We start from the raw sequence: 72089 nt of genomic DNA, 5'->3' as shown, positions 1-72089 counted from the left end.
AAGGGCACGACTGAGCACACCTTGAAATGTACTGTAATGCACTAATCAAGAAAGTGGGATGTCCATAAATTTTGTCCTAATATTTACATCAAAATTTAACTTTCATTCCCTAATATTGCAAAAAATTCTACAATATAATATATGAATACACAGAACAATAGAGATGTCTTAGCCTAGGGACCAGATCCTGACCTAGCAAACCTGAAATCCTCTCCCAACTAGCAAGACCTTAGAAAATGCAAATTGAATCAGGTTAGGTGGGTGCCTCCTGAAAGGACCTTTCATAAACTAGCCTACAACGTTGTAGACTTCAACCAAAATCACAGTCCAGACATAAAATTTAAGGCAACACTTTTGAAGCATTACTACAAAATGCTGCCTATTATATAAAGTAAATATGGGCCTGCCTCATATGTTTAAACAAGATTTACTGCCTTTCCCTACCTTAACACTTATCTAGATTACAGGAATGTGTACTAACCTTAACCTAACCTAGGATACGGTCTCCTTACCTAGCCATACTGAGACGCCCCCCGAAGCTATGTGACTTATAATGTTGTAGATAGAATTAAATTGAGGATATACCCTATCCCAACGTCACATACAATGCTGTAGATTAAATCAATTATGTAGGTATATCCCAACTTAACCTACCTTTTTATTGAAAAAGGGCCCTATTTTTGGGGTCCGAATCGAGTAAGGGCCGGGGTCAGAGATAATGCCCCAAATTTTTCGGTGTCAGATTTTGTGTTGAACTACAGCATAGAGTCGTTTTATGGGTATAAATGTGGTCATCGCATATTTTCGTTCTCCGGCTAAAATTATAGAAGATGTTTGAGTTTTTATTGAAAAAGGGCCCTATTTTTGGGGTCCGAAACGAGTAAGGGCCGGGGTCAGAGATAATGCCCCAAAATTTTCGGTGTCAGATTTTGTGTTGAACTACAGCATAGAGTCGTTTTATGGGTATAAATGTGGTCATTGCATATTTTCGCTCTCCGGCTAGAATTATAGAAGATATATGAGTTTTTATTGAAAAAGGGCCCGAAACGAGTAAGGGCCGGGGTCAGAGATAATGCCCCAAAATTTTCGGTGTCAGATTTTGTGTTAGACTACAGCATAGTCGTTTTATGGGTATAAATGTGGTCATCGCATATTTTCGCTCTCCGGCTATAATTATAGAAGATATATGAGTTTTTATTAAAAAAGGACCCTATTTTTGGGGTCCGAATCGAGTAAGGGTCGGGGTCAAAGATATTGCCCCAAATTTTTCCGTGTCAGATTTTGTGTTAGACTACAGCATAGAGTCGTTTTATGGGTATAAATGTGGTCATCGCATATTTTCGCTCTCCGGCTAAAATTATAGAAGATATATGAGTTTTTATTGAAAAAGGGCCCTATTTTTGGGGTCCGAATCGAGTTAGGGCCGGGGTCAGAGATAATGCCCCAAATTTTTCCGTGTCAGATTTTGTGTTAGACTACAGCATAGAGTCGTTTTATGGGTATAAATGTGGTCATCGCATATTTTCGCTCTCCGGCTAAAATTATAGAAAATATATGAGTTTTTATTGAAAAAGGAACCTATTTTTGGGGTCCGAAACGAGTAAGGGCCGGGGTCAGAGATAATGCCCCAAAATTTTCGGTGTCAGATTTTGTGTTAGACTACAGCATAGAGTCGTTTTATGGGTATAAATGTGGTCATCGCATATTTTCGCTTTCCGGCTAAAATTATAGAAGACATATGAGTTTTTATTGATAAAGGGCCCTATTTTTGGGGTCCGAATCGAGTAAGGGCCGGGGTCAGAGATAATGCCCCAAATTTTTCGGTGTCAGATTTTGTGTTAGACTACAGCATAGAGTCGTTTTATGGGTATAAATGTGGTCATCGCATATTTTCGCTTTCCGGCTAAAATTATAGAAGATATATGATTTTTATTGAAAAAGGGCCCTATTTTGGGGTCAGAATCGAGTAAGGGCCGGGGTCAGAGATAATGCCCCAAATTTTTCCGTGTCAGATTTTGTGTTAGACTACAGCATAGAGTCGTTTTATGGGTATAAATGTGGTCATTGCAAATTTTCGCTCTCAGGCTAAAATTATAGAAGATATATGAGTTTTTATTGATAAAGGACTGTATTTTTGGGGTCCGAAACGAGTAAGGGCCGGGGTCAGAGATAATGCCCCAAATTTTTTGGTGTCAGATTTTGTGTTAGACTATAACATAGATTCGTTTTATGGGTATAAATGTGGTCATCGCATATTTTCGCTCTCCGGCTAAAATTATAGAAGATATATGAGTTTTTATTGAAAAAGGACCCTATTTTTGGGGTCCGAAACGAGTAAGGGCCGGGGTCAGAGATAATGCCCCAAATTTTTCGGTGTCAGATTTTGTGTTAGACTACAGCATAGAGTCGTTTTATGGGTATAAATGTGGTCATCGCATATTTTCGCTCTCCTGCTAGAATTATAGAAGATATATGAGTTTTTATTGAAAAAGGGCCCTATTTTTGGGGTCTGAAACTAGTATGGGCCAGGGTCAGAGATAATGCCCCAAAATTTTCCGTGTCAGATTTTGTGTTAGACTACAGCATAGAGTCGTTTTATGGGTGTAAATGTGGTCATCGCATATTTTCGCTCTCCGGCTTAAATTATAGAAGATACATGTGTTTTTATTGAAAAAGGACCCTATTTTTGGGGTCCAAAACGAGTTAGGGCCGGGGTCAGAGATAATGCCCCAAATTTTTCGGTGTCAGATTTTGTGTTAGACTACAGCATAGTGTCGTTTTATGGGTATAAATGTGGTCATCGCATATTTTCGCTCTCCGGCTAAAATTTTAGAAGATATATGAGTTTTTATTGAAAAAGGGCCCTATTTTTGGGGTCCGAATCGAGTAAGGGCCGGGGTCAGAGATAATGCCCCAAATTTTTCGTTGTCAGATTTTGTGTTAGACTACAGCATAGTCGTTTTATGGGTATAAATGTGGTCATCGCATATTTTCGCTCTCCCTGCTAAAATTATAGAAGATATATGAGTTTTTATTGAAAAAGGGCCCTATTTTTGGGGTCCGAATCGAGTAATGGCCGGGGTCAGAGATAATGCCCCATATTTTTCCGTGTCAGATTTTGTGTTAGACTACAGCATAGAGTCGTTTTATGGGTATAAATGTGGTCATCGCATATTTTCGTTCTCCTGGTAAAATTATAGAAGATATATGAGTTTTTATTGAAAAAGGACCCTATTTTTGGGGTCCGAAACGAGTAAGGGCCGGGGTCAGAGATAATGCCCCAAATTTTTCTGTGTCAGATTTTGTGTTAGACTACAGCATAGAGTCGTTTTATGGGTATAAATGTGGTCATCGCATATTTTCGCTCTCCGGTTAAAATTATAGAAGATATATGAGATTTTATTGAAAAAGGACCCTATTTTTGGGGTCCAAAAGGAGTAAGGGCCGGGGTCAGAGATAATGCCCCAAATTTTTCTGTGTCAGATTTTGTGTTAGACTACAGCATAGAGTCGTTTTATGGGTATAAATGTGGTCATCGCATATTTTCGCTCTCCGGCTGAAATTATAGAAGATATATGAGTTTTTATTGAAAAAGGGCGCTATTTTTGGGGTCCGAATCGAGTAAGGGCCGGGGTCAGAGATAATGCCCCAAATTTTTCCATGTCAGATTTTGTGTTAGACTACAGCATAGAGTCGTTTTATGGGTATAAATGTGGTCATCGCATATTTTCGTTCTCCGGCTAAAATTATAGAAGATATATGAGTTTTTATTGAAAAAGGACCCTATTTTTGGGGTCCGAAACGAGTAAGGGCCGGGGTCAGAGATAATGCCCCAAATTTTTCGGTGTAAGATTTTGTGTTAGACTACAGCATAGAGTCGTTTTATGGATATAAATGTGGTCATCGCATATTTTCGCTCTCCGGCTAAAATTATAGTAGATATATGAGTTTTTATTGAAAAAGGGCCCTATTTTTGGGGTCCAAATCGAGTAAGGGCCGGGGTCAGAGATAATGCCCCAAAATTTTCGGTGTCAGATTTTGTTTTAGACTACAGCATAGAGTCTATAGAAGATATATGAGTTTTTATTGAAAAAGGGTCCTATTTTTGGGGTCCGAATCGAGTAAGGGCCGGGGTCAGAGATAATGTCCCAAAATATTCGGTGTCAGATTTTGTATTAGATTACAGCATAGAGTCGTTTTATGGGTATAAATGTGGTCATCGCATATTTTCGCTCTCCGGCTAAAATTATAGAAGATATATGAGTTTTTATTGAAAAAGGGCCCTATTTTTGAGGTCCGAATCGAATAAGGGCCGGGGTCAGAGATAATGTCCCAAAATTTTTGGTGTCAGATTTTGTGTTAGACTACAGCATAGAGTCGTTTTATGGGTATAAATGTGGTCATCGCATATTTTCGCTCTCCGGCTAAAATTATAGAAGATATATGAGTTTTTATTGAAAAAGGGCCCTATTTTTGGGGTCCGAATCGAGTAAGGGCCGGGGTCAGAGATAATGTCCCAAAATTTTCGGTGTCAGATTTTGTGTTAGACTACAGCATAGAGTCGTTTTATGGGTGTAAATGTGGTCATCACATATTTTCGCTCTCCGGCTAAAATTATAGAAGATATATGAGTTTTTATTGAAAAAGGGCCCTATTTTTGGGGTCCAAATCGAGTAAGGGCCGGGGTCAGAGATAATGTCCCAAAATTTTCGTTGTCAGATTTTGTGTTAGACTACAGCATAGAGTCGTTTTATGGGTATAAATGGGGTCATCGCATATTTTCGCTCTCTGGCTAAAATTATAGAAGATATATGAGTTTTTATTGAAAAAGGGCCCTATTTTTTTGGGGTCCGAATCGAGTAAGGGCCGGGGTCAGAGATAATGTCCCAAAATTATCGGTGTCAGATTTTGTGTTGGACTACAGCATAGAGTCGTTTTATGGGTATAAATGTGGTCATCGCATATTTTCACTCTCCGGCTAAAATTATAGAAGATATATGAGTTTTTATTGAAAAAGGACCCTATTTTTGGGGTCCGAATCGAGTAAGGGCCGGGGTCAGAGATAATGTCCCAAAATATTCGGTGTCAGATTTTCTGTTAGACTACAGCATAGAGTCGTTTTATGTGTATTAATGTGGTCATCGCATATTTTCGCTCTCCGGCTAAAATTTTAGAAGATATATGAGTTTTTATTGATAAAAGGCCCTATTTTTGGGGTCCGAATCGAGTAAGGGCCGGGGTCAGAGATAATGTCCCAAAATTTTTGGTGTCAGATTTTGTGTTAGACTACAGCATAGAGTCGTTTTATGGGTATAAATGTGGTCATCGCATATTTTCGCTCTCCGGCTAAAATTATAGAAGATATATGAGTTTTTATTGAAAAAGGCCCCTATTTTTGGGGTCCGAATTGAGTAAGAGCCGGGGGCAGAAATTATGCCCCAAAATTTTTGGTGTCAGATTTTGTGTTAGACTACAGCATAGAGTCGTTTTATGGGTATAAATGTGGTCATCGCATATTTTCGCTCCGGCTATAATTATAGAAGATATATGAGTTTTTATTGAAAAAGGGCCCTATTTTTGGGGTCCGAATTGAGTAAGGGCCGGGGTCAGAGATAATGCCCCAAATTTTTCGGTGTCAGATTTTGTGTTAGACTACAGCATAGAGTCGTTTTATGGGTATAAATGTGGTCATCGCATATTTTCGCTCTCCGGCTAAAATTATAGAAGATATATGAGATTTTATTGAAAAAGGGCCCTATTTTTGGGGTCCGAAACGAGTAAGGGCCGGGGTCAGAGATAATGCCCCAAATTTTCCGGTGTCAGATTTTGTGTTAGACTACAGCATAGAGTCGTTTTATGGGTATAAATGTGGTCATCGCATATTTTCGCTCTCCGGCTAAAATTATAGAAGATATATGAGTTTTTATTGAAAAAGGACCCTATTTTTGGGGTCCGAAACGAGTAAGGGCCGGGGTCAGAGATAATGCCCCAAATTTTTCGGTGTCAGATTTTGTGTTAGACTACAGCATAGAGTCGTTTTATGGGTATAAATGTGGTCATCGTATATTTTCGCTCTCTGGCTAAAATTATAGAAGATATATGAATTTTTATTGAAAAAGGGCCCTGTTTTTGGGGTCCGAATCGAGTAAAGGCCGGGGTCAAAGATAATGTCCCAAAATTTTTGGTGTCAGATTTTGGTTTAGACTACAGCATTGAGTCGTTTTATGGGTATAAATGTGGTCATCGCTTATTTTCGCTCTATGGCTAAAATTATAGAAGATATATGAGTTTTTATTGAAAAAGGGCCCTATTTTTGGGGTCCGAATCGAGTAAGGGCCGGGGTCAGAGATAATGCAACAAAATTTTCGGTGTCAGATTTTGTGTTAGACTACAGCATAGAGTCGTTTTATGGGTATAAATGTGGTCATCGCATATTTTCGCTCTCCGGCTAAAATTATAGAAGATATATGAGTTTTTATTGAAAAAGGGACCTATTTTTGGGGTCCGAATCGAGTAAGGGCCGGGGTCAGAGATAATGCAACAAAATTTTCGGTGTCAGATTTTGTGTTAGACTACAGCATAGAGTCGTTTTATGGGTATAAATGTGGTCATCGCATATTTTCGCTCTCCGGCTAAAATTATAGAAGATATATGAGTTTTTATTGAAAAAGGGACCTATTTTTGGGGTCCGAATCGAGTGAGGGCCGGGGGTCAGAGATAATGTCCCAAAATTTTCGGTGTCATATTTTCTGTTAGACTACAGCATAGAGTCGTTTTATGGGTAAAAATGTGGTCATCGCATATTTTCGCTCTCCGGCTAAAATTATAGAAGATATATGAGTTTTTATTGAAAAAGGGCCCTATTTTTGGGGTCCGAATCGAGTAAGGGCCGGGGCCAGAGATAATGTCCCAAAATATTCGGTGTCAGATTTTGTGTTAGACTACAGCATAGAGTCGTTTTATGTGTATAAATGTGGTCATCGCATATTTTCGCTCTCCGGCTAAAATTATAGAAGATATATGAGTGTTTATTGAAAAAGGGCCCTATTTTTGGGGTCCGAATCGAGTAAGGGCCGGGGTCAGAGATAATGTCCCAAAATTTTTGGTGTCAGATTTTGTGTTAGACTACAGCATAGAGTCGTTTTATGGGTATAAATGTGGTCATCGCATATTTTCGCTCTCCGGCTAAAATTATAGAAGATATATGAGTTTTTATTGAAAAAGGACCCTATTTTTGGGGTCCGAAACGAGTAAGGGCCGGAGTCAGAGATAATGCCCCAAATTTTTCGGTGTCAGATTTTGTGTTAGACTACAGCATAGAGTCGTTTTATGGATATAAATGTGGTCATCGCATATTTTCGCTCTCCGGCTAAAATTATAGTAGGTATATGAGTTTTTATTGAAAAAGGGCCCTATTTTTGGGGTCCGAATCGAGTAAGGGCCGGGGTCAGAGATAATGCCCCAAAATTTTCGGTGTCAGATTTTGTGTTAGACTACAGCATAGAGTCGTTTTATGGGTATAAATGTGGTCATCGCATATTTTCGCTCTCCGGCTAAAATTATAGAAGATATATGAGTTTCTATTGAAAAAGGGTCCTATTTTTGGGGTCCGAATCGAGTAAGGGCCGGGGTCAGAGATAATGTCCCAAAATATTCGGTGTCAGATTTTGTGTTAGATTACAGCATAGAGTCGTTTTATGTGTATAAATGTGGTCATCGCATATTTTTGCTCTCCGGCTAAAATTATAGAAGATATATGAGTTTTTATTGAAAAAGGGCCCTATTTTTGGGGTCCGAATCGAATAAGGGCCGGGGTCAGAGATAATGTCCCAAAATTTTTGGTGTCAGATTTTGTGTTAGACTACAGCATAGAGTTGTTTTATGGGTATAAATGTGGTCATCGCATATTTTCGCTCTCCGGCTAAAATTATAGAAGATATATGAGTTTTTATTGAAAAGGGCCCTATTTTTGGGGTCCGAATCGAGTAAGGGCCGGGGTCAGAGATAATGTCCCAAAATATTCGGTGTCAGATTTTGTGTTAGACTACAGTATAGAGTCGTTTTATGGGTATAAATGTGGTCATCACATATTTTCGCTCTCCGGCTAAAATTATAGAAGATATATGAGTTTTTATTGAAAAAGGGCCCTATTTTTGGGGTCCAAATCGAGTAAGGGCCGGGGTCAGAGATAATGTCCCAAAATTTTTGGTGTCAGATTTTGTGTTAGACTACAGCATAGAGTCGTTTTATGGGTATAAATGTGGTCATCGCATATTTTCGCTCTCCGGCTAAAATTATAGAAGATATATGAGTTTTTATTGAAAAAGGGCCCTATTTTTGGGGTCCGAATTGAGTAAGGGCCGGGGTCAGAGATAATGTCCCAAAATATTTGGTGTCAGATTTTGTGTTAGATTACAGCATAGAGTCGTTTTATGTGTATAAATGTGGTCATCGCATATATTCGCTCTCCGGCTAAAATTATTGAAGATATATGAGTTTTTATTGAAAAAGGGCCCTATTTTTGGGGTCCGATTCGAGTAAGGGCCGGGGTCAGAGATAATGTCCCAAAATTTTTGGTGTCAGATTTTGTGTTAGACTACAGCATAGTCGTTTTATGGGTATAAATGTGGTCATCGCATATTTTCGCTCTCCGGCTAAAATTATAGAAGATATATGAGTTTTTATTGAAAAAGGGCCCTATTTTTGGGGTCCGAATCGAGTAAGGGCCGGGGTCAGAGATAATGTCCCAAAATATTCGGTGTCAGATTTTGTGTTAGATTACAGCATAGAGTCGTTTTATGTGTATAAATGTGGTCATCGCATATTTTCGCTCTCCGGCTAAAATTATAGAAGATATATGAGTTTTTATTGAAAAAGGGCCCTATTTTTGGGGTCCGAATCGAGTAAGGGCCGGGGTCAGAGATAATGTCCCAAAATTTTTGGTGTCAGATTTTGTGTTAGACTACAGCATAGAGTCGTTTTATGGGTATAAATGTGGTCATCGCATATTTTCGCTCTCCGGCTAAAATTATAAAAGATATATGAGTTTTTATTGAAAAAGGGCCCTATTTTTGGGGTCCGAATCGAGTAAGGGCCGGGGTCAGAGATAATGTCCCAAAAGTTTTGGTGTCAGATTTTGTGTTAGACTACAGCATAGAGTCGTTTTATGGGTATAAATATGGTCATCACATATTTTCGCTCTCCGGCTAAAATTATAGAAGATATATGAGTTTTTATTGAAAAAGGGCCCTATTTTTGGGGTCCGAATCGAGTAAGGGCCGGGGTCAGAGATAATGTCCCAAAATTTTTGGTGTCAGATTTTTTGTTAGACTACAGCATAGAGTCGTTTTATGGGTATAAATGTGGTCATCGCATATTTTCGCTCTCCGGCTAAAATTATAGAAGATATATGAGTTTTTATTGAAAAAGGGCCCTATTTTGGGGGTCTGAATCAAGTAAGGGCCGGAGTCAGAGATAATGTCCCAAAATTATCGGTGTCAGATTTTGTGTTAGACTACAGCATAGAGTCGTTTTATGGGTATAAATGTGGTCATCGCATATTTTCGCTCTCCGGCTAAAATTATAGAAGATATATGAGTTTTTATTGAAAAAGGGCCTTATTTTTGGGGTCCGAAACGAGTAAGGGCCGGGGTCAGAGATAATGTCCCAAAATTTTCGGTGTCAGATTTTGTGTTGGACTACAGCATAGAGTCGTTTTATGGGTATAAATGTGGTCATCGCATATTTTCGCTCTCCGGCTAAAATTATAGAAGATATATGAGTTTTTATTGAAAAGGGGCCTTATTTTTGGGGTCCGAATCGAGTAAGGGCCGGGGTCAGAGATAATGTCCCAAAATTATCGGTGTCAGATTTTGTGTTAGACTACAGCATAGAGTCGTTTCATGGGTATAAATGTGGTCATCGCATATTTTCGCTCTCCGGCTAAAATTATAGAAGATATATGAGTTTTTATTGAAAAAGGGGCCTATTTTTGGGGTCCGAATCGAGTAAGGGCCGGGGTTAGAGATAATGTCCCAAAATTTTTGGTGTCAGATTTTGTGTTAGACTACAGCATAGAGTCGTTTTATGGGTATAAATGTGGTCATCGCATATTTTCGCTCTCCGGCTAAAGTTATAGAAGATATCAGTTTTTATTGAAAAAGGGCCCTATTTTTGGGGTCCGAATCGAGTAAGGGCCGGGGTCAGAGATAATGTCCCAAAATTTTCGGTGTCAGATTTTGTGTTAGACTACAGCATAGAGTCGTTTTATGGGTATAAATGTGGTCATCGCATATTTTCGCTCTCCGGCTAAAATTATAGAAGATATATGAGTTTTTATTGAAAAAGGGCCCTATTTTTGGGGTCCGAATCGAGTAAGGGCCGGGGTCAGAGATAATGTCCCAGTTTTATTGAGACATAGAGCTATTTTTTTTATTGTAGGTAAAGTTGATAGAATACATTGTATTTAGATTTAATTGAGAAATAGAGCTAAACTTTAATTTTCGTATGGTAGGTAAATTTCATAGAATACCTTCTATTTAAGTTTTATTGAGAAATAGAGCTAAATTTCTATATGTTTATTATAGGTAAAGTTGATAGAATACCTCATATATAAACTTTATTGGGAAATAGAGATAAATTTTTATTCATTATTGTAGGTAAAATTAATAGAATACCTTATATTTAAATTCAATTGAGAAATGGAGCTAGATTTTTTATTTTTCTATTATAGGTAAAGTTGTTAGAATACCTTCTATTTAAATTGTATTGAGAAATAGGGGTAAACTTTTTTCTATTATAGGTAAAGTTGATAGAATACCCTATATTTAAATTTTATTGAGAAATAGAGCTAAATTTTTATTCATTATTGTAGATAAAATTAATAGAATACCTTATATTTAAATTCAATTGAGAAATGGAGCTAGATTTTTTATTTTTCTATTATAGGTAAAGTTGTTAGAATACCTTCTATTTAAATTTTATTGAGAAATAGGGGTAAACTTTTTTTCTATTATAGGTAAAGTTGATAGAATACCTTATATTTAAATTTTATTGAGAAATAGAGCTTAATTTTTATTTATTATTGTAGGTAAAATTGATAGAATACCATATACTGTATTTAAGTTTTATTGAGAAATAGAGCTAAATTTTTATAATACTACATATTTCAATTTTAATGAGAAATAGAGCATTTTGTTTTTATTTTTTTATTGTAGGTAAAGATAGAATACCATATATATAAATTTGATTGAGAAATAGAGATAAATTTCTATCTTTTATGATGAGTGAGGTTTATAGACTGCCATGTATTTAAATCTTACTGAGAAATAGAGCTAGATTTTTTTGGTAGGTGAATTTGATAGAATACCGTATAATTAAATTATACTGAGAAACCGAGCTAATTTTTTATGTTGGATGAAGTTTATAGGATTCTATATATTCAAATTTAATTGAGAAATAGAGCTTTTTTTTTTAATTATAGGTAAGTTGATACAATACCATATATTTAAATTTGACTGAGAAATACAGCTAAATTTCTATTTTTCAAAATGTATGATATAAAGTAGAGTTAAATTTCATTTTTTTTTTATATTAATGAAGTTGATATATTAAAATTACACTGAGAAATAGAGCTAAATTTCCTTTTTTATGTTAGATGGCACACCATATATATTTAAATTTCACAAAAATATAACTAAATTTGTAATATTGATAGCATATCATATGTTAAAGTTCCACAAAAAGAAAAAATAAGAGCTAAATAAATCACTGATCAAAGTTATATGGGTTCTTTGTAAAAAGTAAGAATATCTACCCAGAGACGAGATTGTTCCCTGATTCGCCTTTTGTAGGTATTTTTATTCAATACTCATCAGCTATTGAGACTTTGTTCAGTGAATAAAATTATTCTATTACGATATATTGATTGAAGTAAAGTTAGGTTTTTGTGAAGAATTTGCAATGTATTAAGAATAATGAACATCATAGCATATTTTCTCTGTTGGAGCCCTTGGGCTTTTAGCATGTTGGTTTCCCATCTAGGGTTGTAGCTTAGCTAATAATAATAATAATAATAATAATAATAATAATAATAATAATAATAATAATAATAATAATTTTATAATAAAGATGATAATAATAATAATAATAATAATAACAATAATAATAATAATAATAAATAATTAATGATAATAATAATAATAATAATAATAATAATAATAATAATAATAATAATAATAATAATGGACCTAAGTTGCCTGATAAGGTTTTGTTACCTATTAAGATAATTATTAATAATAGGAATCAAATATTTAAACACAGCGAACATTGCTATTATTATTATTATTATTATTATTATTATTATTATTATTATTATTATTATTATTATTACATTTGAATATTGGGATACCCAATATTCAACACAGTTTAATGTTTGCTATTAAACATCAACTTTTGTGTGAGTTTAAATAATTGTGATTTTCCTATTTAATATACCATTTGATACTCCATTCTTTTTACTTCTACAAGGTATACGTAATCAAATGCGGAATAAAAATCTTTAATTATTAATTACAAAAGACTACAAACTTGTGATAGTTTTTTTTTTTTTTTTTTCTTTTTGATTCTGAGGTATACATATTTTATTTTTGGCAAACTGGCAACAAACATTACCTGCCTGGTGTAAGCTGTCATTTGAAAGAAACGTCTAACTTTATAGTGAATATATTATAATATATAATTTGACTATAGAAATATATTTTTCCTTTTTTTTCTGAAAAAAACTTTTGTTTTTACGTGTAATTTTAAGATTTTTCACCTCAATATACAGAAAAAGAAATAGATTTTTCCTTTTTTTTCAAAAGTAGATTTTGTTTTTACGAGAAATTTTAAGATTTTTCACCTAGTAGTGAAAAACTTCAAGGTAATTCACTAAAACATGAATAATTTTGAATAACGTAACTTGTTCTTGAGTAAAAAAAGAAAAAATAATAATAATAATAATAATCTTTATTTCAGCAAAAGCCATATACAGAGTTACAATAAGGGTACAGTGATCTTACACTTTTGACATCGGTAAAAAAAAAAAAAAAAAAAAAAAAAAAGATGAGATATCAGTGATATATTATAAACATCAATTAGCAGGTTGACCACAGAGTTCTAAGGTCTGGGTAATAAAATCACAATAGAATTAACGCTTAACAATGATGATAGCATACATATCAGCAAACAAAAAGAGAGGGAGAAAAACAATGGCGATGACAATGATAAATATGTTGGAACAGAAATTGCTTGAATAATGAAAGAACACTGGGAGAAAAAGAGAGAGAGAGAGAGAGAGAGAGAGATGAGAGAGAGAGTGAGAGAGAGAGAGAGAGAGAGAGATTCTACAGGTTCCTTTGAACATTAACTAATAAGTATTTGATCCAGGCTAGGTAAACTTCAAGGAATCAATGGGCTCGTTTTATCTATGCTCAATGAGAGAGAGAGAGAGAGAGAGAGAGAGAGAGAGAGAGAGAGAGAGAGAGAGAGAGAGAGAGAGATTCTATAGGTCACGTTGAACATTGACGACTATCAACACGTAATGATTTGACCTGGGTTAGCAAAGTTTCAAGAAATCAAAGGTTCTAGTATATAAGTCTTAAGAGAGAGAGAGAGAGAGAGAGAGAGAGAGAGAGGAGATGAGAGAGAGAGAGAGAGAGAGGAGAGAGAGAGAGAGAGAATCTACAGGTCCCGTTGAACATTAACAAATAAGTATTTGACCGAGGCTAGGTAAACTTCAAGCAATCCAGGTGCAAATTATAACCATTCTCAATGAGAGAGAGAGAGAGAGAGAGAGAGAGAGAGAGAGAGAGAGAGAGAGAGAGAGAGAGAGAGAGAGAGAGAGAGAAATTCGATAGGTCTAGTTGAACATTGACGAATAAGTTTTCAACTCAGGCTAGGTAAACTTCAATGAATCAAAGGGTCATTATATCCATTCTCAATGAGAGAGAGAGAGAGAGAGAGAGAGAGAGAGAGAGAGAGAGAGAGAGAGAGAGAGAGAGAGAGAGAAATTACATCAGTATCCTCTGATCATCCGGATGATTGAATTGTTAAGATCGGTGTCTCCCTATTAGTTTATCACTTAAAAGTATGAAGACCGCCGTATCAATGTAAGCTTGTCGAGATCAATTTCTAATATTTTGTTGGTTTTTTATCTCCATATTCCTTTTAGCGAATATTGGTTTTGTAAGTATCAGTTATATTAATTTCGACATTGGTATGATTGACATAATTTTATTCAAATCTGAAGCTCCGGTATATGGTAAAGAGCAAGTCTCTCTCTCTCTCTCTCTCTCTCTCTCTCTCTCTCTCTCTCTCTCTCTCTCTCTCTATATATATATATATATATATATATATATATATATATAGAGAGAGAGAGAGAGAGAGAGAGAGAGAGAGAGAGAGAGATATTATATAAACTATATATATATATATATATATATATATATATATATATATATATATATATATATATATATATATACTGTATGTATATGTATATATGTGTGTAGAGAGAGAGAGAGAGAGAGAGAGAGAGAGAGAGAGAGAGAGAGAGAGAGAGAGAGAGAGAGAGAGATAATATATATATATATATATATATATATATATATATATATATATATATATATATATATATATATATATATATATATATATATATATATATATATACCCTACCACGCTCATAACTACCTGCCTGTGAGTAGTAGTAGTAGTAGTAGTAGTAGTAGTAGTAGTAGGAAAGGGAGTAGTCATACCCTTGTGAGAGGGGCTACGTGCATATCTATTAGCAGTCATTTCTAATGGGTCACGTACAATAATACATAATAATTCTCGGGATACATTGATTACAAAACTTCACGTGTATCTATTTACTTGAGATGATATCGCAAAAAGCGTGAAGTAACATCTGAGAGAATTATTTCAATTAATTGAACATTTTTGGGAAGAAAAATTTATTTTTTTTAACCTTTTGTTGTGTAACGTTGGACTTTTAATATATTTACTTGGTTGTTATGTACGGATTTGTTTAATGTCTTCAGAGTTTTACACAGCAAGTATTTTTATTGTTACTTTACGTAATCAAGCACATATTTATATATATATATATATATATATATATATATATATATATATATATATATATATATATATATATATATATATATATATATATATATATATGAATGTGTGTATTCTTTACGGTGATGTCGATGCATTTTGTTTTCTGACTAAAAATCCGAAAGAGTAAGGGGGAAAAAAGTCAGAAAAGTAGTTCATGGCATTTCCTGCTTTTCATCGTAAAATCAGCGGAGTTAAGTATGCATTTAGTACAGTATTTTTTATTCGAACTATATATCAAAGTATTTAATAGAGAGACACAATTAGATTATGATTTAATAAAGAAAAAAAAACAATTTTTCTACATTCCGATATTCCTGGAAAATGTATTGTTCCGCAGCCGGGTGTGTCATTACATTAACGGTAGTGGTTGAAGAGACACTTTTCCGACATTTTAAGCAGTTAAACATCTTACGTTTCTCCAGAGGTTGGTACCGTTAATAAACATACCTGGTCGGGTATATTAATGTATAATTAGAATTATTTAAGAATAAGAAATGGGTAGATATTTGATTTTGCAGTGTTGGTAGGCCTACTCCATTTCGAGCCGGGAGTCAAAAAGGCCAAGGCATTTTACCAGTGGCAGAACCTCGTAGGGTCAAATCCTATTTACTGTATAAGTCCAAGTCATATGTGTAATGAATATTAGATTTAATAGGTCATCGAATTTTTTCAATAATGTTTTCCCCTTCTGAGTGAAAATATATCTTTATTTCGAAATATAAAACCAAGTTGTGACTGTAAGCATACTGAAGTGGGACTAAATCTCGGGTAAAATTATAGAACAACACGGAACTACATTTCCAATAGATAAAACTATTTTTCCTACAGTAAATAGTGTGGTTTAAATGAATTTGACCTTTGCCACCACAAATAAACCGTTCTCCCATTATCCCTCCCCTTTACCAACGCACACAGGTATGAACCTGGGACTTTGGGGGGAATGAAAACAGGAAAAAACGTGGTTATTTTACACTTTCGAAATTCGTAAACGGCTGCAAAACCTAACAAACCTACCTAACCTAACCTAATAATTCCCAGGTCACAGACCTAGGTGGGGCCAGGTCCCTTAGACCCCTCTTACCAGGTCACAGACCTAGCTGGGAACAACCCCTAGACCCTCCTTCCCAGGTTACAGACCTAGATGTAAACAAAAGGGAAAGACACATTTCAGGGTAATAGAATGCCAATATTTTGAAATTTTATTTTGCATTTATTTTGCATCCCAGAGAATAATGCATAGAGGAAAAAAGATTAGTAAACCATTATCGATTCACCAGTAAATTTTCCCCGCCCACATACCCCGGTTCACATTGGGTGCCCCCATTACCGTAGGATATATTACGGTACATCCTATTAACTATTTATTTGCGATGGAAATGAAGGTAATTTAAAAAAAAAAAAAAACAGCAAACAGGAGTTTTTCTATATAAAACTACATTCCTTTTTTAGTAAAGCTCTTTCAGTGTTTTTCTATATCAAATCACAAGTGTATGGTACCTATAATTGAGAAAAATCAACAAGATATTTTTACATTTTCTAAAATTTATTGGTTGTTACATACTTTAATTTGCTATAAGAATATTTGGTTCATGTATTAGGCTAGAATTTAAAGTATTTACCCATTTATCATATGACACTCGACTATTAGAAGTAGGCCCACCAGTAGGTCTAGATATGAGTTTTTTCTCGCTAATACCCATTTAAACTATGTAGGGGGTCAAATATTATTAATGATGTGCTATGATTTATATTTTTTATTTTTAGAATTCTGGTAGTTTGGGTGATTGTGTTACACCTAATTGTTCTAGGTTGGTTTACTCTTTAAGTGCTTTGTTTAGTGTATTAGATCCTTTTTATAAAAAGCAGAGCAGGAATCTCATCTTTTAGATGGGCCTAAACCCCCCAGTAAGGCTTAATTATACATATCAGCTCCCAGATAATGGGCCCAGTTGTTAAGTCGGAATTTATGGGCACGACTGAGCACATCTTGAAATGTACTGTAATGCACTAATCAAGAAAGTGGGATGTCCATAAATTTTGTCCTAATATTTACATCAAAATTTAACTTTCATTCCCTAATATTGCAAAAAAAAAAAAAAAAAATTTAAAATATAATATATGAATACACAGAACGATAGAGATGTCTTAGCCTTGGGACCAGATCCTGACCTAGCTAACCTGAAAACCTCTCCCAACTAGCAAGACCTTAGAAAGTGCAAATTGAATCCGGTTAGGTGGGTGCCTCCTGAAAGGACCTTTCATAAACTAGCCTACATAAAATTTAAGGTAACACTTTTAAAGCATTACTACAAAATGCTGCCTATTATATAAAGTAAATATGGGCCTGCCTCATATGTTTAAACAAGATTTACTGCCTTTCCCTACCTTAACACTTATCTAGATTACAGGAATGTGTACTAACCTTAACCTAACCTAGGATACGGTCTCCTTACCTAGCCATACTGAGACGCCCCCCTAAGCTATGTGACTTATAATGTTGTAGATAGAATTAAATTGAGGATATACAGTATCCCAACGTCACATACAATGCTGTAGATTAAATCAATTATGGGGGTATATCCCAACTTAACCTACCGCATGACATATTCCTGTTTAAAACATAACTCAAACAGTTATCAAACCTTTACTGTAGAGTTTTAAGCTTTGTAATATAGCTTGTGATACAGTTTGGCTCATCAAAACTTTACCTAAGGCACAACTAACAAAAATTCACAGCATAGCACTTGGCAACCGTATCGTGTAATAGTTAAATAACTTGGCAAAATTAGATTTGCTTATAAGAAGTGGTATATTTTTTTTACTTGTTTAAGCATAATTTGTTCTGAACTTGAAGCAAAAAGAGAATAATAACTTGAATATAAAGCAACACGTGTATAGAACTTGCTAGTATATAATGCATTAATTGGTAATATATACTTATTTCTAGCCAAACTGGAATTTTCTATAGGAAATGGTCGAGTGCGGCCTATTTTGTCTTATTTCTCTATATAGGTAATTGGGACTGGGTCATAATTACTTGTGTATTACCCAATTGTTCACTTTTGAGAGACTGGTTGTGGTTACTGCATATGCATTGCTTTTCAGTCTTTTTTGGTAGCTTTGTTTTTTTGCATGATGTAATCCTTAGCTGGCTTTATGATTGAATTAAGAGCTGCTAAATATTTATGCGTAAATTTCCCGATGTTGTTTTACAAAGCCATTTTTTCCCCATCCGAATCAGCTCCACCATGTCTACCGTTGGGAGAAAATGTCTTCCATGTAGGAATTCAATCTATTTCAAAATTAAGTGTAATTTATTTTTTTCATTGATTGTTTTAAATACTCAGTTCAGTATATAGCTATTGTTGCTCATGTGATAGTGAAACTATCCCCTGCTTAATACATGATACTCGATTTTCCAGCAGAACTGGAATTCGCTGTAAAAAATGGATGTGGACTAGCTACTTTGGCATTTGACTCAGTATGATTGATGGGGGTCTGTGACCTTAGTGTCGTCCGATTCAAATGTGGATATTATTTCCAAGTCTGTTAGTTGTTTACCTTTGGGAACCTAATGGTGGGTTATTAGACATGCATTAGTTTCAATTGCTTGGGGAACTGAGTGTTTTTTAATGACATATTCATCAGCTTGTTTTTCAACCAATTTAGAGCTTATAAGTACTGTACTTATGCTTAAGTCCCTGAATGTACTTTTACTACTCCCATCCCCACCCCTATTTTTCTTTAGTTCCATCATGACTAGCGTATGCTCTTGGTGTTATTTAATAGAGTGGGAGGTGACTTGAATATGTTTTAGGAAAAGATGACCCGGTATATGAGTTTTTACACAAATGACGAGCCATCCCTTCATCCGTACAATGCACTACCTGCGGACATCCGTATGTCTTTAGACCTCAATTGAAAATGTGGGCTTGTAATCAATTAGTCAAGGTTTCTAAGAAGAGGAAGCATCATGCATGTAGGTTTTTTTAACCACATTTTAGGGCACTTTATTTTTTTTTTTAAAGCCTACTTTCAAGTGTGACATAACTCCTGATCGTGAATATTTTTTCCTTTAAAGGACCTTTCAGCATGGCACTATTGTCCAGAACTTACAGGCTATTGGTGGGCCTGGCATAGTCGGTGAATTAGATGAATCGAAGTTTGGAGTGTCCAAATACAACAAAGGTAGATTTTTGTCTGGTGTGTGGGTACATTATTTGGTGGCATAGAGCTGGAGAGCAAAAAAACTTTGGTTGATCAACCAAAAAAATGGATACTCACTTGTGCCCTTGATAAAACATTTTATTAAGTTGGGGTGATTCATGGAAAAGCTATACAGATCTTGCCTCTTGAGGATATGTGCAATTCTATGTTAATCATTCAGAAAATTTTATGGATGCAGACAGGTAAATATAAGAGGTTTTAGGGAGATATAAAACCTGGTGGAATGCAAAAAGAATGTTTTGTTCAATATTTATCTGTCTTTATCCACCGGGTAAAATTCATTTTAATACAAATTTTGAATTTTATGTATTTTGTTTTTTCATGAACTATCATACTAATGTGTGTTTATTTTACCACCACAGGAGGTCCGAGCATTTACATCATTTACTGCCTCAAGCTACCATTTTGTATCCTGACCCAGTGCTCCCACCAATCTTAGAGGATCCTCAACCATCTACCTCATAAATTTGAGGTAAGGATTACTGTATGACTACAGTACTTATGATACTTTAGTAGTGACTCCGTGGATAGCATGTGCAGCATAACCATGTAATGCTTACCTGAACAGAGCTGTGTGTAATCTTTATTATTTAGTAAAATGACTCGCGGTGGTGCAAAAACTATTTGACGGACAAGTGAATCATAGGTAATTATGGTATAGTTTCACTCCACTTATACTAGGATCCCCCATGATTTTAATTATAGAGAGGGAGTAGAAAACCTTATGAACAGCTGTTGTCCCGTAATGATCATGGTAAAAAAAATGAATGAGTAGGGAAAATATATGGTTCATGTAATGTGCAAGCGAGCCAAAGTGGAGCAGAGCCATTTGAGGTATGTAATGTAAATTATTGTATAGATAATTATGATATTTTGATAGCACAGCACATCCATGTACCGCGTGCAAAGAACTTGAGTCATTGAGATAATGTTTATTTGTTAGCAAAGCGAGTCATAAGATTACAAAAACCAGTTGAGGGACGTGTGAATCATATGAATTTATGATATATTTTCATGCCACTTTCAATGGAGCCCTCATCATTATGATGGGGGGAGGGTATGAAACTTATGAACAGCTGTTTTCCCCTAATAATCATGGTAAAAAAATTAATAAACCACAACATAATGAGTAGGGAAAATATATGGTTCATGTATTTGGCTAGAAGGTAAAGTATTATATATTTACTGTTCAATTTATAGCTATACAGGAATACACTACAAGAAATGGGTGAGTGCTGACTATTTTGTCATTCTTCTCTGTATGGCCGATGAGGCTTGGGCATAATAACTTGGTATCGATTGACTAAAATGTGAAAGCCACTTTTCTAAGTCCAATCTATACTTTTGAGACTGATTATGGGATGCTATACTTAAGTAGTTGTTCACGAGGAAGGATTGTGCAGCGCATCATTGTACCACTTGAGCCAGAACAGAAGAGCATTAAGATAATGTTTATGGGAGTGAAGCGAGTGACGTAATGTGAATCATAGATACAGTGATTCAGATACTTTATCTTCATGCCATTTACACGAACCATATAATTTTGCAACTCGTTATCTTGTGTTTATTATTTATTTCTTATCATTCCTATTGCTGAAAATCATTTTTTTTTTTTTCCAAAACTCTGGTTTCCCACAGGGATCCCATAGGGTTGTTATTGTATGGGGGAGGGTTTGGACACCTAATAAACAGGTGGTTTGTTCCCTATATTCATTTTCTAAGTGGATAAATCACAAAATAACAATTAGGAAAAATATATGGTTCATGTATTTAGCTATAAAGTATCATATGTTTACCAAAGAACGGTTCTCTCAATTTTTTTGCTGCTTTACAAATCAATGGTGAATGATTATGCTTATGCTATTTTCCTATGGATTTAGGACTTTTTCATATCTGATGTATTTACTAACTGACCTTTTGAACCCAATGAAACTTCCAGAAGTTTTATGCTACAGGTCTCAAAGTTTTATGTAACAACCATTTCTTAAACCCAATTGAGTTACTTAATGGCTGATATGTTTGTTGAAAATGCTTGTGGGGGAACAAAATATATAATAAGGTCATGTTCATTTACTTGCTGGCTGCCACTTGTGTAATAAGTGCTTTAGGGAGAATACAGTCTATTTATTCTGGCATTTAATCAAAGTAAGTGATGTATATAAGAAGTTCTTGTGTTATGTACGTAAGAAGATCTGTTTAATGTTTACCAAGTGATAGCATCATTATTTATCAAATGTAATACTTACAGCGGAGGAAGACTACAATCCATGAAAAATAGCACCTGAGGCTATGGTAGGTGGTGGTGTTTAGATGTGATTCCGTACAATCATCTTTCACTGTTTTCCCCACCCTAATCCCAGGTTTCCTGTGACGCACTTGATATGTGTATTTTTCTAGCCGAGTTTGGTGTGATTTATGCTCGTCTCGTTCGTACACTGTGTAATTCACTTTTTATGGTATCCCCACCCGTAAAACATCATTTCCCACTGAGAATCCACAATAATTGTGCCATTTAAGGGGTAGAGAAAAGTAAAAACTAATGGTTGGAAATGCTGGACACATTAATATATGGTTCACTTATAAGAGAAGAAAATTAGTATCTTATCTTCTAACAAACTATATTATCTATAAACAGACTGTCACAAAATATTTGAACAGCAATGAATGCTATATCTTCAACTTGAATGGGATAAATCAGGTTAACTGCAAGCAAAAATAAGTTCTGCAATATTAATCTTAATTAAATGCAATTTACACTGTTTCAAAAGATCAGGTATCAAAAGAACCTTCATACTTTTGAGATGAAAGAACACTTCTAAAGCTAACATTGCTAAGAGGAAATATTGTAGTGAGAAAGCAAGTTTTTTTATGGTATTGGACCACTGAAAATAAGTAAAATATGATGATAAATGAGGAAAATTACAAGATATTTCCCCAGCTGAATTTCACTTGATTTGTTGTCTTTTAATAACAATGATTTTTGCATTGTGCGCATATGATACTCATAATAACCACCCAAATATTGTTGACTATGTAATTACATTCCCCACTCTATCCTACAATTATGACGACCTCATTGGTAAATAATTTGATCCTACATTAACATAATTATTCCTTTTGTCCTATAAATACGCGATAACTTATGCGCTAGCTGGAACGATAGATACAGTAGTAACATTGGGTAAGTGAGGATGGGCCACCTACCTGCCTGTCTGAGCCAAGCCACTTTTGTCTTTGGTTGCTTGGTTATAGAATGTGTTGCTACCAGGGTCCTAATTTTAAACCATCATGGTTGGAACTCTCTTACTTTGGCTTGTTATAATAGTTAATTTTTTTCAAGTGCACTTTTACTTTTCATCAGTGGAGGAAGAGGTCTGAAAGATATAACAAAGGAAAGTTTTCCTTTTTAGAGAATCTTAATTTTGTGTATCTTTGTAAGGTTAACTGGAGCATGAGCCTAGTGTAACAATTCATCATCATATCTTATCACGCTTACATTGTACCCACTGCGTAGCAGCCTGTTTACATTCATAGAGCTTCAAATTTGTACAGATTGGCTGCTTTTAACACCCACAAAGTAAGTGGTTCATTGTCTGTATGTGATGCCCACATGGGGCCTCAGCAAAGGGGGTGAGACCCCTCTTATGAAGATAGTTAGCAGTCCTCCAATTGTAGCTCGTACTCGATTAAGAGTAACCCAATCCTTTCTACAGAGATTGGTTCCATGGGGAAGAAACTGACATGGGCTCTGTATGGCTTCGCCTGGTGGGTTGTGGTCTGTTTCTGTCCAGCATTCCAGATGGCAATTTGATACTTCATGGGGTCAAGGCTAGTGGTGGTTATGAAGCTTTTGCAGTATTTTGATCTCTGTCTAACCATTCAGTGATGATAGCATGGGTGTTTTTCATCATTCTCTTATTTATATTTTTGGGTCTTTGAAGGGGCTATTCAGCAGATAATTGGTGGTGTAATGCCTGTAAATCTATAGGGTACTGGGAGGGGCATTGGTCTTAGGGCACCAGTAATTATGTGACATGCTTGATTGAGGTTGGCGTTAACTTTATGGGGATGACATGACCTTTCCCAGACTGGTGAGCAGTTGAGTGCCACAGGGGTTTTTGTCTTAAGATTGAGGATTTATTTCCCATTTTGAATTAGCAAATTTGCCAGAGGTTATTTCTGGTAGCTACCTTCTCCTTTACTTTGCATACATGCCCCCTAAAAGATAGCGTAACAGGTGCTTCTGATATACCGAAGGCAAGTGACCAGTCCCTGTGGGATCAAGCACCTACACCTTCTTGTGGGGAACTCAGGACTATTAATCCTTATGACATTTGGCTGTTAACCTGTTACTTCTTCACAAGTCTAGGCCATATGAAATGATGGCTAACCCCCATTTGTGGCGGTTATATCAAGTTTTACCCACTTTTACTCTTGCTATGTTTAGAGTTACCCAGTCCTTGGCGAGGGTTGTTTCACTTGGCATCCCTTCGTTTAGGCTAGGCAGCTCCTCATTGGATGGCCATGAGTCGTTTTCCCATCGCTTTTCTAGCCTGTGAGTAGCTGCCCGAAAGTTCTAGTCCGTTCATTGTTGTGAAGCTTTTGCTGGCTTTCAGTCTTGGCCTTGCTTCCTGATGATTGTGGAATGGATGCAAGGGGTCATTGATTTGTGTATTTTTTCAGTTCTTGCTAGCATTTCTCGTCTTATATTGGATGGTGGGATACCGTCTACTTTGTATGAAGATGGTAGAGGTGTTGGTTTTAGAATGCCAGTAATAATCCAACATGACTTATTTAGCACTGTCTACCTCATGTGCATGGCTTAGATTATACAAAGGGGTACTAAAATCTAGGAGCTTGCAGTTGTGAGTGTCATGCCAACGCTTTCTAAAGATTTGGTGATATAAACACATTATAATAGTCAAAATAATATTTAGGTTGATGTTAAATAAAATTAGTAATTCGATTAGACATTGATTGGTCGGTCAAGGGACAAAGGCAGGATAGGGCAGCCAATGGTGGATAAAGGCAGGATTATATTAAAGAATAAGGTTGGATAGATTTTTCATTGATTTAAGGTAACATTGGTTAATCATTGGAAAAAGTCATATTGCTGTTGTGTTAATAGTTTTGGATAGGTTAGTTAAAGTATACCCAGTAAGGAAAAAATATCGAATAAGCTTGTCAGTGAACTAGTCGAGATTAGGTTAGTGAGTCAGTGTGTGTTATAAAGTTATCCATATTTAAACTAGTTAAGATGGTGAAGATTGATAGAATAAGCTGGTTCATTGATTGAAGGTTAACCAGAAAATTCACTTAGATGTATTGAGTGAGTCAAAGATTGTGTGATAAGGTTTACTATAGTTAAACTAGATAAGTAAGATGGTGAAGATTGTTGGAATAAGCTGGTTCATTGATTGAAGGTTAACCAGAAAATTCACTTAGATGTATTGAGTGAGTCAAAGATTGTGTGATAAGGTTTACTATAGTTAAACTAGATAAGTAAGATGGTGAAGATTGTTGGAATAAGCTGGTTCATTGATTGAAGGTTAACCAGAAATTTCACTTGGATAAATTGATTGATATGATAGGATAGCTGGAGTTATTTTTTTGGAGGATCCATGCTATATATAATGAAAGTTTAGTATGCCATTTCAATTACGAGTGTTATATTTCCTTGATAAATTTAGGAAGTAGCAGGTCTTATTTTAGGTGAGGCATAGTTGGTGAAATAGATGAATCAAAGTTTGGAATGTCCAAATACAACACAGGTAGACTTTTGTCTGGTGTGTGGGTATTTGGTGGCATAGAGCTGGAGAGCAAAAAAACTGGTTGATCAACCAAAAAATGGATACTCACTTGTGCCCTTGATAAAACATTTTATTAAGTTGGGGTGCTTAATCCAGAGTGATTCATGGAAAAGCTATACAGATCTTGCCTCTTGAGGATATGTGCAGTTCTATGTTAATCATTCAGAAAATTTTATGGATGCAGACAGGTGCACCTATCCAAAATATCGAGAGGTTTTAGGGAGATGTAAAAAATTACATTCTCGGTGGTGGAATGCAAAAAGAATGTTTTGTTCAATATTTATCTGTCTTTATCCACCAGATAAAATTAATTTTAATACGAATTTTGAATTTTATGTATTTTGTTTTTTCATGAACTATCATACTAATGTGTGTTTATTTTACGACCACAGGAGGTGTGAGCGTTCACATCATTTCCTGCTTCAAGCTACCAACTTGTATCCTGACCCAGTGCTCCCTCCAGCGATAGAGGACCCTCGACCATCTACCTCACAAATTTGAGGTAAGAATTACTGTATGACTACAGTACTTATGGTACTTAAGTAGTGACTGGATATCATGTGCAGCATAATCATGTAATGCTTGCCATAACAGAGAACCTCTGGGATAATCTTTATTTTTTACCAAAGTGACTCACGGTCGATGCAAAACCTATTTGAGGGACAAGTGAATCATAGGTTATTATGATTGGTAATTATGATTTAGTTTCACTCAACTTATTCTAGGTTCCCCCATATTTTTTTTTATTATAGGGAGGGGGTAGAAAACCTTATGAACAGGTGTTGTCCCCTAACAATCATGGTAAAAAAGATGAATGTGCAGGGAAAATATATGGTTCATGTACTGTGCAAGAGAGCCAAAGTGGAGCCGAGCCGTTTGAGGTATGTAATATAAATTATTGTATAGATAATTATGATATTTTGATAGCACAGCACATCCATGTACCTCTTGCAAGAACATTGGAGCAGTGAGATAGTGTTTATTTGTTAGCAAAGTAAGTCACAGGATTACAAAAACCAGTTGAAGGACGTGTGAATCATATGAATTTAAGATATAGTTTTGCGCCACTTACAATGGAGCCCCTCATTATTATGATGGGGGGAGGGTATGAAACTTATGAACAGCTGTTTTCCCCTAATAATCATGGTAAAAAAATTAGTAAATCACAAGATAATGAGTAGGGAAAATATATGGTTGATGTATTTGGCCAGAAGGTAAAGTATTATAAATTTGCTGTTCAATTTATAGCTATACAGGAGTACACTACAAGAAATGGTTGAGTGCTGACTATTTTGTCATTCTTCTCTTTATGGCCAATGAGCCTTGGGCGTAATTACTTGGGTATCGATTGACTAAAATGTGAAAGCCATTTTTCTAAGTCCATTCTATACTTTTGAGACTGATTGTGGGATACTATACTTAAGTAGTCGCTCATGAGGAGGGATTGTGCAGCGCATCATAGTACCACTTGCCAGAACAGAAGAGCAGTAAGATAATGTTTTATGCGAGTGAAGCGAGTGACGTAATGTGAATCACAGGTAAATCAGATACTTTACCTTCATGCTATTTACACAAACCATATAATTTTGCAACTCGTTATCTTGTGTTTATTATACATTTCTTATCATTCCTATTGCTGAAAATCATTTTTTTTTCCAACCCAAAACCCTGGTTTCCCACTGGGGATTCCATAGGATTGTTATTGTATGTGGGAGGGTTTGTACATATCATAAACGGGTGGTTTGCTCCCTATATTCATTTTAGAAAATGGATTAATCACACAATAACACTAACAAAAAATATATGGACCACGTATTTAGCTATAAATTAAAGTATCATATATTTACCTAAGAACAGTTGTCTCAATTTTTTTGTGGCTTTACAAATCAATGGCTTATGCTATTGTCCTATGGATTTAGGACTTTTTCATATCTGATGTATTTACTAATTGACCTTTTGAACCAAATGAAACTTCCAAAAGTTTTATGCTATAGGTCTCAAAGTTTTGTGTAACAACCATTTCTTAAACCCTATGGAGTTACTTAATGGCTGATATGCTTGTTGAAAATGCTTGTGGGGGAACAAAATATATAATAAGGTCATCTTCATTTACTCGCTGGCTGCCACTTGTGTAATAAGTGCTTTAGGGAGAATACAGTCTATTTATCCTGGCATTTAATCAAAGTAAGTGATGTACATAAGAAGATGTTTAATGTTTACCTAGTGATATAGCATCATTATTTATCAAATGGAATACTTACAGTGGATGAAGACTACAATCCATGAGGAATAGCACCTGAGGCTATGGTAGGTGGTGATGTTTAGATGTGATACCGTACAATCATCTTTCACCGTTTTCCCGACCCTAATCCCAGGTTTCCTGTGACGCATTGTTACATGTATTTTTCTAGCTGAGTTTGGTGTGATTTATGCTCGTCTCGTTCGTACACTGTGTAATTCACTTTTTATGGTATCCCCACCTGTAAAACATCATTTCCCACTGAGAATCCACAATAATTGTGCCATTTAAGGGGTTGAGAAGAGTAAAAACTAATGGTTGAAATGCTGGACACATTAATATATGGTTCTCACTTATAGAGAAGAAAATTAGTATCATATCTTCTAACAAACTATATTATCTAATATAAACAGACTATATATCGCAAAATATTTGAACAGCAATGAATGCTATATCTTCAACTAGAGCGGGATAAATCAGGTTAACTGCAAGCAAAAATAAGTATTCTGCAATATTAATCTTAATTAAATGCAATTTACACTGTTTCGAAAGATCAGGTATCAAAGAACCTTCAATTTTTTTTGAGACGAAAGAACACTCCTAAAGCTAACGTTGCTAAGAGAAAATATTGTAGTGGGAGAACAAGTTTTTTTATGATATGGACCACTTAAAATAAGTAAAATATGATGATAAATGAGGAAAATAAGATATTTCCCCAGCTGAATTTCACTTGATTTATTGTCTTTTAATTAATAAATGAAAACAATGTTTTTTGCATTGTGCACATATGATACTCATAATAACCACCCAAATATTGTTGACTATGCAACTACATTCTCCACTCTATCCTACAATTATGACGACCTCATTGGGAAATAATTTGATCCTACATTAACATAATTATTCCTTTTGTCCTATAAATAAGCGATAACTTATGCGCTAGCTGGAACGATAGATACAGTAGTAACAATGGATAGGTGAGGATGAGCCACCTACCTGCCTGCCTGAGCCAAGCCACTTTTGTCTTTGGTTGCATGATTATAGAATGTGTTGCTACCAGGGTCCTAATTTTAATCCATCATGGTTGGAACTCTCTTACTTTGGCTTGTTATAATAGTTAATTTTTTTCAAGTGCACTTTTACTTTTCATCAGTGGAGGAAGAGGTCTGAAAGATATAACAAAGGAAAGTTTTCCTTTTTAGAGAATCTTAATTTTGTGTATCTTTGTAAGGTTAACTGGAGCATGAGCCTAGTGTAACAATTCATCATCATATCTTATCACGCTTACATTGTACCCACTGCGTAGCAGCCTGTTTACATTCATAGAGCTTCAAATTTGTACAGATTGGCTGCTTTTAACACCCACAAAGTATGTGGTTCATTGTCTGTATGTGATGCCCACATGGGGCCTCAGCAAAGGGGGTGAGACCCCTCTTATGAAGATAGTTAGCAGTCCTCCAATTGTAGCTCGTACTCGATTAAGAGTAACCCAATCCTTTCTACAGAGATTAGTTCCATGGGGAAGAAACTGACATGGGCTCTGTATGGCTTCGCCTGGTGGGCTGTGGTCTGTTTCTCTCCAGCATTCCAGGTGGCAATTTGATACTCCATGGGGTCGAGGCTAGTGGTGGTTATGAAGCTTTTGCAGTATTTTGATCTGTCTAACAATTCAGTGATCATAGCATGGGTGTTTTTCATCATTCTCTTGTTTATATTTTTGGGTCTTTGAAGGGGCTATTCAGCAGATATTTGGTGCTGTAATGCCTGCCATTTTATAGGGTACTGGGAGGGTGTTGGTCTAAAGGCACCAGTAATTATGTGACATGCATGATTGAGGTTGGCATTAACTTTATGGGGATGACATGACCTTTCCCAGACTGGTGAGCAGTATTCGCTAGTGGAGTAGTTGTGTGTCACAGGGGTTTATGTCTTGAGATTGATTATTTATTTCCCATTTTGAATTAGCAAATTTGCCAGAGAGGTTATTTCTGGTAGTTACCTTCTCCTTTACTTTCCATACATGCCCCCTAAAAGATAACGTAACAGGTGCTTCTGATATACCGGAGGCAAGTGACCAGTCCCTGCTGGGATCAAGCACCTGCACCTTCCTGTGGGGAACTCAGGACTTGTAATCCTTATGACATTTGGCTGTTAACCTGTTAGTTCTTCATAAGTCTAGGCGATATGAAATGATGGCTAACCTCCATTTGTGGCAGTTATATAAAGTTTTACCCACTTTTACCTTTGCTATGTTTAGGGTTACCCAGTCCTTCCTGGTGAGGGTTGTTTCACTGGGCATCCCTTCGTTTAGGCTAGGTAACTCCTCATTGGATGGCCATCAGTTGCTTTCCCGCCACTTTTCTAGCCTGAGAGTAGCTGCCCGAAAAGGTTCTAGTCCGTTCACTGTTGCGAAGCTTTTGCGGGTTTTCAGTCTTGGCCTTGCTTCCTGATGATTGTGGAATGGATGTAAGGGGTCATTGATTTGTGAATTTTTTCAGTGCTTGCTAGCATTTCTCGTCTTATATTGGATGGTGGGATACCGTCTACTTTGTATGAAGATGGTAGAGGTGTTGGTTTTAGAATGCCAGTAATAATCCAACATGACTGACTTAGCACTGTCTACCTCATGTGCATGGCTTAGATTTATTCAAAGGGGTACTAAAATCTAGGAGCTTGCAGTTGTGTGAGTCATGCCGACGCTTTCTAAAGATTTGGTGATGTAAACACATTATATTAGTCAAAACAATATTGAGTTCGTTATTGAGGTTAAATAAAATTAGTAATTCGATGAGACAATGATTGGTCGGTCAAGGGACAAAGGCAGGATACGGCAGCCAATGGTGGATAAAAGCAGGATTATATTGAAGAATAAGGGTGGATAGATTTTTCATTGATTTAAGGTAACATTGGTTAATCATTGGCAAAAGTCATATTGCTGTTGTGTTAATAGTTTTAGATAGGTTAGTTAAAGTATACCCAGTAAGTAAAAAACAACATCGAATAAGCTTGTCAGTGAACAAGTCGAGATTAGGTTAGTGAGTCAGAGTGTGTGATAAAGTTATCCATGTTTAAACTAGTTAAGATGGTGAAGATTGATAGAATAAGCTGGTTCATTGATTGAAGGTTAACCAGAAAATTCACTTGGATAAATTGATTGATATGAAAGGATAGCTGGAGTTATTTTTTTGGAGGATCCATGCTATATATAATGAAAGTTTAGTATGCCATTTCAATTACGAGTGTTATATTTCCTTGATAAAATTAGGAAGTTGCATGTTTTATTTTAGGTGAGGCATAGTCGGTGAATTAGATGAATCGAAGTTTGGAGTGTCCAAATACAACAAAGGTAGCCTTTGGCTGGTGTGGGTATTTGGTGGCATAGAGCTGGAGAGCAAAAAAACTTTGGCAAAAAAGGGACACTCACTTGTGCCCTTGATAAAACATTTTATTAAGTTGGGGTGCTTAATCCAGATTGATTCATGGAAAAGCTATACAGATCTTGCCTCTTGAGGATATGTGCAATTCTATGTCAATCTATGGATGCAGACAGGTTGCACCTATCCAAAATATCGAGAGGCTTTAGGGGGATGTAAAAAATTACATTCTCGGTGGTGGAATGCAAAAAGAATGTTTTGTTCAATATTTATCTGTCTTTATCCACCAGGTAAATTTCATTTTAATACGAATTTTGAATTTTATGTATTTTGTTTTTTCATGAACTATCATACTAATGTGTGTTTATTTTACGACCACAGGAGGTCGGAGCGTTCACATCATTTCCTGCTTCAAGCTACCAACTTGTATCCTGACCCAGTGCTCCCTCCAGCGATAGAGGACCCTCGACCATCTACCTCACAAATTTGAGGTAAGAATTACTGTATGACTACAGTACTTATGGTACTTAAGTAGTGAATGGATATCATGTGCAGCATAATCATGTAATGCTTGCCTTAACAGAGAACCTCTGGGATAATCTTTATTTTTTACCAAAGTGACTCACGGTCGATGCAAAACCTATTTGAGGGACAAGTGAATCATAGGTTATTATGATTGGTAATTATGATTTAGTTTCACTCAACTTATACTAGGGTCCCCCATATTTTTTTTTATTATAGGGAGGGGGTAGAAAACCTTATGAACAGGTGTTGTCCCCTAACAATCATGGTAAAAAAAATGAATGTGCAGGGAAAATATATGGTTCATGTACTTTGCAAGCGAGCCAAAGTGGAGCCGAGCCGTTTGAGGTATGTAATATAAATTATTGTATAGATAATTATGATATTTTGATAGTACAGCACATCCATGTACCTCTTGCAAGAACATTGGAGCAGTGAGATAGTGTTTATTTGTTAGCAAAGTAAGTCACAGGATTACAAAAACCAGTTGAAGGACGTGTGGATCATATGAATTTAAGATATAGTTTTGCGCCACTTACAATGGAGCCCCTCATTATTATGATGGGGGGAGGGTATGAAACTTATGAACAGCTGTTTTCCCTAATAATCATGGTAAAAAAATTAGTAAATCACAAGATAATGAGTAGGGAAAATATATGGTTGATGTATTTGGCCAGAAGGTAAAGTATTATATATTTGCTTTTCAATTTATAGCTATACAGGAATACACTACAAGAAATGGGTGAGTGCTGACTATTTTGTCATTCTTCTCTTTATGGCCAATGAGCCTTGGGCGTAATTACTTGGGTATCGATTGACTAAAATGTGAAAGCCACTTTTCTAAGTCCATTCTATACTTTTGAGACTGATTGTGGGATGCTATACTTAAGTAGTTGCTCATGAGGAGGGATTGTGCAGCGCATCATAGTACCACTTGCCAGAACAGAAGAGCAGTAAGATAATGTTTTATGCGAGTGAAGCGAGTGACGTAATGTGAATCACAGGTAAATAGGATACTTTACCTTCATGCCATATACACAAATCATATAATTTTGCAACTCGTTATCTTGTGTTTATTATACATTTCTTATTCCTATTGCTGAAAATCATTTTTTTTTTCCAACCCAAAACCCTGGTTTCCCACTGGGGATTCCATAGGATTGTTATTGTATGGGGGAGGGTTTATACACCTTATAAACGGGTGGTTTGCTCCCTATATTCATTTTAAAAAATGGATTAATCACAAAATAACACTAAAAAGAATATATGGTTCATGTATTTAGCTATAAATTAAAGTATCATATATTTACCTAAGAACAGTTGTCTCAATTTTTTTGCGGCTTTACAAATCAATGGTGAATAATTATGCTTATGCTATTGTTCTATGGATTTAGGACTTTTTCATATCTGATGTATTTACTAACTGACCTTTTGAACCCAATGAAACTTCCAAAAGTTTTATGCTACAGGTCTCAAAGTTTTATCCAACAAGCATTTCTTAAACCCTATGGAGTTACTTAATGGCTGATATGTTTGTTGAAAATGCTTGTGGGAGAACAAAATATATAATAAGGTCATCTTCATTTACTCGCTGGCTGCCACTTGTGTAATAAGTGCTTTAGGGAGAATACAGTCTATTTATCCTGGCATTTAATCAAAGTAAGTGATGTACATAAGAAGATGTTTAATGTTTACCAAGTGATATAGCATCATTATTTATCAAATGGAATACTTACAGTGGATGAAGACTTCAATCCATGAGGAATAGCACCTGAGGTTATGGTATGTGGTGGTGTTTAGATGTGATACCGCACAATAATTTTTCACTGTTTTCCCCACCCTAATCCCAGGTTTCCTGGGATGCACTTGATACACATATTTTTCTAGCCGAGTTTGGTGTGATTTATGCTCGTCTCGTTCGTTCACTGTGTAATTCACTTTTTATGGTATCCCCACCTGTAAAACATTTCCCACTGAGAATCCACGATAATTGTGCCATTTAAGGGGTTGAGAAAAGTAAAAACTAATGGTTGGAAATGCTGGACACATAAATATATGGTTCACTTATAAGAGAAGAAAGTTAGTATCATATCTTCTAACAAACTATATTATCTAATATAAACATACTATGTATCAAAATATTTGAACAGCATTGAATGCTATAAATCAGGTTAACTGCAAGCAAAAATAAGTATTCTGCAATATTAATCTTAATTAAATGCAATTTACACTGTTTCAAAAGATCAGGTATCAAAAGAACCTTCATTTTTTTGAGATGAAAGAACACTCCCTAAAGCTGATGTTGCTAAGAGGCAGTAGTGGGAAAACAAGTTTTTTTATGGCATGGAACCACTGAAAATTAGTAAAATATGATGATAAATTAGGAAAATGACAAGATATTTCCCCAGCTGAATTTCACTTGATTTATTATCTTTTAATTAATAAATGAAAACAATGATTTTTGCATTCTGCACATATGATAGTCATAATAACCACCGAAATATTGTTGACTATGTAATTACATTCCCCCCACTATTCTACAATTATGACTACCTAATTGGGAAGTCATTTGATCCTACATTAACATAATTATTCCTTTTGTCCTATAAATACGCTATAACTTATGCGCTAGCTGGAACGATAGATACAGTAGTAACAATGGATAGGTGAGGATGAGCCACCTACCTGCCTGCCTGAGCCAAGCCACTTTTGTCTTTGGTTGCATGGTTACAGAATGTGTTGCTACTAGGGTCTTAATTTTAAACCATCATGGTTTGAACTCTCTCTTACTTTGGCTTGTTGTAATAGTTAAGTTTTGTCAAGTGCACTTTTACTTATGATCAGTGGAGGAAGAGGTCTGAAAGATATAACAAAGGAAAGTTTTCCTTTTTAGAGAATCTTAATTTTATGTAGCTTTGTAAGGTTAACTGGAGCATGAGCCTAGTGTAACAATTCATCATCATATCTTATCACGCATACATTGTACCCACTGCGTAGCAGCCTGTTGACATTCATAGAGCTTCAATTTTGTACAGATTGGCTGCTTTTAACACCCACAAAGTATGTGGTTCATTGTCTGTATGTGATGCCCACATGGGGCCTCAGCAAAGGGGGTGAGACCCCTCTTATGAAGATTGTTAGCAGTCCTCCAATTGTAGCTCGTACTCGATTAAGAGTAACCCAATCCTTTCTACAGAGATTTGTTCCATGGGGAAGAAACTGACAAGGGCTCTGTATGGCTTCGCCTGGTGGGCTGTGGTCTGTTTCTGTCCAGCATTCCAGATGGCAATTTGATACTCCATGGGGTCGAGGCTAGTGGTTGTTATGAAGCTTTTGCAGTATTTTGATCTCTGTCTAACCATTCAGTGATCATAGCATGGGTGCTTTTCATCATTCTCTTGTTTGTATTTTTGGGTCTTTGAAGGGGCTATTCAGCAGATAATTGGTTGTTTAAAGCCTGTCAAGCTATAGGGTACTGGGAGGGGCATTGGTCTTAGGACACCAGTAATTGTGACATGCTTGATTGAGGTTGGCGTTAACTTTATGGGGATGACATGACCTTTCCCAAATGGAGCCCCTCATTATTATGATGGGGGGAGGGTATGAAACTTATGAACAGCTGTTTTCCCCTAATAATCATGGTAAAAAAATTAATAAATCACAAGATAATGAGTAGGGAAAATATATGGTTCATGTATTTGGCCAGAAGGTAAAGTATTATATATTTGCTGTTCAATTTATAGCTATACAGGAATACACTACAAGAAATGGTTGAGTGCTGACTATTTTGTCATTCTTCTCTTTATGGCCAATGAGCCTTGGGCGTAATTACTTGGGTATCGATTGACTAAAATGTGAAAGCCACTTTTCTAAGTCCATTCTATACTTTTGAGACTGATTGTGGGATGCTATACTTAAGTAGTTGCTCACGAGGAGGGATTGTGTAGCGCATCATTGTACCACTTGCCAGAACAGAAGAGCAGTAAGATATTGTTTATGGGAGTGAAGCGAGTGACGTAATGTGAATCATATATAATTCAGATACTTTACCTTCATGCCATTTACACGAACCATATCCAAAATATCGAGAGGTTTTAGGAAGATGTAAAAAATTACATTCTCGGTGGTGGAATGCAAAAAGAATGTTTTGTTCAATATTTATCTGTCTTTATCCACCAGGTAAAATTCATTTTAATACGAATTTTGAATATTTGTATTTTGTTTTTTCATGAACTATCATACTAATATGTGTTTATTTTACCACCACAGGAGGTGTGAGCGTTCACATCATTTCCTGCTTCAAGCTACCAACTTGTATCCTGACCCAGTGCTCCCTCCAGCGATAGAGGACCCTCGACCATCTACCTCACAAATTTGAGGTAAGGATTGCTGTGTGCCTACAGTACTTATGATATTTCAGTAGTGACTCTGTGGATAGCATGTGCAGCATAACCATGTAATGCTTGTCAGAGCACAAAAATTGTGAGATAATGTTTATTTTTTAGCAAAATGACTCACGGTGGTGCAAACACTATTTGAGGGACAAATGAGTCATAGGCAATTATGATTTAGTTTCACTCCACTTATACTAGGGTCCCCCATAATCTTTTATTATAGGGAGGGAGTAGAAAACCTTATTAACAGGTGTTGTCTCGTAATGATCATGGTAAAAAAATGAATGAGTTGGGAAAATATATGGTTCATGTTCTGTGCAAGCGAGCCAAAGTAGAGCAGAGCCATTTGAGGTACGTGATATAAATTATAGATAATTATGATATTTTGATAGCACAGCACATGCTTGAAAGGAACATTGGGTCATTAAGATAATGTTTATTTGTTAGCAAAATGAGTCACAAGATTACAAAAACTAATTGAATGATACGTGAATCATATGGATTTATGATATAGTTTTGCGCCACTTACAATGGAGCCCCTCATTATTATGATGGGGGGAGGGTATGAAACTTATGAACAGCTGTTTTCCCCTAATAATCATGGTAAAAAAATTAGTAAATCACAACATACTAAGTAGGGAAAATGTATGGTTCATGTATTTGGCCAGAAGGTAAAATATTATATATTTGCTGTTCAATTTATAGCTATACATGAATACAATACAAGAAATGGTTGAGTGCTGACTATTTTGTCATTCTTCTCTTTATGGCCAATGAGGCTTGGGCATAATAACTTGGGTATCGATTGACTAAAATGTGAAAGCGACTTTTCTAAGTCCATTCTATACTATTGAGACTGATTGTGGGATGCTATACTTAAGTAGTTGTTCACGAGGAAGGATTGGGCGGCACATCATTGTACCACTTGCCAGAACAGAAGAGCAGTAAGATAATGTAAATGCGAGTGAAACGAGTGAGGTAATGTGAATCACAGGTAAATCAGATACTTTACTTTCATGCCATTTACACAAATCATATAATTTTGCAACTCGTTATCTTGTGTTTATTATACATTTCTTATTCCTATTGCTGAAAATCATCTTTTTTTTTTCCAACCTAAAACCCTGGTTTCCCACTGGGGATTCCATAGGATTGTTATTGTATGTGGGAGGGTTTGTACATATTATAAACGGGTGGTTTGCTCCCTATATTCATTTTAAAAAATGGATTAATCACAAAATAACACTAACAAAAAATGTATGGACCATGTATTTAGCTATAAATTAAAGTATCATATATTTATCTAAGAACAGTTGTCTCAATTTTTTTGCGGCTTTACAAATCAATGGCTTATGCTTTTGTCCTATGGATTTAGGACTTTTTCATATCTGATGTATTTACTAACTGACCTTTTGAACCCAATGAAACTTCCAAAAGTTTTATGCTACAGGTCTCAAAGGTTTATGTAACAATCCTTTCCTAAACCCTATGGAGTTACTTAATGGCTAATGTGTTTGTTGAAAATGCTTGTGCGGGAAAAAGATATATAATAAGGTCATCTTAATTTACTTGCAGGCTGTCACTTCTGTAATAAGTGCTTTAGGGAGAATACAGTCTATTTATACTGGCATTTAATCAAAGTAAGTGATATATATATAAGAAGCTCTGTGTAATGTACATAAGATCTGTTTAATGTTTACCAAGTGACATATCATCATTATTTATCAAATGGAATACTTAGTGGATGAAGACTACAATCCATGAGGAATAGCACCTGAGGCTATGCTAGGTGGCGATGTTTAGATGTGATACCGTACAATCATCTTTCACTGTTTTCCCCACCCTAATCCCAGGTTTCCTGTGACGCACTTGTTACATGTATTTTTCTAGCTGAGTTTGGTGTGATTTATGCTCGTCTCGTTCGTTCACTGTATAATTCAATTTTTATGGTATCCCCACCTGTAAAACATCATTTCCCACTGAGAATCCACGATAATTGTGCCATTTAAGAGGTTGAGAAGAGTAAAAACTAATGGTTGGAAATGCTGGACACATTAATATATGGTTCTCACTTATAAGAGAAGAAAATTAGTATCATATCTTCTAACAAACACTATTATCTAATATAAACAGACTATGTATCGCAAAATATTTGAACAGCAATGAATGCTATATCTTCAACTTGAGCGGGATAAATCAGGTTAACTGCAAGCAAAAATAAGTATTCTGCAATATTAATCTTATTTAAATGCAATTTACACTGTTTCAAAAGATTATGTATCAAAAGAACCTTTTTTGGGGGGGGGATGGAAGAACATTCCTAAAGCTAACATTGCTAAGAGGAAATACTGTAGTGGGAAAACAAGTTTTTTTTTAGGGTATGCGACCACTGAAAATAAGTAAAATATGATGATAAATGAGGAAAATTACAAAGATATTTCCCCAGCTGAATTTCACTTGATTTGTTGTCTTTTAATTAATAAATGAAAACAATGATTTTTGCATTGTGCACATATGATACTCATAATAACCACCCAAATATTGTTGACTATGCAATTACATTCCCCACTCTATCCTACAATTATGACGACCTCATTGGGAAATCATTTGATCCTACATTAACATAATTATTCATTTTGTCCCATAAATAAGCGATAACTTATGCGCTAGCTGGAACGATAGATACAGTAGTATTAATGGGTAGGTGAGGATTAGCCACCTACCTGCCTGCCTGAGCTAAGCCACTTTTGTCTTTGGTTGCTTGGTTACAGAATGTGATGCTACCAGGGTCCTAATTATAAACCATCACTGTTGGAACTTTTTCTTACTTTGGTTTGTTATAATAGTTTATTTTTGTCAAGTGCACATTTACTTATGATCAGTGGAGGAAGAGGTCTGAAAGATATAACAAAGGAAAGTTTTCCTTTTTAGAGAATCTTAATTTTGTGTATCTTTGTAAGGTTAACTGGAGCATGAGCCTAGTGTAACATTTCATCATCATATCTTTTCACGCTTACATTGTACCCACTGCGTAGCAGCCTGTTTACATTCTTAGAGCTTCAAATTTGTACAGATTGGCTGCTTTTAACACCCACAAAGTATGTGGTTCATTGTCTGTATGTGATGCCCACATGGGGCCTCAGCAAAGGGGGCGAGACCCCTCTTATGAAGATTGTTAGCAGTCCTCTAACTGTAGCTCGTACTCGATTAAGAGTAACCCAATCCTTTCTACAGAGATTTGTTCCATGGGGAAGAAACTGACATGGGCTCTGTATGGCTTCACCTGGTGGGCTGTGGTCTGTTTCTCTCCAGCATTCCAGAGGGCAATTTGATACTCCATGGGGTCAAGGATAGTGGTGATTATGAAACTTTTGCAGTATTTTGATCTCTTTCTAACCATTCAGTGATCATAGCATGGGTGCTTTTCATCATTCTCTTGTTTATATTTTTGGGTCTTTGAAGGGGCTATTCAGCAGATAATTGATGGTGTAATGCCTGTCAATCTAAAGGATACTGGGAGGGGCATTGGTCTTAGGGCACCAGTAATTATGTGACATGCTTGATTGAGGTTGTCATTAACTTTATGGGGACGACATGACCTTTCCCAGACTGGTGAGCAGTATTCGCCAGTGGAGTAGTTGAGTGCCACAGGTGTTTTTGTCTTAAGATTAAGGATTTATTTCCCATTTTGAATTTGCCAAAGAGGTTATTTCTGGTAGCTACCGTCTCCTTTACTTTCCATACATGCCCCCTAAAAGATAGCGTAACAGGTGCTTCTGATATACCGGAGGCAAGTGACCAGTCCCTGTGGGATCAAGCACCTGCACCTTCCTGTGGGGAACTCAGGACTATTAATCCTTATGACATTTGGTTGTTAACCTGTTACTTCTTCACAAGTCTAGGCCACATGAAATGATGGGCAACCCCCATTTGTGGCCGTTATATCCAGTTTTACCCACTTTTACTCTTGCTATGTTTAGAGTTACCCAGTCATTCTTGGTGAGGATTGTTTCACTGGGCATCCCTTCGTTTAGGCTAGGCAGCTCCTCATTGGATGGCCATCAGTCGCTTTCCTGCCTCTTTTCTAGCTTGTGAGTAGCTGTCCGAAAAGGTTCTAGTCCGTTCACTGTTGCGAAGCTTTTGCTGGCTTTCAGTCTTGGCCTTGCTTCCTGATGATTGTGGAATGGATGCAAGGGGTCATTGATTTGTGTATTTTTTCAGTTCTTGCTAGCATTTCTCGTCTTATATTGGATGGTGGGATACCGTCTACTTTGTATGAAGATGGTAGAGGTGTTGGTTTTAGAATGCCAGTAATAATCCAACATGACTTATTTAGCACTGTCTACCTCATGTGCATGGCTTAGATTTATACAAAGGGGTACTAAAATCTAGGAGCTTGCAGTTGTGTGAGTCATGCCGACGCTTTCTAAAGATTTGGTGATGTAAACACATTATAATAGTCAAAACCATACTAGTTTGATAGTTATGCTAAATTAAGTTAGTAATTCGATGAGACAAAGGTAGGATAAGGCAGCCAATGGTGGATAAAGGCAGGATTATATTAAAGAATAAGGTTGGATAGATTTTTCATTGATTTAAGGTAACATTGGTTAATCATTGGCAAAAGTCATATTGCTGTTGTGTTAATAGTTAATAGTTTTGGATAGGTTAGTTAAAGTATACCCTGTAAGTAAAAAACAACATCGAATAAGCTTGTCAGTGAACTAGTCGAGATTAGGTTAGCGAGTCGAAGAGTTTGTGATAAAGTTATCCATATTTAAACTAGTTAAGATGGTGAAGATTGGTAGAATAAACTGGTTCATTGATTGAAGGTTGACCAGAAAATTCACCTAGATGTATTGAGTGAGTCAAAGATTGTGTGATAAGGTTTACTATAGTTAAACTAGATAAGTAAGATGGTGAAGATTGTTGGAATAAACTGGTTCATTGATTGAAGGTTAACCAGAAAATTCACTTAGATGTATTAAGTAAGTCAAAGATTGTGTGATAAGGTTTACTATAGTTAAACTAGATAAGTAAGATGGTGAAGAATGTTGGAATAAGCTGATATATTAATTGAAGGTTAACCAGAAAATTCACTTAAATTGATTTATATGATAGGATAGCTGGAGTTGTTTTATGGAGGATCCACGTTATATAATAAAAGTTTAGAAAGCCATTTCAATTACGAGAGTGGTATATATCCTTGATAAATTTAGGAAGTTGCAGGTCTTATTTTAGGTGAGGGGAACATAATAATTATTCATTTGCACAGCACTATACTCTTGTATACTAAGCATTATTTTACTCCTGAAACTGTTACTGTGTCAGTAAATCTTGTTTTTGCTCAAAATTTATACACATCGTTTTTATATAAATGTTTTTATGAGTATTGTGTGTTTTTGACCAGGTATCCTCTGTGGTGTAAGGTAGAATGTTTTATTCTGGGAATTTATGGTTTATTGAATATCTCTTGAAGAAAGCAGTGGAATACCACAAGTCATCTTTCACTACACTTCTTGAATGACTATCTTTGTTATGATTTAGGAATTAATACTTTTTTGCTTTACAAGGTATACTTTGGGTTGTAATATTTGTTATTATGAATGTAGTGAACATGTCTAATATGTCACTATTTCCAATATTTTAGAATATTTTTTATTTTTAGTTTATCATGCAGAATGTTTTACCAAAAGTGTAGTCATGATGTTGAAGTGCACAGTAAAATATTAGAGTAAGAAAGATATATCTGTAAAATTAATATTTTATTTATTTTTCAGACTAGAGTCATCAAAAGAAAATGAAATAAGTCTCCTGCTCAAGCTAGAAAATTAAACTGCTGTAAGACATTCCTCGTGATGTCAAGATGAAGCTTCATCTGCAGCGAATATTCTAGGATTTACTACAGAAAAAAATTCCAGAAGGTTTCAGAAGACAAAATTTAATTTCAAAAGGAGTAGCAAATCGTCTCGACTGAAGTGGCCACACTATCATCAAACATTTTATTGTTACTATTATCACTAACCAAATTACAACCTATAATCAATTCTTTTTAGTGAGGCAGATTTGCACCCACTAGCAGGGTTGCCCTTTTAGCTCCGAAAAGTTTCCTGATCGCTGATTGGTTGGACAAGATAATTCTAACCAACAAATAGCAGGAAATTTTCCGAGCTATAAGGGCACCGCTGTGAGTCAGTGCAAATACGCCTCATTAAAATAAAAATGGAGTATAGTTGGAAACCCTAGTGAAAACCCTTATGAGAAATATAATTATAGCCCTTCAAATATCTAAATGCTCAATTTACTAGAGTTATTGAGATTTTAGGGATCTGTGTGTTACAAAGGTCACTCCATTTATATCACATTAGTTCAATAGTAGTCAATAACTGAGAATTGAAGAACAGAAGTTGAGTTAAAAGTAATTAAGTCATTTATAATATCACCAGATTATTTGAAGTTTATCAAAGTGTATATTTTTGGAATTTAATTATAAAAGCCATTAACTTTTACTCAGTTTAGTAGCAAGTATTTTACTGGCTCCTAATCTTTACAGTCAGTGCATATAAAGCTATTTTAGTTAATTTTGAATTTTCTGTATCTTTCCCTTTGTAAATACAAGTGAAGCTATTTTTTCTAGTAGATTTTAAACGTCTAAAATTTAATTTGAAAATCAGGTCCAGATCTACATTTACTTTTCTGATTAAAATTCAGATTGCAATTTCTCAAGTTTTATTTGATATTAAACAATCACAATCGTTTGAATAGTTAATTGGTTCCAAGTACCTCTTAAAATAATTACCCGAAATTATTATAGTTCATGTTGAATGGAGTGGCCTTATGTATTATTATAAATGTTTTTTTGAAAAGGTAAATTTAACAATAACAATCAGGTAAGACTATCAATTGTAAATGAGGAAAGACTTCTGCCTTAGAAATTTGCTGTTCATGTTTTCAATTTTTATTAACTATTGTTAAATGTTAATTTCCTCTTGACCTCTTAACATCAGGATTGTATTATTTTTAGAATTTTGTACTGTAAACAAGTTATCTAAATGTGTGTCTAAAGGGAAATTTATATTAATCATCTTTTTAGCAATTAATTTAAATTCTATTACATTATTTGTATGTGGATATAACCTCCAACTACTTATTTTAACTATGAATATTTTTTTCATCTCTATGTATACCATTTCATCTCTGCCTTTCGAGATTCTCATCCAATTAGTAGCTACTGACATTGAAATTATCTCCTACACAACGTCGAATGTACGGTAGGCCTATGTTTTAAAAAGGTATAAGCAGATATGCTTAAGATCGTAGCTACTAGATAAGAAAAAAAAGTCTGGTTTTCTAATTAGCCACAGTTTGTCACAGTTCAGTAACACTTTTTTGGGGGGTTGGGGGGGATAGCATATATTCTAGGAATCTACACGTGTATAAGTTTTGCTATTTTGAATATACTAGAGAAGTAAAATAAATGCTAATTGGTGATTTTTGCTAATGCAGTATATTTCAAAATATACGAGAGAAGTAGAAAATTAATATCGATGATTTTTTATCTTATATATTTCAAAATATACTAGATAAATAAAAGATGCTAATTGAAGATTTTGTCTTATATATTTCAGAATATGCTAAAGTAAAAAATGCCTATTGCTGATTTAGCTTATACATTTCAAAATAACCGTCCTATTTCCTTTCCTCTATTAATAATGGCATACATTCTTCTTATTTGATGACTATATAAATCCCCAGTACTAGAATTATTTCCAAATATTTCACTTGAAGAGAGAGAGAACCAAGTATGCTTTGTAAAGAATTCGTTTTTTTATATATTGAATAAATTTATTGTGCGTGTAACTGGTCCATTGATGATTATAGTAATTTTGAATGTTTATGAAGGGAATCCAAGTATTTAAGTCTTAAATAGTATTGCTAAGTATTAGAAGGCTAATATTCTCTCTCTCTCTCTCTCTCTCTCTCTCTCTCTCTCTCTCTCTCTCTCTCTCTCTCTCTCTCTCTCTCTCTCTCATATCTTGGAATTAAGGTTATATCCACAACATAAATATACCTGTTTATAAATAAGTTTAGATTTTTTTTTTTTTTTTTTTTGCCTGTGTCTGTAAGCCTAATCTCAAAACTTCACATCAAATGTTTTAATTATTTTCATTGAATTAATAATTTTCCCAAAATATCAATATTTTGATTATTCCAAAAGCTTGTTTACAGTAGATGATCCTGTTTATTTTTCTTCAATCTAGTGAATGTTAATTTGTTTAATAATACAGTATTAGAATGACAAAATTGCTATCAAAAGGATAGAATATCTTGTCCACTGGTTTTAAGCTTTTCATGTTCTTTATATACAAGAGATGGCATCAGCTGTTTCGTGATCTAGTCTACAATATAGCTTATATAGTTAATAACAGTTCTAGTTTGGAACATTTTACAAAGTAGATTTCTATTAAGATGTTTTATGAAAGGAATAGTAATGTGAGTTATGGTAGTCTTAAAAAACATCAGTGAAGTTAGGTTTAAATTAACATTCACGGAATATTTCTCGCTTAAAGTAGAGTTCTAATATTGGTTTTAATGTTAACTTTCAGGATGATTCCTAAAAGGCTTAATTAAGGATTAGTTATACCCAGGATTAATATTTTGTAAAGGAAATGCTCATATACATTTAGTTTTTGATACGTAGGTTAAACTGGAAGGGATTTAGGAATTGCACTTAGGTACTGCTTCTGAGGAAAGAAAAATAATCTGTTATTTAGGATATGACCAATTATTTAGGACAATTGGAGGAATAATTACTTTTAGGGAAACTCAAATATTTGGTTTTAAAGTAAACTTTCAAGATTATTCCTAAAAGGCTTGATTAAAGTAGTTAAACTTAATGAAAGGGTCAATATGTTTGTAAAGAGAATGCTCAGGTACATCTGGGTTCTTGATACGTAGGCTAAACCTAAAAGGGTTTAAGAATTTCACGTAGGCACTGCTTCTGAGAAAAGATAAGTAATCCGGTTGAGATCAGTTATTTAGGACAATGGGAGGAATAATTACTTTTAGGGAAGCTCAAAGAAAAACAAAGGTTTGATGAAACAATTTGGTGAATACCTGCGAGATTCCTTCCAATGTAACATTTTGAAGTAATATAAAAATTTCTTTTATTACGTGTACACATTTAGAGGGTAGTGTATTTTGGAAATTTCAATTGGCCTAGAAATGTAGATTGGTATCCCTTAAAATGTTGAAAGGGGTTATTAGGGTAGAATAGCTTTGGAAATCTAAAAAGTAACTTCATATAAATAAGACACGAATCTAAAGAGGTAATTAGGCAGATATCATTTTGAAATTGTATCTTAAAGGTTGGTACTTTTAAAATAATATTCAGATTCATAGGGTATTGTTGTAGTTGAAATTTTCATGTGGATTAAAAGTGTAGATTTTAAACTCTTAAAATTCGGTTTACGGGCAAAATTACTTTGCAAAAAAAAAAAAAGTGGGTGAAATTTTCAATTTGATTAGAAGGTTACATTTTAAACTATTAAAAGTGAGTTTATAGGTAGAATTAGTTTGCAAAAAAAAAGAAAGTGGTTGAAATTATCAATTTGATGAGAATAAGTAGAATTGCTTCGCAAATAAAAAAAAAATATAAATGGGATGTGAAAATAATAATGTAATTAGGCAGATATGAAAAGCTTAAAACCAGTTGCTTTTTATGTTAATTTTTTTTTTTTTTTAATGATTATATTTGTACAAATATAATGGTAAAACTTGAGATGGAGATGCTTGTATAGTTCATAACTGTATATTGGTTTAAATTGTTATTTCAAATATTTCTTGTAAATAATAGCTGCTATTCAATAATGTCAATTGCATAAGAAAAATTGGTATGGACGAAAATACTTGAAGGTAGAAGAGCTTAAGTCTTGAATGATAATTTATGGCAAAAAGTGACATACCACTGCTATTAGTATAACTACATATATTGAATAAGTAAAGGTAAATGGTCCAGCATTTTGACGTCAGTAATATGGGTCGTTATTGACTACTCTAGTCAAATCCTAGGTTTATTATAGTCAGAGCTTGAAAGGGTTAATTCATGAGATTGAGTTCAAAATAGTTGAATAGTTAATTTGAATCAACTTTTTCATTCTTAACAGAAATGATACGTAGTAAGTTGCGTAGTACTGGGGTTTAGCATAGGAGTTAATTCTTAATAGCCCTATAGTCACCATTGATTATTGGGAATATTAAGAATTGACCCCAATGGCTTAAACCCCGAGATTGTCCAACTTCAGATATCTCATATCTGTTATGAATGAAGAAATTTACCCAAATTATCTATTCAAATATCTGGTACCCAATCTCATGAATGAACCTTTTCCAGCTCTATAATGAACCTAGGTTATCACTTAAGTAGTCAGTAATGTCCATATCACTGACGTCAAAATGCTGGACCATCTACCTTTACTTATTCAGTATATGTAGTTATACTATTAGCAGAGGTATGTCACTTTTTTTGCCATAAATTATCATTCAAGATTAAATTTCTTGTATTTTTAAGTAATTTCGTATATACCAAATTTTCTTATGCAACTGACATTATTAAGTATGCCATTAAAAAGATATTACATTTCATCAAGCTGTCAAGATATGTTTACCATATTCAAACATTGTAACTAACGAGGAATTCAAAAAATAAAATGCATAAGAAAAGTATTACAATTTTTTATTTAGGTTCCCATGGTACATAAAAAGAAAATGGGATGAAAATGGTAAAGAAAAAAAAGAAAATGGAAATTAAAAAATAAATTTAACGAACCAGAGTGTTCTCCCTAAACGGCCCCCCTCCCCCTTTTAGCACCAGCCTTATTCCCCACGAAAAAATGGGCCAAAATGCTCATGAAATAGTCCTTTCTCCTAACTGGTCACTTGTCCTTTTGGACTTATTGATCCCCCCTGTACAGAATTTGTTCACCCCCCAACTGGGGTATGAGAGCAGTAGTACTAATGTTTTCTGATTGAATATACTGTATTCAAAGTCAAGATGGCCGAACTGTCTGGTAATCCATTTTTGACCAAAGTCCACTATTTAATCCAGCTGGTTATCAAATAGGTTTTTACCTGACTAAAATCATGAGAAATACTGGCCTTGTTATTTCCATTAGATAATATTGCTCAAAAGACTTTAACATGGCAATAAATTAAAGGAATAGGTACAAAAGTATACCTAAATATGGGAACCTTAACACAATATGGATGAAGTAAAACTTAGGAATTTGTTGAGACTTTTATTGTAGAAGATTGAATGCCAAACAGGACACAGGTTTCAGTGTAATTAGTTTAGTAATACGATAAAAATACAAACACTGAAGTCAATGACATATATATCAGATTCATGAAACCACATTTTTCTGAAAGCTTTAAATGCTCTAGATTCAAAGAAAACTTAAGGTTTGTCATGCATTGAGCTCATGATTCTACAAAGAAAGTCTCATAAGTGAGTCTTCCTTCATCCAACATGGCGCCCAGAATGACAAAAAAAAATCCCGTTTTCTTTGTTTTCCCAGTCAGTGTCCATTTTCTTTTCCTGAACAACTGTTGGTGCGTTTGAAGCTCAGCATTTGAGGTTACATATTTTATGATCGTGTAAGTAAGCAGTGCATTATCTAATATAATAAAATTATTAATAAAAAAAAAAAGAAGGAAAAGGAAAGCCCACCAAGGCCATCCCCTGTCCCACCTAGTAACTAGTAACTTAATGCAAAGTTTTCTTCTGAGTAAGCAATGTTACTAGGCCCTTGAATGCTTTCCTTTCCCTTCTTTTTTTTTTTGTCTTTATTAATAATTTCACAAACAATGACATCAGGATTGTAATTCAATGGCTTCAGGAATAGTTTAGAGCTCACATGAAGTTGAATGGTAAAACATTTGTCATAATCTACATTACTATAAGTCAGATTCCAGCTATTATAGCTACGTTAATTCTTTAATGAACACATGAAATTATACACTTGAACAAAACACTTCTAAATTGGAAAACAAATAAAAAATCTAAAATAAAAAGGTCATTTCCAGGCCTTCTGTGCAATTTCAGAACGATCCATTACTACAGACACCTGAAGCTCTCTCAAAAGCAGACAAGATTCACAAATGCCAAGATGCCTCCTGGTCTCGCCCCATTCCATACACATGATTGAGTCAGGTAAAAGAGAAGAAGACGTGCAAGACTACTGCCCTGACCATCCTTGCTACTCCTCCCAGCAGACAGTCAGATCGGACCGAAGTACACATTCGTCCTACACGTGGACACCCAAATCATTTTAGCTGTGTAATAATGTTTTCAAATACAAACCCTACAAAATGTATCGCTTGAAAGCGCGTTTAACCTAGAACTCTCTATAAAGCTAATATATTTAAAAACGAAATAGTAAACTTATTAAAATTATCTGAAACGTATGACTAATTGAATATTTAAATACAGTTTGAGTTAGATTAAGTTTTGATCCCAATTCTATATAACAATTAATAAACTTAGGCTTACAACCAATACCCCCAAAATATACAATAATCCTGTAATTATTAGCATGTCTTATACAACCATAGAATTAAATAATGTCATCCCCACTAAATACTATCATCAGCTCATACTATCTTCATTTCTGCAGTGTCCTATCCTCAGCACATAAGCCCTTAACATACTATCGTCTTATAATTACTTATAATCTCTTACTGTACTATTCCTCTGCTCACAATTCCTTCCTATACCATCACGTGCATATATTCCCTGACTAAAATATCCTCAGCCAATTATCAAAGGAGATGATTTATTATTATTTATAACATATTTTACACAGGTCCTGTGTAGCTCAATATATCACTATGAGTTATAGTAAAAATAGTAATGATCAAGCTATTTTCAGTGATTGAAATAATTCGGTACTTTCTGGATTTTCGTCTTTAAAAAGTTTTGATTAACCAAACCTAAAATGAAGTTTGAAATGCTTTTTTTTCTTTAAAGTTACTAGAATGAGCTCAGTCACAAAAAGACAGACAGTCAAATGGATATCATGATTGTTGAGTATGATATTTTCTACTGAAAACTCGCACAAGAACAGATATCAAATTAGATATTAGATATTAAATATTAAATTAAATATCAAATAGATATTAAATTAGATATTAAATATTAAATAGATATTAAATTAGATCAAATATATTAAATTATATATTAGATATTAAATAAATATTAAATATTAAATAAACATTAAATAGATATTAAATTAGATATTAAATAGTTTCCTTCGGAGCACGAGCGTCTCTAAGCTCCCAAATACCTTTCAATGTAAGGTAGTTGAAAAATTATAAACGAGAGGAAATATATCTTTAGATTATCAAATAATTACCTACATAGTGACATTTAATAACGATGAATTGATTGCGTGTTTTAATTAGAATTATACGAAAAAAAAAACATGAATAGTTTTCATAATAGAGAAACACGAGGCCATGAATTATAACTTCTATACAAGTACCAATGAAGTGAAATATATCTGTAAATTATCAAATATTTATCTATAATACTCAGCAGTTCAATAGCAATGATATTTAATAATGATGAAATCATTAAGCGTTTAAATTCGAAAAAAAAAAAAAACGAATAACTTTCGTATAGAGAAACACAGGACCAGAAATTATAACTTCTATAAAAGTTAATTAATTAAGAATATATATGATAAAGAACAAAACATCAAACTCATAATCTAATATTTATTTCTAGATGACTTTATGAAGACTGAAATTTACTATTTAGATAATTCATATTGCGTAACTGATATTTGAAAACTTTAAGATTGAGATGATAATTTATTCTTTAAAAGAATTTCAAGTTAAACTCACAGTTCTCTCAGAAAATTTACAGTAATTAAGCTTTTACTAAAACTTCGTGATTTCTCGGTGACTTTACAAAGACTTAAATTTTCTATTAAAAATAATTCAAATCCGCAATTAATAATTCAAAATTCTATAATCGAAATAATAATTCTATAATCGAAATAATAATTTGGTCTTTGAATATTTTTTATATAAATTTATATAAAAAAACAACTTTCAAGTTAAATTTCATTGTCATCAGGAAAAATTATATTTAGGCATATACTCAAACTGTGATTTCTTTACTCTAATATGCCTACATTTTTAAGATTGGTCTATTTCAAAATCTTAAAATGACAAATTTTTTTCTCATATGTTCTGCTTACTGAAAGCTGTGGATTCTAGTCTTGGAAAATACTTTTTTTAAGCAAATCTAAATTGAAACTTGCCAATGAACTGACTGACTGGATGTTAAACTTGCTAAATGGATAAAAAGGATATTTTTCACCTTTTCACACAGTTAAATAAGATTTCTTTTTAAGCTACGTTACATAAATTACAGTGCAAAACCTACCCTAATTCTGCGAGAAAAACCTAATTTGTACCCATCTACATAAAAAAAAAAAAAAAGTTTTAACTAAAATCCTTTCAATGTAACTTCTTTAAGAAACACTGACAAAAGCTGACTTCCCATGTCCACCTTGGGACATGATCTATTCAAGTTAAATAGGCAAAGTAACGACCTAACTTTTTCATAAGAATCTCACACCAATCATTCGATACTAGCACAATCATCCCTCATTCCTTGCAGTGGAATTCATAACACTTTCATAGCACAAAGTCCCAATATTTAATATCTGCAAATTTTTATCAAGATTAAATTAGATACTTTTCAAAGATCATAATCTACTGGGTTTTGATGATTTCATTTATACTGATGTGCAATGACTTAAGAGTACAAGTGGCTTAAAAGACAATTGATCTTGTTACCAATAAGAAATTTAATAAAATATTCGAAGGAAATCCTGTGATTAATGTTTTATAAGATTGAGTTTGGACTGAATGAATTTAGGAATATGGCCCAGCGCTTGAAGGCTATTAGCTACTGCAGATACAGTACGATTAAGTCAGTTTTTGAGAGAGAGAGAGAGAGAGAGAGAGAGAGAGAGAGAGAGAGAGAGAGAGAGAGAGAGAGAGAGAGAGAGAGAAAGAGAGAGAGAGTGTGTTATCCTATTTCACTGTGCTGTGGGAAAAAAATGAACACTAAGGTAGCTAGGTTATACAATATCCAATTTCCCATATTTCATTTTCATTAATTTTGCTTTTTCATCAATCATTTTTAATCTAATCTTATAATTCTCAATTCAACACTCAAAACTACTTTAGCCCAAGTGAACTCAGTTGAACCCTTTAGGAAAAACGACTAAACCAGAGGTGTCCTTGAAGGGTGTAGGCACAGAAATAATTACTTACAAGGTCAGTAGAGGGTACTTTGCTTTTTGTCTAGAAAGACATAACTTTTAATATTGTACTGTAAAATTTCAAACTGTGCCCTCTTTCAATATGACAATTTATAAATTTCTCATTTTAAATAATGAATAAAGTTTGTAATTACTTTTATAATGTACTGTAACATTTTAAACTGTACCCTCTTTCATTAAGACAATTTATACATTTCTCATTTTAAATAATGAGTAAAATTTGTAATTACTTTGTTATTATACTTTATTTTAAACTGTACCCTCTTTCAATATGACAATTTGTAAATAATGAGCAAAGTTTGTTATTATTATAATATTTTTCAATATGACAATTCCTATATTTCTCATAATAAATAATGAGCAAAGTTTGTTATTACTTTGATAACCACCCATATTCTAAATGTGACCACCCATGTTCTAAGTGTGAATTATTCAAATCATTACAATTTTAATAAAAGTTCACGCCAGTTTCAAATGGAATAAATTGATACCAATTATCTAATGAATTAAAATAAAAACTGGCCAAGGGGTCAGGCAATCTAACAAACAAACAAACAAAAAAAGCTAAATTGGCTACAAAAAAAAAAATGCCAGGTATGAACCTGCCCATGATCCACTGTATTATTCAACAATCTTACAATTTCTCTTCATTATCAAGATATCTCATCATAAACATAGTTAAAATATTAAGAAAGGAGCAAAGCGGATTATGAATGATCTATATTTAAGAGTGTTAACGAAGTTTTGAGGACGATATTCCAATTACTGTGAATTGCGTAGGTATAAGATAGCTAATAACTCTCAGAATTTTATGAATTTTCTTCTGGGAAGGATACTGTTTGAAGACGGAATATTTCTGCACATCAGTATTGCATTAAAAAAGAATAAAAAACACCCAAAAATCTATGCATCTATGGAAACACAGGTTATGAGGATTCCTAAAGGAAATGGGACTTTGAACTATGTAAAGAAATAAAAAAAATCCTTGTCATAAATCCAGGAAACTTTTCACTTAAAGCCCACAAACCTAATGATTTTTTTGCCCACGATTTATAAACCTATTTTTCATACCATATCAGTTCTCCCATCCTTTAAACAACACAAACACACACAAACTAACCTGGACAGCCTTTGCGTCAGCAGCAAGATATTCAAAAACTTTTTACACAATTTATCTAAAAATGATTAAAGTGTTATTTATCCCTTCTTTATGTCATGGGTACAAATGACACGAGCCAAGAAACAAAATGGAGTTTATGAACCGAGCTGTGCACCTTTTCAGAAAGCCCAGATGTCTCGCCATAATAAAAAGTTCTGAAATGCAAGACTTGAAAATGACCCTCTTACCTAAGTCCTTGAAACACTTACGTTAAGTACACTTATCATTAATCTTTAAGATTTAAATTTTACCTGAAATTAAGGTTTTTATGAAAAAAAATTTAACAATTACCACTGATTACACATTAACTTTAAAAAGAGCATAAACATGTCTGGAGCACATTGAATCACAATCCTTTTACATTCGATAGATATTTCACTACTTACATTACACAATTCGTAACAAATTTGATGTTTTTTGTCATTGACACAAGTGCATACGATTTTACTAGAAATGAAAATGACAGTACCAAAACCTGTACATTTGACATTATAACCTCCTACAATATTAAAATAAGATCATTTATGAAAAATTCTAAAATCTGATAAACCATTACAAGCAAAGAATTTGAGACTTTTGAGCAAGTTAATAATGGCATAACACAGGACATAATTTTTCATGATTTTGGCTGTCAAGATAAAACCTGCACATACGAGACAGCTGGATCAATAAGCAGACTAAAATCCAAAATATTTACCAGAACAGACTGTCGCCTTTGACAAGTACAATATATTCAAGCCAACACATTGAGCTACAGCTCTCAATACACCAGTAAAAGAATGAACAAATTCTGTACATGGGGAATAAAATAACAGTCCAAAAGAACAAGTGATTACTCTAGTTAAGATCAGGATCTACCTCATGGACTCTCTAGCCCTTTTTGTGGTGAGGAATAAATTGGCAAATGCTGATGCTCAAAGAGGAGGGGGGCAGTGGGAGACTCATCAGCCATATCAGGCGAGTGTCTTTGGTTTTTTTTATAACATTTCCAAATTTGGGATAAGGAAGGATCAAGGATGAGGAGTGGGAGATCTGAAATTGGAGGTGAGTATCAGTATAATATATAAGAGAATTTCTCCATAATTAAACCTCATTGGAAAATGTGATCAAAATTCTCCCTTTACTTTTAACAATTAGCATGTTATTCTTCAAGTTATATTCATGCAGCTCCAAAAGTTTGAGAGAGAGAGAGAGAGAGAGAGAGAGAGAGAGAGAGAGAGAGAGAGAGAGAGAGAGAGAGAGAGAGAGAGAGAGAGAGAGAGAATTAATGGAAGTACCTGGAAATTAAAGGAACTTCCTTAGATTGGAGAGGCCATTAAAATGCATCTAGTTTATATCCCATCCATGTTATAGATATCACAAATCCACTTATATCTACACAACTTTATGATTTCAAATTCTTCTCCCTCCCTTTACCTAAACAAAACATTTCACACTAAGGTCTTATTGATCCCAGAAATTAATATTTTCATCCAACTATGCAATTTACTGAAAAAGGTTTTCGATAATCGGTTGCTGCTTGCTGAGGTTGCCTTCTAAAACTCCTTTTAACGAGAGATCCTTTCTAATTTCAGTGACAATTAGGTCAGAAGGAACGTGGAATTGCAGGTAGGGTCAGAAGGATGGTGTTAAGGCAGGTAAGGTCAGAAGGAACGTGTAAATGCAGGTAGGGTAAAAAGGAGCGTGTTAATGCAGGTAGGGTCAGAAGGATGGTGTTAATGCAGGTAGGGTCAGAAGGATGGTGTTAATGCAGGTAGGGTCAGAAGGAACGTGTTAAGGCAGGTAGGGTCAGAAGGATGGTGTTAATGTGGGTAGGGTCAGAAGGATGGTGTTAATGCGGGTAGGGTCAGAAGAAATGTATTGATGCAGGTAGGGTTAGAAGAAATGCCTTAATGCAGGTAGGGTCAGAAGGAACGTGTTAAGGCAGGTAGGGTCAGAAGGATGGTGTTAATGCGGGTAGGGTCAGAAGGATGGTGTTAATGCGGGTAGGGTCAGAAGGATGGTGTTAATGCAGGTAGGGTCAGAAGAAATGTATTGATGCAGGTAGGGTTAGAAGAAATGCCTTAATGCAGGTAGGGTCAGAAGGAACGTGCAAGAGCAAATAGGGTCAGAAGGAACGTGTTAATGCAGGTAGGGTCAGAAGGAACATGGAAGTGTAAGTATGATCAAAAGGAGTGTGTAAGTATAGGTAGGCCAGAAGGAACGTGTAAAATGCATGTAGGGTCAAAAGGAACGTACAAGTATAGTTAGGGTAAGAAAGAACATGGAATTACAGGTACGGTCAAAAAGAGTGTGGAATTACTGGTAGGATCAGAAAGAACATGGAATTACAGGTAGGGTCAGAAAGAACATGGAATTACAGGTAGGGTCAGAAGTAACGTGTAAGAGCAGCTAGGATAAAAAGAAATGTGGAAAAGACCATTAAGCAATGCCTACTGTTAGCACTACACCCCTACAGAGATAATATATTTTATTTTATATCTAGCTTTTTAGTAACAATCCTATGACCTTTACTTTCCCCAACAGATGTTTCATAATCTTCTAGATAAATTGACCTATATTTCATTACTTTCTTTACCACATAATCTTTCAGGTTTCATTGGCTAGCCTCTCCAAAGAGAGAGAGAGAGAGAGAGAGAGAGAGAGAGAGAGAGAGAGAGAGAGAGAGAGAGAGAGAGAGAGAGAGAGAGAGAGAGAGAGAGAGAGATGCCAATTGTTGTAAAGCATCACAAGATGTCAAAGGGTGGATGGGTAATGGGACAAAATTTGACTAATATTCAAAAAATTTTCACCCATGATATTGGGACAAAATTTTAGTTATATTTAAGAATTATTCACCCTTGGTATCGAGACGAAATTTTACTACGATTTAAGAATTATTTACCCATGGTATTGGGACGAAATTTGACATATTCAAGAATTATTCACACATGGTATTGGGACGAAATTTTAGTTATATTTAAGAATCATCTACTCATGGTATTGGGACGAACTTTGACTAATATTTAAGAATTAATCACACATGGTACTGAGACAAAAGTTTACTAATATTTAAGAAATATTCACTCATGGTATTGGAACTAAATTTTTCTAATATTTAAGAATTATTTATCCATGGTATTGGGACGAAATTTTACTAATATTTAAAAATTAATGACACATGGTATTGAGACAAAATTTTACTAATATTTAAGAAATATTCACTCATGGTATTAGGACGAAATTGGACTAATATTAAAGTATTATTCACCCATGGTATTGGGACAAAATTTTAGTTATATTTAAGAATTATTCACCCATGGTATTAGGACGAAATTTGACTAATATTCAAGCATTATTCAACCATGGTATTGGGACGGAAGTTTAGTTATATCTAAAAATTATTCACTCATGGTATTGGTACGAAAGTTTAGTTACTGTATATCTAAAAATTATTCACTCATGGTATTGGGACGAAAGTTTAGTTATATCTAAAAATTATTCACTCATGATATTGGGACGAAATTTTATGATCGTTTAGTACATAGCACAGGAAGAAAAACTTGAGGTGCTGCATGTGAACATACCTTGAATTCCACTGATAGAGAATTCCTTTTTAAAGATATCCCCCAAAAACATTAAGCAAATTATTAGAAATATGTATGAATCCTGAATCCACCCAATTTCAAAGATTTTGTCAATCAGATCTTAATTCACAGAGCAATGCAATGTACCTCTGAAGCCTAAAGATTGTCAAGCAAACTCGAACTCTTGAAAACAAGAGTGATAGAAAAAATGAAACAAGGAATTACTTGAATTGGAACAAGAAACAACCAACGACAGGAAATAACAAATCTAAAGAGCACACAAAACAGCTTTTTAGATCAAGGTGTGTAGTGGATAACTCCATACACAAGGGATTTCTCTTAATAATTGCTTAGGTAATATAGTGCTCTAAAAATAACTCCATGGATCACTTCATTATCCAATGGGTACCAAAGACAAGTGTTCTAAATAACACTAAAGACGAAAGTGTCCAGAATAAGTTCCAAGAACAAGGGTCGTGAATAACTGAATGGACAAAGGAATAAGGCCCAAAAATCTCCATAGACAAAGTGGTGTCCCGAACCAGTGTGCGCTACAAAATAAACTCTGCAAACAAGGGAGTACTCAAAACCGGTAAATCGAATAAGTGTCCCAGATAGATTATTGAATCAGAAAATTCCTCAAATATCTCCATAGATAAAAGATTCCAAGAATAATGCATAGACTAATCAGTATTCCAAATAACCTAAAAGAAATCATGTAGATCCTGGATTTATCCACAATGACTAATGAGTTCCTCAAATAACTAACTCCATAGAACAAAAAATGCCAAGAAGGAAGTTTCAAGCAAATAGGGACTAAGGAGTATATATCTTAAAGCTTGGTAAATCAAGACTAATAAGTTCCTCAAATAACTCCATAGAACAAGAAATGCCAAGAAGGAAGTTTTAAGCAAATCGGAGCAAAGGGGTATAATCCTGAAAGGTTGGTAAATCAAGGCATTACCCACAGAAAATTCATAAAACTAAGGGAACTCTGGAAGACATTTTCAAACAAAGTTCCCCACCCCTCAAAAAAGCCCGAATACCCAAGAAAGGTCGAAATGTTCGAAAATATATTTTCAAAACAGAATTATCTGAAAAAATCTGTAAACAAGGATTACTCACAAACGATTCTACTGAGTAAAGAATGCCCAAAGTAACTCGACAGACCAAAAATCAGACACACAGGATATCAGAATTTACAGCCTCATCAAAAACAAGTCCAGGAAAAAATTGAAATATTTTGATCCAAAACTGGCCCCTTCGAAACTGTATGACGGAGGGGTCTAAAATGTCCTTAAGTCAATCATAATCCTAAAACTTAAAAAAGCCAACAAAAAATGTAAAAACCTTAGCATGTAAAATTTTCGATTTGATGTGGAAAGACAATCGTTTACATAATTTTCTTTGGATCTTCAGTAGACTTCTGTTAAAGTATCCGACTACAGGTTTTCCGAGAGAATAACTTTCTGGATAGAACCTTCATTTATAATAAGTTACTAACAACATAAAATTGTTAGCTTTGAAAAATTTACCACCGTATACACAAACCAGTCAATTAACATAAGGTTTGAATTATGATTTAACCAAATAATGTATACCCTGTGCAATTCTACAGATTATTCAACATCATGAGTATCCTTCACCTCAGAGCAGAAAAAGTGGAACTAAATTCCCGTCGTTGAAACTTAATTAAAAAAAATAAAAACTGAGAAATGAAAAATGCATAACTATCCTCATAGATTTCATGCCATCAAGGCGCATATTGTTATTAATATTATTGAAAGCTAAGGGGCAACCTTAATGGAAAAGCAGGAAGCTATAAACCCAAGGGATGCAACAGGCAAAATAGCACAGAGGAAAGGAATTAGGAAACATAGAATAGTGCCTGAGTGTACCTTCAAGCAAGAGAACTTTAACCCAAGACAATGGAAGACCATAGTATGGAGACTGTGGCACTACCCAAGACTAGATGGTTAGATTTTGGAGTGTCCTCCTCCTAGAAGTGATGCTTATCATAGCTACAGCCTCTTTTCTACCCTTATCAAGAAGAGAGCAGCCACTGAACAAATACATTACAGTGCAGGGGTCACTTGCCTTAGTTAGAAAGCCACTGCGCATCACAAGGAACTGGCTATTCTTTGATGTATCTAGCCAATGAATCCTCTTGAAGCCCTTTGCGTCAATAGGCATAGGGGGAGATGATGATAATGATGGGATGGAGCCAATGTAGTACTATCTGGCCAGTCAAAAAAAAAAAAAAAAAAAATACACACACACACCAGTAACATACTAGCGGTAGTATCACAACAGGTGGCAGGTGCCTTGGCCAACCTACTACCTACATTATGATGTGTTCTGATTAAAGGTAAAGCTTCATGACCAACAAATATTTACAGAATAGGAAAGCCTAATGGAAAGTAAGGATAGAAACTAACTCTTACATTACCATAAGCTAAACAAATAACCCGGAATTATTAAGTAGCTTTCAATCTATCAGCCTTTCTCTAATATCCACAGGACCCACCAAGAGAATACTATCATAGTAAAGCAATGAACAATAGAAATCACTGTATAAAAATGTTATTTTCATAATAAAATAAATTTTTGAATATACTTACCCGCTGGTTATATAAGAATGGCTAACGTCCCTGACGCCTCGGTAGGAAATTCAAAATCTTGCGCGGCTATCGCAGACATGCCAGGTGTACACTAGTGCCCTCACGGTACAACAGGTAGAACTATACCTAATCTCTTCAGATTTTCCATGCCACATGGTCTCTAGAGAGGAGGAGGGTGGGTTTTAATCTTATATAACCAGCGGGTAAGAATATTCAAAAATTTATTTTATTATGAAAATAACATTTTTAAAGATAAAACTTACCCGCTGGTTATATAAGAATGGCTGATTGACACCCTTGGTGGTGGGTCAGAGACAGCTACATAATTGGAAATTCACTTAAGCGTTACACAACCACTTAAGAGGTTCTCACCTGATAAAGAAGCTGACAGCAATGCTTTGCCTCATCTTGTCTGCTATCCTTAGAAGATCTAGCGGTCCACCCAGGGGGCTGATGATCTCTAGGAGCTGTCAAACGGTTCAATAACCTATAACATGACAGGACCTCAACTAATACCCTTGTTCCGGGCACTCTCTAGGAACAAAATGACCACCTGACTAGATCAAAGATTGCGGAAGATTGTCGACCAATCTTCACGTACAATCACAAAAACATATACTGTATAACAGTTCCAAGAGAAGAACAGGGGTAATAGGAATCTAGGGAAATGTAGCGGTGAATATCTCACCTACTACTGCACTCGTTGTTACGAGTGAACCCAAAACTTAGATGTCCTCATAAAGAGACTGGATAAAGTCTAAGAAATGCAAGGCGGATACAGGAATACCCCTTCACAAGGATGTATACGCGATGCTCTGCAGAGAACAGATTAGTTTAAAAGTTACAGAAGCTTCTATAGCTCTAACTTCACGAGTCTTTACTCTTTCGACATGTTACGATCTGTCACACAACAGTATGAAAGAACTCTTGTAATTAAAGTCTATACGAGACGATAGAGCATTCTAGACATAGATAGCGCAGGCTTCTTGACCGGTTCTAGGACAGTTTGATACTGGACATTTCGATACCAGACATTTTGATACCGGACATTTCGCTACTGGACATTTTGTGACTAGGATTTTTCGTTACCGGTCATTTCGGTACCACTATATATATATATATATATATATATATATATATATATATATATATATATATATATATATATATATATATATATATATATATATAAGGCATGAAACCAAATTATAACTATAAGTATAGAGTTAAAAGTACAAATAAAAAAACTATAAAGACTAAAAGGATTTATTTTGTAAAAAAGATACAAATATAAATAAAAAATAAGACAAGCAAAAATATTTAGTTAAAAATGTTTAATGTTATGAGCAATGCCACGAACATATTTGATTTTATTTGCAGGGTCATACTGTTCTAGCAATTTTCTTATACGCTGATTGGCGTCCCTGTATTTTTTTTTGGAGGTTACGCTGTCTCCACGATTGAGATGTGCAATTCTTGTTGCACTGAGAGCCTCTTCATGTTTTAAAGCAGTTATAAGGGACCAAATATTAGGATGCACATTTGTCATGGAGGTTCTTAGTGCATTATGGAATCCTTCAACATAGTTATTGGTGCGTGGCATACCATTTTCAGTGCGTTCATGAACATTCCATAAACAAATAGGGAAGACTGGCTCGACTCTTTGCCTTCGTTGGCCATGACCTCTCACTCCTCCAATATAATATGTTTCAAAATATGAAACAAGCTCTTGGGGAAAATCGTCGTCATCAGTTAATTCCTCGAAGCCATCAATAACATCGTCAATGGGAAGGAAAGCAGCAAGTGCGGATAAACATCTCACTTTTAAACTAAAATCATCATCTTGGTGATATTGCTGTTTAAATCCTATTGTTACAACTTGTTTGTAAACATTTTGTGAGAGGTGAAATAGGCAACAGGTAACATCTGAACTAGGAAATATATCTAATAAACTATTGATGGCCGCATTCTCAAAATTCATCATCACAGTGGCTGGTTCGACATTATGCTCGCCTACACTCTTAACGATTTTGTTGTCACCACCCACCAACATAGGTGTGTACACGGGCTTTACACAACCTATTTTCGCACTGCCAATATTGCTTGGAACCATCTTTATTAGTTTTGTGTTTATATCATATATATAGTTTACATCATCCACTAATTTCTTTCCATTTTTAGTTCAAGCAATTAGACGAGGCATGGGTGATACAATAAAGGGATTTTGACGTAGGAAAAATCTATTTCTGGGCGAGGGACCTGTGCCGCCCAGTGAATAAGCTCCATTTAGCACTTATTCCTAGGTAATTTACTGCTAAATATACCAGAGAAAAAATGTAAAGGAGTGCTGTTAACTAGCTCGCTCACCTATTGGTGTCGGTATAAAATTGGGCGTATAATCCAGAGGTCCCGCACTATTTAGATTTATCCACGACAAATACCCCAATAGAGGAGAGCCGTTCAACCTCACTCGGCACCACCAACTCTGCATCCGCTCAGAACCCAACTCCTTAGCACCCAAAGTTTGGGGACTCCAAGGGAGAGGAGCTGGGAGGGTTCACTGGGCGGCACAGGTCCCTCGCCCAGAAATAGATTTTTCCTACGTCAAAATCCCTTTTCTGGGCTCGAACCTGTGCCGCCCAGTGAATATATACAAGAGAAATGTCACCAAACTTGCAAAATAAAGGAAAAAACATAAGCGTAAGGGAAAAACAAGTTGCTTTAATCAGAGATGAGTGCCAAAAATAATTATAAGGGTATCTTAAAATGAACATAAATCCACTTGGTAGAACAATTGACAAATAAGGTAAGGTATAATAATGCCGTGAGTGATAATATATACAGATACTCAGGAGTTAAAAATTTACAAATATAATAACAGTATTCAGGTGCGAGACCAACGAATACAAATAGGGTATAAATGAGGCAGGTAAGAGGGAGAGATAAAGAGACAAGGAATTAACCTGTGAGTTACCTGGGAGTAACTACGCTCCCTGCCGCTACTGTAGAAAATTTTAAGGCTTCCAAATGTTTAAGGTAGTGTTTCTTGAACACTGACGGTGATTTCCACCCTGTATATCTGGAAAGGTCCGTAAAATTCATGTGGTGAAAAAAGTTCACCGAAGTAGCAACCGCTCTGATATCATGTGCAAGAGGAAAAGAGTCAAGGCTAGCTTGTTTAATAAAATACAAAATTTGTTGCCTGATCCCTTTAATGGTAATGGTACCACCTTGTTCTCTAACGAATAGAAGCCCCGAGGAGATAGAGGAGGTCCGGGATAAATAAGACCTGAGAGTAGTAACAGGGCACAGAGACGGATCTTGCGTGAGAGGGACGATTTTCCAGGAGGACCATCTGTTCTGAGGGTCTTCATTCTTAGCCAAAAAGAATTTGTTAGGTGAAAGAAGGACCTCTCCCGAAGGAAGGAACTCAATATGACCCGGGTCTCTCGACAAGGCTGCCAGTTCAGAAATTCTTGCCCCATAAGCCAAGCTCACCAGGAAAAGCGTTTTCCTGAGAAGGGGAATGTAATCACACGAACTGTTAATGGTGTCAGAAGCCAATTTGAGTACATCATTAAGGAACCAGGTCACCGGGGTAGGACGAGTAACCGGTTTCAGTCTGGCACAAGCTTTCGGAATTGAAGCTAACAAAGAGTCGGTTAAGTCTATGTTAAAACCCACTAGGAAGATCTTTTTCAAAGCAGATTTAATAGTGGTGATAGTATTGGCTGCCAGACCTGATTCTAATAAAGATCTAAAGAAAGTGACTGTAAGGTTCAAGTTCATACAGTGCACGTCTGAGTCTATCAAAAATTTTGCCAACTTTTTAACTGCAGAGTCATACTGGCGGATGGTGGAATCCCGTTTATCTGATTCTAGGAACAGGGTGTTTTGAGGATCAATATTGGCACCATGCATGGCCGCAAACCTCATAAAGTCCATAAAGTTAGGGCGCTCTGAATGTTTGAGAAAGCGTACACAACGCGTGTTTGTACTATCTGAGACAGAACCGGATTGGGTATCGGGTGAGGATATAGTCTCAACTCTCGCAGGAGAGGATACCAGTTGCTCTTGGGCCAGTTGGGAGCGACCAAGGCTACTTGTCCCTTGAAGGATCTCAGTTTGTCTAGAACTTTCAGTAAAAGATTCACCGGGGGAAAGAGATAAATCTTTTCCCAGATGTCCCAATTCTGTGACATGGCGTCTGTGGCGTAAGCCTGAGGGTCTAGATTGGGAGCCACATATACTCTCAATTTGTGGTTGGACTCTGTGGCGAAGAGGTCCACTTGGAGACCGGGAACCCGAGAGAGAATCCACAGAAATGACTTTAGATCGAGTGACCATTCCGATTCTAGAGGGGAGGTCCGGGACAGGGCGTCTGCCACTACATTCCGGACTCCCGCCAGGTGGACAGCTGAAAGATGCCAACGGTTCAAGGCTGCTAGGGAGAATATGGCTACTAGAACATGGTTCAGAGGCCCTGACTTTGACCCGCCTCTGTTGAGGCAGCGGACCACCACTTCGCTGTCGAGGACCAGACGAAGGTGTTGTCTCTTGGGTAGAGCGAGACGTTTCAGGGTTAGAAGAACTGCCATGGCCTCCAGCACATTGATGTGAAATTGGCAGAACAAGGGAGACCAAAGACCTTGAACTTTCCGGAGCTGAGAATAGCCGCCCCCAACCTGATAGGGATGCGTCCGTGTGAATGATTAACTTCGGAGGCGGAAATCGAAGGGGAACTGACTTTGACAGACTGTTGGCTCTTGTCCAAGGAAGAAGTCTTTCCCGTAGAATGGGAGGAAGGCGGACTTTCCTGTCCCGGAGCTTCCGGTTCGCCCTCGAACGCCAGACACGATTGATATCTTTCAATTTTGCCTTCAGAAGAAGATCCGTCACTGAGGCAAACTGAAGGGACCCCAGAATCCTTTCTTGAAGTCGTCTGGAACTTACTTTGTCTTTGAGATAGCGTTTGGTGTTCCTTGCAATCTCTAACCTCTTGGGTTTGGGAAGACACAGAGTATGAGATATAAGATCCCATTGCAGGCCGAGCCATTGGAACTTCGATTTTGGAAGAAGACGGGACTTCTTGAAGTTGATCTGGAAGCCTAGAGATTGAAGATATTGGATGACTTTGTGAGTGGCTTTTAGGCAATTTTGGGAGGTGTCTGACCAAATGAGCCAGTCGTCCAGATAGGCTACTACTTGAATCCCCTGATTTCTGAGTTCCTGAACAGCGACTTCTGCTAACTTTGTGAAGATCCTTGGGGCGATGTTGAGCCCGAAAGGCATCACCTTGAAGGAGTAACTTTTGTCCCCTAAGCGGAAGCCTAGATACGGACGGAAGTGTCTCGCTATCGGGACGTGATAATAGGCGTCTGTAAGATCGATAGAGGTGGTGACGGCCCCACGGGGAAGTAAGGTCCGCACCTGCGAGACGGTAAGCATTCGAAACTTGTCGCATTGAATGGACAAGTTGAGAAGGGATAGGTCTAGAATCACTCTTCTCTTGTCTGAATCCTTCTTCGGGACACTGAACAGCCGACCTTGAAACTTCAGGTGTTTCGTTTCTTGTATGGCGTTCTTTTGTAAAAGATCCTGGACAAATTCGACCAGGTCCGGAGTGGAATGTTGATGAAATTTGTTCGGAGGAGGAGGCCCTTGAATCCAACTCCACCCCAGTCCCTTGGAGATGATACTGAAAGCCCAGGGACTGAACCTCCATTTGTTGCGGAAGGCATAGAGCCTCCCCCCTACCTGCTGCACCTCAGTATTGGTTTGAGGAGTTGCCTCCACGTCCGCCTCGGAAGTTCTTTCCCCTGCGAAAGAATCTTCCCCTGCCTCTATTCTGGTTAGAACCACGGTGGTAGCCTCTACCTCTACCATAACTCTGGGAAGAGCTATGAGCCTCATAAGACTGGTTAAAGGCAGGAGAAGTGGCGGAGGCACCAGAAAGCTGGCTCTTAGGGAGCAGAACGGTGACATAGTCGTCCGAAGGAGCCTGAGAGGTGGAAGGCTGTGCAGGGGCAACAGGAGATGGGGGAAGAGGCAGCCGGAAATTGGACGAACCACTCTGCTGTTGCCTGAACTGGGTGGAGGTATATGGACGAAGCTTCTTCCTACCCCGGGCTTGGTAATTTGCGGGGTCATATTTACGTTTAGGAGTCAAACCCCAACGGGCTTTAAGGCTCTGATTGACTCTAGTGGCCTCCGCCAAGACTTCCTCTACAAGATCCTCAGGGAAGAGATTTGAACCCCAACAGGAGGACCGGATAAGCTTATTAGGTTCATGCCTAATAGTCGCCTCAGCCAGGACATGTTTGCGACATCTGCGTTTAGCAGTAGCGAAGTCATACAGGTCATAGTATAATGACTGTAACGTAGCCTTGTTGAGAGACTTAAAAATACTCTCAGTATCGTAAGTCAAGGCTATCGACTCCGTGGATGTGGCCAAGTTCAGAGTACGGCCAACACGTAGGCGGGAATCATACTCCTGTTTAATGAGGGATTCCGGGAGACGGGGAAGCCTCTCACTAAACATTACTGAAGCACAGTCTGCTGCTAGCTTGCCAGAGGTAAAGGTGGTATGGACGTTGTCCCAACACTCAATGCCTGAAGGAAGAAGGAGGGAGATTGGATCCACCTCTCGGATGGGAGGCAAGGGCTTCTCCTCCAGAGCATATTGGAAGGCAAGCTCTGCTACCTTATTGACGCATGGAGTCAAGGTGTTTTTGTCCATTAAGAACATTGTAAAAGAGCTTTTATAAGGCGTCAGCATGGTGTTGGTGCAGCTGATGTCGTTCAGGAATCTGGCCCAAACAGATTGGGCTTGCTCTTTAGGGAAGATGACCGTCTCTTTGGGGACCTTGTCTAACCGAACCAAAGCTTCCTCGGTAAGCCTGGCATAACCATGAAATGGAAATGCCAGACCAGGAGGAAAGAATTCAAAGTCCTCTAGAGGACGAGTGCCAAGACCCTCCAAAGTTAACATTCCGTCTGAGAACGGGGAATGAAGAGCCATACGCCAAGGGTTATTCTTGGCAAACGGCGGGAGCTTAGAGGCATCCGGGATGAGAGAGCTTTGGACTCTCTCCGGAGCTCCTTGCTCTAAAGCCCCAAGTCTCTGACCGATGTTAGAGAACATCGTGTCCATCTTAGACTGCATCTCTGAAACCAACTTAGCCTGCATCTCCGACACGATGCGAAGCATGGCTGATTCGGAAAGGCCCGGGCTAGCAGCAGGAGTGGCGGAATGAACTCCCGGGTCGTGAGACTTAGAGGAGGAACCAGAAGCCTTAGATGACAGGTTTGTATTCTACTTAGAGCTATGGGAAGTCTTGTGAGGCTTACGAGCTTTAGGTAAGGTTCTAGATGTAGACTTATCCTTGGGGGGAACCGGGTATGATCGTTGAGACGAATCACGGTCCCCAGAAAAACCATGAAAGGAAGAGCGATCAGATGAAGAAGAAAGAGCGGGGCTGAGGATAGGAATCTCAGCGCCGGAAACACCTGCCTCATTTACCACCCTACCTGTATCCGGATCGTCCAATAACATTGGTTCAACGTCCAGGTTCATGGAGGCAACATTGTCCTCCAGATCTCCGGGGGCGTCCGACGGATCTTGTTCTGGATCGATGAGACCCGCTATGGTGGCATCAATGTGGGCAATGATGGGAGCTGCCACATGCCTAGCCACAGCGGCTGAAGACTTGGCGTTGGGGTAAATCATAGAACAGTAGTCCTCAGATAGGACGTACGGCCGCTTGGACTTCACGTTCCGGGCAAAACCACCAACCCACACTTTCAGTGTGGCCCGAGCCGCAGACTTTTGCTCCGGGGATGCCTGAAATAATAGTGGGAATTATAAAAGGGAAGACTCCCAGTGGTCCTTCAAGACCATAGAGATCTTACTAATAGTGTATGTATACCAAAAAAGTTAAGATAAATAAGAAGGCAACATAGCCAACGGGACTCACCGAGTCAGATCCAAGGGTAGTGATGAGGTCGAAACAAACCACACAGTTATCCGGGTGCCATACCACAACGTCTTCCAGTTGAACACCGCAGAGGGCGTGAGATCGACAAACGGAGTGGCCACAAGGCTGATGCAGAACAGCCGCACAGGCCGTCGTCTGACAATGCACCATCTATAAAAAGAATAGTATATGAGAAACTGTAATTCTCTTAAGTAGGGGCGGGTCCGGAGGACCCGGGCCTAACATAGGTCTAACACAAGATTAGAGCTTAACTGTAATATTCTTAAGTAGGGGCGGGTCCGGAGGACCCGGGCCTAAACATAAGTCTAACTTAAGACTAAAATATAGCCATCCATTCCGGTCGAGCCGGGAGCATAGAAAAGGATGCAACAACAAGGAATTAAGACACATGGTGTCTGATTTCCCGGGGCGGGGATAAGCCCCGGGCCGGGAAATAAAAGTATATCCAAAACCAATTCGTATAGGAACTCCGGGGTAGTGATCTGTCATATATAATCATAGGAACTGTTATAACTTAATAGGGGGCGGAACTGTAGATAAGAACCGCCAACCGAACCCAGAGGGTTTCGTATAACATAAACCAGTGTGATAAGTGAATATAAAATAGGGTGCACCGGGATCCAACTCTGTTGACCGGTGGCCAACCAGACTAGACAGAGACGAACCCGCCGGGACACCCGGAGGACAAAGTCCATAAACACTGAACTACCCCCTCTAAAAGGAGGGAAGGCAACGGTCCCCTAGTGGAGGGGGGGAGAGAAGCCTAGCCGCCCACCTAGCGAGAGGGGGAGCATGGGGGAGGATCACGTGATACGGGGCAGCAGGGCTACCAACTGACGATCCCCAACCAGACAGATCAAACGGAGTAATAGCACAAATATTCATTATAATAGTGATAGCGTTGAAAATTATATAAATAAACACATAAAAATTTTTGGGCAAGGCATGCAACATAATAATTAAATCACAAAAGACACACCTGATGGCTTAAAAATAACATTGCCGCCTAGCAACGAAGGTCGGCAGCCATAACGATACGTAAATGATATCGGCCCTAAAATTGAACCACGAGGGTTCTAAACGCTAAATAATGAATATCCACAATAACAAATAAAATTTAATAATAAAAATAATACACATAGTAACACCGCGAGTGAAACTAAAAGCTCTCAAAACAGGAGTACCAACTGTAGTGGAATCAAGCAAGATCGATATGAACGAAGAGAATAAACTCCTATAATTTAAATATTAAACGATCTAGGTTGCTCAAAACACAGCAAAACCAAGCTTGGTACTTAACTTAGACGGTGTCTCCTGGGAAACCGACGAAGAAGCCATAATCCAGGGGAAAATAAGCAGAAACGAGAGCACAACAAAAAAGCGGGTTACAACACAAGGCGTGCTAAAAGGAGTTGAGTTCTGAGCGGATGCAGAGTTGGTGGTGCCGAGTGAGGTTGAACGGCTCTCCTCTATTGGGGTATTTGTCGTGGATAAATCTAAATAGTGCGGGACCTCTGGATTATACGCCCAATTTTATACCGACACCAATAGGTGAGCGAGCTAGTTAACCTAGCACTCCTTTACATTTTTTCTCTGGTATATTTAGCAGTAAATTACCTAGGAATAAGTGCTAAATGGAGCTTATTCACTGGGCGGCACAGGTTCGAGCCCAGAAATATATATATATATATGTATCCGCAAATGCAGCAGCCGAAGTTGATAGCCAAGCGTTAGTAGTAAACTGAGAGATATATACATACATTTTCAGGTTCCGATCAATGTTTATATAGTTAAAAAGAATATTTAGACAACCAATTACAAGACAGTGTGGCAATTATTTAAACAACCAAATACAAGAACTTTATGGCAATCATTTAAACAACCACTTGCAAGAACAGTATGTCACTTAAAATAAACTCCAATATATTTGCGTACACATATATATATAGTGGTATCGAAATGACCGGTAACGAAAAATCCTAGTCACAAAATTTCCAGTAGCGAAATGTCGGTATCAAACTGTCCGGTCACCTTCTTGACCGTGCACCAAAGAGTCATGAATAGACTCTTAACCTCTTTGGTCTTGCCCCGATAAAACTCCATCATTTTAATCGGGTAAAATACCCTTCACAGCCCTTCACAAACCAAATTCAAGAGGATAAAAGATCCCGAAAGATTTAGGCCATGGATGAGAAGGACGTTTGTTAATGATCCAGAATCCAGGTTGCAAGGCGCCTATGACTTAACCATTGTGAAGTCCATGTCCTTGCTAAAAGATTGAACTTCACTGGCTCTCAACTATGCTGTAGTAGACTTACTTAAAAAGTCTCCAAAGTTAGGCCTTAAAAAGAAACCAAGAGTAAAGGCTCGGATCTGTCACTACCGTGAAATTCCAGAAACGACCCCTAAATTCTAGGCTGGCGCATCTTGCTGACCCTTCCAAGTCATCTCAAATGACCTGAGAAGATCTATAAGGTCTTTATTTGATAGATGCAAACTTCTGGGTCTGCAGACACCTGTCCGCATACTCCTGTAACCCTTGATGGTCGAGGAGGAAAAAATGTGTTTTCCTTCCAAGGTCTAAGAAGAAACAGGCTGCTTGTCTTAGAGTAACTAAATGAAGAGCCCTTTAGCTCTACACTACAGGTACTCCATAAAACACCCTATTTGGGTTGTAAAACCTTGAGGCAAAGGTCCCTTATACAAGCGATAGTCTCATCTGTCTCTTCGAACAACCTCTTGATCATAGGGGTTTTCCAAAATACTGGAGGCAGCTAGATGGTTTGAAATAAAGCGTTTGTGATCCTGATACACCAAAACACGGACAGATGACATGCTTTCAGCAAACACCCAGCATGATCCCAAAATGGGTCCAGTAAGGTTCCAGCCTGCTGTATATGCTCAGCAAGTCGTGAGAGAGAGAGAGAGACAAGATCTAGACCTTCTCCCAACACGCATCCATGTCAGTCGCAAGAAACCGATACTGAAGCCAGGCCTGCTGAAAAGAAGCATCAACAACATGAACCTCATGCTGTGAAGTTAAGACCTGATCGTGTGTAGCAACAAATGTTCAACACACTAAAAGTCAAAGTTTGACACGAGAAAGCGTTAGCTGTAAGGCGAGAGCGATGCGAAGAAAAAACAACAGTCTGTCCATACTGCTGTGAGCCAAAGACTAGACTGTACAGTGAACCCTCATTTATCGCGGTAGATAGGTTCCAGACCCGGCCGCGATAGGTGAAAATCCGCGAAGTAGTGACACCATATTTACCTATTTATTTAACATGTATATTCAGACTTTTAAAACCTTCCCTTGTACGTAGTACTGTTAACAAACTACCCTTTAATGTACAGAACACTTAATGCATGTACTACAGTACCCTAAACTAAAACAGGCACAAATATTAAAGGCGATTTTATATCATGCGTTTCCTAAACACGCCAAAAAGCACGATAAAAAATGGCAACCAATGTTTTTTTTACGTTTCTCTGATCATAATGAAGAAACAAACGCATTTACTGTACACATCTGTGTATAGGTTAATTTTTGCATCGATTATATTGATTATTCAGTACAGTATATTGATTTTGTTATTACCAATATGTATATATATATATATGGGTTATGAAAAAAATCCGCGAAGTGGTGAATCCGCGATGGTCGAACCGCGAAGTAGCGAGGGTTCACTGTATACGTCTAATATGCGACTATAATGTCGCATGTGCTTGCATCCCCGTAAGGTGCTAGCGTGCTATATGCGTTCACCTTGTCGAGTGGATACAGCGCTCTGTGTATGTCTCGCCTGCTGTAAATCTACAGCGTGCTGCAAGTAGGCAACAGCATCGAGTCCGGTCATAGGCACAAAGGAACAACTGTTAGTCTATCCTGACGTGGAAAAACCTGACTGACCTTATCCAGTACTGTATATGTCCAGGCTGGCACATGCGCCTAGGTTGCTTAGGATTTCAGGTTGATATGTTTGTCGAGAGATGCTCGCGTGTAGCATGCGTCCGCATGAGTGGAGACGCGTATCCCGCAGATCGCGAGGATGGAACAACTAGTTGAAAGGATCAACTTTGACTGTCAGCGTCTGTGACCGCGTGCATGTCTGTGTTGCTACAAGCGTATGCTCTACTGCCTCCCGCAACAAGAGCCTATCTTTGCGAGGAGACGTTGCTGAACATCGGAGAACTATGCTGTCTGATACTAACAGAAAACCATCCCTTTGATCTAAGGTAGTCCTTACCCTTTCAGGGGAAAACATTTCCCCCTCCCCCCAAGAATCGTAAACGCTAAAGAGAGATGAAATTGACCTCTTTTAGCTCAGACCAGCCCTACACTTGCGGGGCAGCTTGTGCGCCAACTCAAGCGTGAGCGAAGGCTAGAAGAGATCATCAATCGCAGCCCCGTGAGCAACCTGGGAGAGTCCCTATGACATTTCCAGCACGCCTTGTGCATGGCCTGAACGTATCCCATGCTATGAGAAACCGTTAACAGTAGTCGCTTGACCCCAGAAGAAAGTACTAAACATTTTCTTAAACTGGGGGCGGAGAAGAAGTGTAAACAGAAGCAGACTGAGCACCTCTTCTCTCGAAGAATTATGTGTCTTACTCGATATTGGCACTGACACGTCGCCTTTTCCAACAGAAAAAACTTCCGGCGAACATCAGTAACTGAGGTTTAAGTTACTAGAAAACATACGACTCCTGAAATGTCTCGGACGTATTGATTGTTGACGACCAAGTCTAGGATTTGCGTCATTCTAAGAGGACAAACTCTTTCTTCCCTGACTGTGCTTCAGGTTCCAGAGGAAGAGCCAGGATTATATGTGATTCTTCTGACTTCCGCTCCTCTCGTGGAAGAAAAAACACACTTGATAGCTTCTCATTTAATAATCGCAACACAAGTGCTGTGAGGGTAAGATCTGTTCGTGTTCCTACATGACGATTAACTTCCTAGTCTAGTAGACAGGAAAAATGTCGAACGTCATCCGATTAAAGCTGTGCTCTGATAAAATAGAAGACGTACGGACCAAGGGTCCACTCCCTTCTTTCCCAGGCCTGCCCAAAGCTGTTTAGCCTGGCACTCACTGCTGCTTGAAGGGGCGAGCAGTCAGACCCTGCCTCGACTGGGCTCTGGTTTGAAAGTACTTCTATCTGTAGGTTTACCTCGACAGGGCTAAGCAGAATGAGAATATGATGTCCCTTCCTTAGTTCTATGAGAAGAGAAGGACGTAGGCAAAACCTTACTGGTTGTTTTGGTAACCAAATCCTGAGAAGCCTTCCGAGTCAAATTTGCAGCCACTTCGTTAACTAAATCCTGCTGACAAAGAGCTGAAGACATGGGTGCAAAAGGCAACTCCGATCTCTGACATGGAATGACCCCCCCAGAGAGGAAGGAACATAAAGTAGCTCTTTTCTTTATAACCCCTGCAGTAAAGAAAGCAGTCAGCTCGTTAGAACCATCCCTGACTGCCCTGTCCATACAAGACATGTTGGATAAGACTACTTGTGTCCGTGTCCTTCATCTCGGTTACTCTTCTGCTTAAGGCTCCCAGTGACCAGTCAAGTAAATCAAATACTTCAAACGCTCTGACCAATCCTTTCAAGGGATGGTCAGACTCCGATATTGACCACCACCCTCTAGTGTTTCTCA

At 36.5% G+C, this 72089-nt stretch overlaps 1 long non-coding RNA gene across 1 annotated transcript; it reads left to right on the top strand.

Annotated features, from left to right (window-relative positions):
- The first annotated feature begins 15517 nt into the window (after positions 1-15517).
- On the top strand, positions 15518-46456 carry LOC137615423 (uncharacterized). The gene is made up of 6 exons (XR_011039237.1): positions 15518-15589; positions 19755-19864; positions 25595-25704; positions 31197-31306; positions 35607-35716; positions 41512-46456. It is a non-coding gene; the product is annotated as an uncharacterized lncRNA (long non-coding RNA).
- The last annotated feature ends 25633 nt before the right edge of the window (positions 46457-72089 follow it).

This window comes from Palaemon carinicauda, chromosome 21, assembly GCF_036898095.1.
Source record: "Palaemon carinicauda isolate YSFRI2023 chromosome 21, ASM3689809v2, whole genome shotgun sequence".
In the NCBI taxonomy this organism is placed as follows: domain Eukaryota; kingdom Metazoa; phylum Arthropoda; class Malacostraca; order Decapoda; family Palaemonidae; genus Palaemon; species Palaemon carinicauda.
This window is presented reverse-complemented; position numbering and strand designations above follow the sequence as displayed.